The sequence below is a fragment of the Hippichthys cyanospilos genome, chromosome 20, assembly GCF_059441005.1.
Source record: "Hippichthys cyanospilos isolate Australia breed blue-spotted pipefish chromosome 20, RoL_Hcya_1.0, whole genome shotgun sequence".
Lineage (NCBI taxonomy): Eukaryota > Metazoa > Chordata > Actinopteri > Syngnathiformes > Syngnathidae > Hippichthys > Hippichthys cyanospilos.
The window spans coordinates 14,225,361-14,297,449 of NC_142388.1; the positions used below are offsets into that span (position 1 = coordinate 14,225,361).

A 72,089-nucleotide genomic window follows, 5' to 3' on the forward strand; every position below is an offset into this window, starting at 1 on the left:
AGTGGTAGCGGATATAGCCGGCAATGAAGTGCTGCCTTGAGGATCCACCAAAAGTATTCACCCTGCACTACTCTTCCTCGCACTACTCTAGATCATTAACGTCTCCATTGCGACTAGTACTCCAAGACTACCCTCTCCACCGTAACCTCCAAGCCGCGAGATCCCCCTCCCCACCTTAGAGGTTAGGTAAATTAACAGCCCGCCTCGCCGGTGACATATATTAACCGACTCCAGAGGGCGCGCAACACATTGCAAAGACAATGGCGCATGAGCAGGGACTATTGTACCTGGTGCCTGGATTGTGGTTGTTTTTTAATGTTGCACAAACCAGAAGACAACATTTACTTGAAGCCCAGCAAGGGAAGTTTGCAGAAGTGAGAGCAAACACGCTGTAACATGAAGTACCGCCGACTTTATGACTTTGTTTTTGAAAACTCGTCAGATGAGACCTCCCTGATCTACCGCCACCACATGCGTGTGAGTTCACTATACACTCTGCCACTCTCTCTCTCTCGCTCACATATAGTTCGCCAAGCCAATTGCTAATTTCATATACCTCTCTCACATATACTGTAGCTCCCTGAACCATTTGCTAATCTTGTGTACCACACGGCCGCAAACATTGACTGTCCCACAATAAAATACACTCTTCTTTCCTTTTACCAGGTCACTGCTGTGAAAACAGTGAAAAACCCCTTCAGTCTGGACCTTCTTTAGGTCAACCGACTGGTATCATGTAGCAGTTCCCAGGTTCACAACAGGAAAATGGATGTGACCACTGTGGTCTTTCATTGGTGCACGGTCCGTGCACTAGGGGGTTCTGATCCTCACTTCGAGGGACTGGCGTCGCTATGCCCATCAACAGGGGGTCGAAGGATCTTGCACTGCGACTGGTGGATACACTCGTCGCGTCCTTCAACTTTCACCGCAGTTGGTGTCGCTACGATCATCTGGAATGGGCCATCCCAGCGTTCACTGTCCCAACGAGGTCGTCAGCACCTTGAGGAACACATGGTCTCTGATCTGGACCCGGGTTTTCTGTGGGATAGAACAGTGGTCCCCAACCTTTTGCGTGGGGTGCTATCTGCTCTTAAAAAACCACATCATCCTTGTCACTACGCCTCAGATTTATATTGATTTATACTGCGGACTGGCGGGGGTGGCTGCTTTAAAAACCACATCACAAATGTATGGACGGGGTATGGAATGATGGACTTTTTGTCCACTTTCTTTTTAATCGCGAGAGGAGAGGGGAGGGGAGCGAACTTGCTGTGCACTTCACGGTAGATCCGGAAAAAGGAGCATTGCTGAGAACTTTCACATTTCTGGGATGTGACAGAGCCAATATTTTCACCGACAGCACCTTTATTCTTTGCGGCAATACTCGCCTGCCAAAAAATAAAAGTTTCAATGTCGCAATCGAGTGGCCGAGACCATGCTAAATATTGCGCTGACAATGCTGCGCTATCGTTAGTTTAGCACAGTAACTACGGTTCAACAGCTGTTAAGTGAAGCAAACGCTGCACATACCAGTTGTCCCAAGTTCTTGCTTCCGCCTTTCGACAAGCCAGGTGAGGGCTCTTGCTTGGCTCTGTTTCGTATTTAAAGCTCAGCTGGCCGTGTTGGATCGCTCCCAGTAACCGCAAAGCAGCCGCCATGATTCATTCCTGCCCCCTGCGTGAGCCGTTGAATGTTCCCGAAGTTGATTGGCTGTGGCGACTCAAAACGCAGAAAAAGTAAATAAAAAATAACTTCACGTGAAAGGCGAAATTTCGCTTCTCGTGACCGCGCGCGGCCATTTGTGTCGCTCCATTCGTGTCCATCGCGTTGCCTGACGTGCATTCGCGCGCAGTCACGCGAACTCCATTGACTACAATACAAAATGCTCCGCTCATTCGCCTCGTTCGCGTTCGGTGCACGCGTACCATTAAACTAAATCATCTCCAAAACATTATTTTGTGCGCAGCCCACGCGGCCCGGTACCAGGTACGGGGGTTGGGGACCACTGGGATAGAACACACTGGCCAGTCATTGTGCTTATGCATCTCCCTTGTTCCAAACAGTCTTTTGATGTGAACTAGAAAAGAACATCCACTTGGCTGGTCATGGGTTAAGTCTGTAGTAGTCCGTATGGTCCTCCATTTACTATTTCAAATGGTGATAACGTTTTTCCTTCAGCGGGACAATTGTCATTCCTGTGGCCTCAACAGGAATGCAATCTGGTTGCTGTCCCTTTATCACTTGCATTGTTTTTATGAGTATGGCCTTGACTGTCCCATTTGTTCTTTCAACAAGCCCTTCTGATATTCAACAGTTCTCCAACTTTTGTTACAGCTTTTCCACAAAATGTAATCCATTGTCACTTCTAATTAATCTCGGAATGCCAAATGTCAGTATGATTTAATCACAATGCGCTGTTGGGAATTATTCAACAAACTTTAAGAATGCATCTAATATGACGAAACAATTTTGCTTTCCTAATGCCTTATTTGATTCAATGTCATCCATATATATCATATGAATGTGTTCGGGTGGTTCTGGAAAGTTGCGATCACAAATAAACTTGCGCATTAATGCAAAAACAGATATCACAACGTTTACGAAAAAAAAAAATGAGCATAAGGTGAACCCATAAGCAACTGATCATGCATATTCCGCCCTGTTGACACATGGCAAAGCTCATGTGTCAACTTTGCTGCTCATTCAAATCAAAACTTTTGTAACCATGGTTTTCCAACTGCCAATCTACCTATTTCTTCAATATCTTGTTATGCTCCTTTATTTAGCCAATATTGCTGCTCCAGTTTGGGAGCTGATGTTTTCCTTGATTTCTAGATGGTCTGTGTGTCTTGTTCATCATGTAGTGTGTCAACGCGGCTGTCTTGTGCTTTGGCAACTGTGGCCACACCTATGACTGTTTCTTTGGCTGCTTTGTTTGCCTAATCGGTTTCCACTTGTAATTGGGTCGCTTCTTTTCTTATTGTGGTTTTGAAGCCGCAGTTAGCCCAAAGTTGACAAAACACATGCCACACTCGCTGTCTGTCCATATTGTAACATCTTTGCTTTCAAATATTTCACACGCTTTGATCAGCGTGGCAAATTCAGCTGCTTGCAATGAACATGTCAATTTTAATGTTCCTTGAAACAAAATTTTCATATATGCAGTAACTAAATATCCCACCCTTTTGCGTCCGTCTTCCCCTTTGCTAGCTGAACCGTCAAAAAAAACAACTTCTCCAGTCGGGAGAGGGGTGTCAGTCAGGTCAGTTCTTGGTTTGGTGGAAATTTGGACGTGGCTTCCACAGTCGTGTGGGGTGCCGTCTACAGGTGTGGGCAAAAGTGTCGCTGGGTTTGATGCTCCACATCTAAAAATTACAATGTGTCCCTGTGATACAAGTAACACGGTGCAATACAAATGTCATGCAGGCGATAAGAGTGTCTTTTTTTTTCCAGCAGCAAAACAAATACATAGGGAACCCTCAAAGTGAGGGGGTGAAACAACGCAGCCTCCGCTGAAGCCTCCACTGGCAATGTTGTGGCCAGCACCGCCTGAACACCTTCAGGGGTTGGTCCAGCAACTGCATCCAATTCCTTTGAATAAAATTCGACTGGCCTCAGTTTCCCGCCATGCTTCTGCAACAAGACTGATGTAATGAATCCCTGTTTAGCTGTCACTCTTTGCTCAAATGGTTTGCTGTAATCTGGTAGTGCCAATACGGATGAATTAATTAATTCCAATTTCACACTCTCAAATGCATCATCAGCTTTTTTCATAACTGATATCAGACAGTGGCCTAATCAATTCAAAGTAATTTTTGGAATCCATGTGCTACAATAATTACTCAGCCTCAAAAATGACAATTTGTCTTTTGGTCTGTGTTTTTGGGCCTTTGCAATGGCCTCCTTTTGTCTATCAAATAACAATTCTGCTATCCTTATTTCGTTAGTTCTGCCAACCTTCTTCCATTTGTTTTCACTTGCCCAAAATCTTTATTGCCTCAACTCCAAAATTCTTATGCATTCAATTTTGTCTTTCAACTCTCTCTTACAACCTTCTTTTCCTCTACCACCATTCCTGTTTCCAATACAATGCACTTCCTCTTCTCCATCACACCAGAATGTCTGTTTTCTTCCCTACATTCTTCTACCTTTCTTCTACTACTCCACTCTCAGCTGAATGGTCAATTTATCTAATCTCTGAGTGTTGGAGTTCACTCACGTCTACATTTTTATTTCTAGTATAATTCCGTTTAGCCTTGCATTTTTTCAGCTGCTGTCAATATGTTCAGCCTTTTTATCCATTATCTACCATTATGCAATTTGTTTTAAATCTGATACTATCATGCTAATCTCTCCAAAAAATTATTACACTATAAGGCATCAATCTTCTACCTTCTTGATTCGTATTTTGTAAAGTGCCAGGCTTTCCTCCACTTTTATGTACTTGTCTTTTGAGCAGTGCCAGTATACAAATACTCGGTACCTCTGTCTTAACATGAAGAGTTTGCTACTTGGATCATGAAGTACAACTCCTTATCACGTATCTAAGCAATTTTTTATGCAGGTGTGGTTGGCAGAGAAGGGTCACATTCCTGTTTTCAGAAAGTGGAGGATAAATTACAAAATAAGTCACAGTTTTTCTCATTTCACCTGTGTGCTGAGAATTAACCCTGTGAATGGACCAATTTCTGCCCACAAACCTCAGGGTTGACACCTTCTAAAATTTGTCATTTTGACTTTTAACCATGCATACTAGATAAAGCATGATCTAACAATGCCTTTTGACAAAGAATATAGAGGCATAGGCCATCTATTTGGTGTCGGTAAAACAACGGTATATGGTATATGCCAATGTGTGTGCGTGACTTTTGTGATGTTGTTGAGACAAACCTGGTGCCTGACATGATCCGCTACCCAACCCAACATAAGTGTTAGGAAATGGCTGCCTTTAAGGTGGGGACTTCCACAATGTGTCATCACGATTGATGGATATCATATACCTACCTACTGTATAAAAGCACCACAGGGCGACTGCGACTACTTTAAAAGAAAAGGCTGGTACTCACTCATTCTTCAAGGCGTAGTAGATGGAAGAGGACTTTTCTGGGGTGTATTTGCAAGACTCCCAGGAAGCCTTCATGATGCTCATGTTTTGAGACTGTCTCGGTTGTAGGAGTTGACCAGCTCCGGTAATCTCTTCCCTGATTGCACTACAAACCTCTTTTTATACACTCTAATTTACCTTAATATCACAATAAGCTGGTTGTTCACATGCAATTCGACATAATTATTTGTGCACAAGAAAGTTGATCATGGAGTATTTGAACGCAAAGGGCAGCATCAACTTTTTGGCATATCCTTGCACAGGAGCAGCTGCTGTTGATTTTTTCTGTTTTATTGCTGTTTTATGACAGGTTTGTCATTTTATGATGTCATCGTCACAGCCCACACGCATTGACATGTTCCCGTTATATTTCACTCCATTTTTACAATATATATACACAGCAATCGTCTTATCAAGACAATCTGCAAAGTGCAGGATCTAAAGTATACAGTATCTTATCCAATGATGACATATTTAGTACTTACCGTATTTGCAGATAGATACCATACAGACAGGTACTTTTAGCTGTGTGTGTGCGTGAGTGTGCGTATGTGTGTGTGTGTGTGTGCGTGCGTCCACGCATACATGTGTCATAAAGATATCATGGTTGGTGAGTAGTGATGGTTCATGGCCAGGACAAGGTTTCAGAGAGACAGGCTGTTGAGAAATGTGTTGCTCAGACAAGGCCATATGGTCTGCGCTCCATTACCTGACAAACCAAGCATCTGCTCCTCAACAAATGACATGCAAGCTGTTAAAAGATTCACAAGTAAACTCGAGGCTGCCTTTTTGGCTGATGACTGTTCTCTGAAACACTCAAATGAATAGTTAAGGCTAAGGTAGGAAGTCAAAATAAAAACTAGTGGTCTTGTTTCGACATTGAACTATTCCCAGACTAATCAGCACCAGTGGTAATCCAATTGGAGGACTGAGCCAGCAAGAGGACGTTGACAGATTACTAGTTAAAGTAGTGTGGTGAATTTCTTTAATGCTTGCCGTGGTTCTGGCCCAGCTGTGTTTCTGGAATCTGACGCTAGGCAATTCTGGTTGGTGATGAAAAGAGATGAAGACCTCTTGGACTCGGGCATCTCGGTTGGAAAAAGATTGATTCTATAGTTTCATACTGATGATGCTAAGCAGACTAGCTCATGAGGTCAAGATGGCAAGGGTCCACATGGATCTTTTTTCATGCTTTAAAACACACCTCTTTTACTACTCAAATGACATGTTCTGGCAAATAGTCATTGGTCAGATGGTCAGGGGTCCAGCAACCCTCAGGCACCAAGGCTGGCCTCGGAAACAAAGTAGCAAAGCAAACAAAATGATGTAACAGAAACACTAGCTCTTATGCTGTGTTCACAGCAAACGTGAACAAGGTGAAAACGTGGATGGTTTTGCATTGCAGTCAATGTGTTTCACACAACAGGGCACGAAGGAACATTGGGTGACGCAAGACACCACGCAACGCAAAATTCCCTTAATTTCACCTTTGCAAGAGGTTAAAAAAATGTAACTTATGTTATGCATCGCATCACGACGGACCAATCAGCTTTGGGAACGTTCAACGTCTCCCACAGGGAGCAGGAATGAATTACATGAAAGCAAGTCACCCAGGTGCAGTCACCCGGAGCTAAGCCGAGCTTTCAATACAAGAACAGAGCCAAGCAAGACCACTCACCTGGCTTGTAGAATGGTGGAGGGGGAATTTCGGATAACTGGTATGTGCAGCATTTACTTCCTTTTTTGACAGTTATTGAACTAGCTAATGTGCCAATATAGCAATAGTGCAGTATTGACTGAACAGGATTAAGCACAGTATTGGCCACTTGATAGCGACATTGAATCTTTATTTTCCTGTCAAATGAGTACAGTAATCCCTCGTTTATCGCGGGGGTTACGTTCCAAAAATAACAAGTGCAAAGTGAAATCCGTGAAGTAGCCAGGTTTATTTTTTAATTTTTTTTTTTTTACAATGCAATACTATAGAATAAAACCAAAAATCAAAACCTGTTTTAAAGCCCCAAATTTGTTTAAAACAATCATTTTAATATAGTAATACAAAGTTGGAAACATTGTCATTCGCGTATTTCACAGTCCCAGCTGTATCTTTTCTTCCTGAACCCGCACATTGTTATGAGTAATTTTTTAGTATGCCCGGACATCGAATTAAGTGAAGCGTCTTATATCATAACAATATACTTGAAAGTTCAATTTATTACAAAAGAAATCTAGGTAAAAGTCAGATTTCCATAGCTGTGCATTTCTCCGTTGCTCTCTATATGTCGACACAGACTGGGTGTGTGCTTTTGCTCTCGGCACGCCTACAAGTCACGTGTTCGGCTCCAGGATATGGCGTTATATTTGTGCCACAATTACGCGCGCGCGAAAAAAATTTTGAGCGTTGAAAATAAAACTGAGCGAGCGAAAAAAAGTTATTGAAAAGAAGTTTCAGCTTCAAGCTTGGTATCCAATGAGATTGCGTGTTGTGTTCACCCGAAACGAGCAAACGAGAATGCGTCACATCGACGTAAGCGGGAGGGGTGGGCTTATATTATTAAAGTACAAAAACTAACAAGGTATTTCTGTCAAATGATACAATACAGTAATAATAATAATATTAAAAGTAATTCTCCAGCCCAAGTCCGTGTTGACGCACTCTGGTTTGCCCTTTTCAGGTGAACACAGGGCAAACGAGAGTGCGTCAACGGATAGCGTACAAGCAATCTCATTGGATACCAAGCTGTCAATCAAAGTGCTTTTACAAGCTCTGATTGGCACAAACGTAACGCGTGACCAGAACTGAGCGAGCGCAGAGGACGACTCGAGCAAGCAAGATCTCGATGTTGAGCAAACGCGATGTTGAGCGAGGGAGGGAGGAGTATCGCGAGCGAGAGCGAGATGTTGAGCGAGAGAGGGCTATCCCGAGCGAGCAAAAAGAAATTTTGAGCGACAATTTCTTTTTCTGTGTTCAAACTCCATCGGTGCTTGCTCAAACTCTTATCATTACGCGCTCAATGTTTTTTTTTTCTTGCTCTCAAAATCTGTTTTTGCTCGCTCAGTTTGATTTTCTACGCTCAAATTTTTTTTCGCGTGCTCGTAATTGTGGCACAAATATAACGCCATACCAGGAGACCAAGCTGTCAATCAATGGGCTTACTAGCACGTTTGCAACCTGTGTGCTAAACTGAGCGCACTCGGACACAGGAGAGAGACACAGAGACACAGGAAGACGAAAGCAAGCTTTTGGATCCTCTTGCCTTTTGTAATAAATTGACAAGTGAAAAAACCAATACAGTACAGCGTCAATATTTTATTTCGAGACAACAGTAAAGCCCCTGAGCCAATCAGGATTCAGAGCACAATGCCTGTTAAAAGAATGTTCACACTGTAAAACAACCCGTGAAGCAGCGAACCCGTGAAAGATGAACCGCGATACAGCGAGGGATTACTGTATTGCCGCAAAGCGAGGGATACGCAACTTAAAAAAACGAAGAATAAAGGCACTGTGGGAGAATACATTGGCTCTGCTACATCCCTAAAAAAGTGGTGTTCTCCTTTCCGGTTTCATTGCAAAGTGCACAGCAACCACACCCCCCAACTCCTCACACGATTGTGTGAACAAGTTAAATGCTGGCAGTTAACACCTGGCGACTGAAAGCCTACTGAATGAACGTAGCAACGCGATTTCAATGAGACAGACAGAAGACATAATATAACATACTGAAATCTTATCAAAATGAAAAAAGACAGATCATCGTTATCTCTGTAATGACAGACTTTGCCCTAAAGAGTCACATTCTTTTCACTTTTATTGCCTGTAAAAAAGGTCACTTGAGAAACACATTGTAGAACACTTTGAGATGGTTAATAGATGTTTGCACCTTGTTCACATTAATCTCCAAGTAGCAGGACAACAGCCTGCTACTAAAATAGATCCAACATGTGTAAAGAAAAAACTAAACTAAACTAAATATCTCCTCATATTGGTAGTGCGCTGTGATGAGGAGTTGCCATCTTAAAGGCTGAGGTTCTAACACAAAACCTGTGGGTTTTTTTTTAAATACACACCGTACTTTTTTAGTGTCCTTTCATGAATGTTTTTTACAGTGGCCCTGAAATGCAAATGAAAAAAACAAATATAGTAATATTCATTTGCCTAATTTTAAGGATTTTTTAAAAATGCATATTGACCATAATTTACCAATACATTGATCAATAGCTTTGCTGTTGGTTTGATTAGGTACTCCAAAATCCCCAAACACATCACTGAAATCCATCCCTTCATGCTACAACCTCTCGTTTTCTAAAAAATTCTTTTGCCTAATTTTGAGGATTTTTTTATGCTTCTTTTTTTGTGTTTTGTTTTTAAATTGCGTTTTTCTTTTTGTTGTTTTGTTTTGTCTGTTGAGATGCATTTTTCTTTCTTTGTTTTGTTTCTCGAAATGTTGCGTGCATTTGTGAAAATGTTGCGTGCGTTTCGACTTTTGTAAAGTTTTTTCTTTTTCTTTTTTGCGTTTTGTTTTTAAATTGCGTTTTTCTTTTTGTTGTTTTGTTTTGTCTTTTGAAATGCGTTTTTCTTTCTTTGTTTAGTTTCTCAAAATGTTGCGTGCATTTGTGAAAATGTTGCGTGCGTTTCGACTTTTGTAAAAAGTTTTTTCTTTTCTTTTTTTGCGTTATGTTTTTGAATTGCGTTTTTCTTTCTTCGTTTTGTTTTGTCTTTTGTAAATGTGTTTTTCTTTTTTTAATTTTGCTTCGGTATTTGTTTTTTTCATTTGCACTTCAGGGCCACTGTAAAAAACATTCATGAAAGGACACTAAAAAAGTACGGTGTGTATTTAAAAAAAAACCCACAGGTTTTGTGTTAGAACCTCAGCCTTTAAGATGGCAACTCCTCATCACAGCGCACTACCAATATGAGGAGATATTTATTCGAAATGAATGTATATTGTTTCAATAAGATTTAATATTCTATCTGATTGGGCACCAGTTTAATGTTCACAACTGTGTTTCCATGTGATGTATCTTGATTTTTTTTTTTTTTCAGCAGCATTATTAGGTTCACTCTGGGCTGTGACCAGCTTTATCCTGGGTGTCCCAAACCACTGGCCTACTTCACCTGAAAAACAATGAGACAGAGAGGCAGCTGTAAATCCTATAATCCACACATGCTGCTGGCTGCTGTGTGATTAAAGAGACCACACACAAGTCTCTGAATTGAATAATACAATCTCAAATATGCTGAATTGTTGTTCATCGTGGGACTAAACCACATGAAACAAGAACATTATGTTTGAGTGAAATTTCACCAAATGCAGCTTGTCATTTTATTAGTATTCATAATGACACATTAATTTTGTATTATAATAGTGTGTGAAACAAAAGAGTACATGCCCGTAACCCGAGTTCTTTTTTTGTGTGAATAAGACTTCTACTAGCCAAATCTGCCTAATTGCTGGTAGTATCTTAGTTTGTCACCATTTGTAAAACTATGACACCATTTAAAGTGCAAGTCACTATTTGCATCACTGAGTGTCATTAAGTATTTCATGTCAATTATCCTTGATATTCAATGCAATTTAGGAACGCTTGTCACGATTTGTCATTAAGCCCTTTATCTTGTTTTATTATATATATATATTGAGTTCCTTTTGTGAAGCCTTTGTCAGAACATAACTTGTAATCTTCCGGAGAGTGCTGCTTAATATGTTTGCGCTTAGTCCTGCTTTTTTTTTACCTCTGAAAACTGCCGAGTCCCTGGTAATCGCAATACCAAAAAACAATGGGTCCCGACAGAAATGTTTGTAGTCCCAAAAATTGCGCAGTAAAAACAACAAAGTCCAAGGTGCATACTGCATGTACAAGATGTGAGCAAAAATCAACATCAGATAAACAACTGTCACGGTAAAATGTATTAAAATAGAATGAACTTATATGTAGTGTCCATCATCATTTTCTTCATATCACAACCACTGATATAACAGTACATTTTGGTAGAAAAGTCCGCTTTTTACTTTGAGTGTTTGTTTGTTTGTCAGTGATACTAAAAAAAAAAAAAAAAAAAATGCCAAAATTACTTTGCGTTGAGCCTAAAGATACTTTTTAGAAGGCATTTTTAAAAAGGGGGGACAGATCTCAGAATCTTTGTCAGGACAGGCAAGTCCATTGTGCAATTTTTGTTATGTTCAGTTGAGATTTGTTGTTGTGGGTTTTGGGGTGTTTTTCGTTGTGGGGTTTTGTTTGTTTTCTAGTTCATGTTGGTTTCTCTCCGGTCTGCTTTCCTTGTCTGTGTCCTTGTTAGCAGTGATGGACAAAGCACACAGATTGTTTATTTGAGTAAAAGTAAAACTATCCTATGTAAAAAAGTGGCGGGCTGTGACTTTCACACGTACACCTTCTGTGATGTCAGACACTTGAATAAATACCCTTCATGCGCACATGAATGCATTACTCCACTAAACAAGCTATTTTCCGGAGCTTTTAAACGTCAATAAACCCGCATCCGCGCTTTATACATGATGCTGTCAAAACAATAAAAACTTAATAATAATGTAAAATAAATATCCACAAAATTTTATGAAGTCAAAATTACAAATGGCAATTTAATATAAGAAGAACATCATTTTATTTCTTTACTCTTAATTGAATATGAACGATACAAAATAAGACAAACATATTAAAATTGAGACAATAAAAAAAGAAAAGTCTTGCACTCACCCAAACAAACAATCGATCAGTCTTCAATATCTCCCAATTTTTTCTTAACCTCTTCATGCTCAAGCTTTCTTGGCACCGAGATGTCCAGTGTATCCACTCGGGTGTTCCCAAGAGTTTTTTAAAAGCACCGCAGTGCATTGAGGAGTTGAGGTCATGAAAAGAACAAAATATGGAGGATAATTTTATAAATAAAAAATATAAATAATTTACAATATATATTTAGTAAAAATGAGTTTGAAATGAAATTGACTTTCATTACAGTTATTATAAATATTATAGTTTATTATGATAATGATGTCAGGTTATGTTAGGCCAGCAGAAAAGGCCTTGCTCGCCCTGACGGCTCACCACTGGTACAAAATGACTTGAGTAAAAGTAAAAGTGCTGAACCATAAATCCACTCAAGTAAAGTAAAAGTACAAGCTCTGAAAGTAAAGTAAAATCAAAAGTAAAAAGTTTTTATTTATTGTGCGATCAAAGATCACAATTCCATTTTTTTTTTCTGTGCCGTTGAGATAAATATTGTCAGCTATGTTCAAGAAGAAGTGGCTCGGTGGAACTGTGTACAGACAGTAGGCGGGGAACACGCTTCCTCACACATTCCAAAAACATGCATGGAAGGTGTATTGGACACTCTAAATCAGGGGTGTCAAACTCAAATGGACAGAAAGCCAAATAAAACATTTGGCTACAAGCCGAGAGCCGGACTGTCCAATCTTCATTGAAACCAAAATTTGACCTACTGAAAACATAACAAATTTATTAGAATATGATTGGATAAAATAAGCAATATTTTCTTACTCAACTGAAATAATTTAAAAAATATATTGCATCGAAATACAATAAAATAAAGCGCAAAAATCTCTTCACCAAAAACAAGACTTCAAGGAAAAGTCATATGTGCATATTTAACTTTTAAACTTGAACAGAGGAAAAACTCCAAATATGTAATTGCACAGTAATGTTCACTTGTTTGAGGCTGAGGCTGATACTTGGTGGTGTCTCATCTTTTGCACAAGTTCATCAATGTTCGGGGTCAGGCTTTGAGCTGAGGAAATCCTCAGATATGAGTGAAGGTGTTCAGCAGTAAGTCGACTTCTGTGTGATATTTTGTTCAGCTTCATTAATGAAAGCAGTTGTTCACACAGGTGTGTGCTGCCAAACATAGACAACGTTTGAGCAACCTGGGTGCGCAGCTGGGTCACTGTGTCGGGGAGGAAGCGCGCAAACTCTGCAGCACCCACTGCTGCGTATTTTGCCTTCAGAGCATCATTGCATTGTAGCTCAATCAACTCCATTTGGAGGTTTGGCGGTGAGCTTTCTTCATCAACTGCAAATGGATTACTGAGCAGTGCAAACCTGTTTTTTGTGCTTCAAAGTCAGCAAATCGGCATCGAAAGTCTGCAGCGAGTACACTAGTTTTCATATACTGCATGCACAGCGAACGCGAACTAGGCAAAAAAGCGGAGAGTTTTGTATTGTAGTCAATGGAGTTTGCGCGAATGCGCGTCGGGCGATGCGAATGGAGCAACGCGAATGGCCGTACGCGGTCACGAGAAGCGAAATTCTCCTTTTCGCGTTAAATTGTTTTAACTTTTTTCGCGTTTTGCGTCGCGACAGCCAATCAACTTCGGGAACATTCAACGGCTCACGCAGGGGGCAGGAATGAATTATGGCGGCCGCTTTGCGGTCACCGGGAGCGATCCAACACGGCCAGCTGAGCTTTCAATACAAAACAGAGCCAAGCAAGAGCACTCACCTGGCTTGTAGAAAGGCGGAAGCGAGAACTTGGGACAACTGGTATGTGCAGCGTTTGCTTCACTTAACAGCTGTTGAACTGTAGTTACTGTGCTAAGCTAACGATAGCGCAGCATTGTCAGCACAATATTTAGCACGGTCTCGGCCACTTGATTGCGACATTGAAACTTTTATAGACAGCGGCCCTCGAGGACCGACTTTGGACATCCCTGCTCTATGCTCTTCTACCGTAAAGTGCACAGCAAATTCGCTCCACTCCCCTCTCCTCTCTTCGCGTGACAAAAAAGTGGACAAAAAGTAAAACGACAGAAAGCCCCGTGAATGAGCGTAGCAACGCAAATTTTCGTGTTCGGTGTGCACGAGTGAAATTATTGTGGACTGTGTCCCACAAGGCTGGCATGGGGCTCAGAAATGAATAATTCAGTACCCTTTTTGCAAACTTAAATAAAACAAGATTCAGAAATGTTTGCAAGAATTCGTATTTTATTATTCAGCCTTGTGTCCATAAAGTATACTGTAAAGCACACAGAAAATATAAAAAATATTGAATTGCACATAGAGCAGATGAGCAACAACTTTTAACTAACTTCATTTCGTTTTGCCTGCTACATCGTTTTTTTTTACTCTGACCTGATGAAAAATGACTTGGGCCAACAGACTGGTTCTAAAGTTGTTGTTGACTGTCCTGTGGCGCTGGTGCCTGCGAACTTGTGCTGCCATCTCTGTCACTTTCAGGCTTTCTTTTGTTAAGAAACTGAGCAATTCCCTGCATCTTTCTTTTCATTCTTTCATTCTAAATATCTGACAAACACGACAGTTTATGATTAACACAAAATGTTAATCTCTTAATTTTTGAACAAACACAATTACAATTACAATTTAACCCTCGAAGCATCCAACTCAGATGATGCTTTCAGACTTCATTTTCTCAAAATGTGCATTCACAAGTGTCGGGTTTCACTGCATATGGAGAGTGCGGACCTCAAACTGTACTACCATTTTTTAAATTGTGTTGATATGCCAAGTAAATTCTGGGTTATGATCAATTATTTACGCCATAATGTTGCTGAATATCTTATATTATCTTATATTTGTCGCGTTCTTTACACATTCTATGCGGGTTCAGTGCGGGTAGAGGCGGAAAAAAAGAGACAAGAAATAGACATAGATGCTCGCGGTTGGTAGTATAAGTCTTAGGGAAAAAAAAAAGACCACGTCGAAGTGTCCTTGAGCAAGACACTAAACCCCCAGTTGCTCCTGATGCTGCCATATCAGTAGGCAAATGACAAGTTAGTGTAAAGCGCTCTGAGTACCCAAGATAGAAAAGCGCTGTATAAGTGAAAGTACATTTACCTTTTGAATTGACACTTTTTGTCTCACCTTATTTTGGTACTTTGAGATTTTCTTTTGTACTTTGTCTTTTTCCTGCATTTTTGTTTCCATGCTTGACATGCACCTTTAGTTCAATAAAGTGTATTTGTGTCACCTCTTGTTACCTGTCGCTCCCCAAGGTTATTCGTGACAACCACTTTCACACTAAAAATGCATTGTAATGCATTGCAATACTCACTGGAAAGGAGTACAATATTACTATTTTTTGTGTGTTGCATATTACACTACTGCGTTACAGCAAAAAGTAATACATTAGAGTAATTATATTACTATTGTAATGCATTACTCCCAACACTGAAAGTAATGTACTCTATCTCCTTATACCCAAACAGCAATATAGAAGGCAGCTTTATTCATGTGGTACATTGCATACACAAGGCAAATACTTTTGAGGCTGATGCTATTTGCAAGCTCATCTGGTGTTTCTCTTCTTTAATGCAAAGAAAATACACCAAACAAAGGCTGCCAGTGTCTCTGTCTTCAATATCAAACATTGCTATAACTCAGTTGCTCAGCTAAGTCCCATATTAGTGAATCCACAGACTGGTGGCCGCAAACCGGTGGTTGGGGCCTTCTGCTCAAGACCACCATTGTGATCCCATTAAATGGCACTCTTGGTTGAAAGAGACAGTGGATTTTAATCACATTTCAATTGCAATAGCTTTTTAAAACTACGAGCACCATCAATAAGCGAAAAATAAAAAACAAAAAACACATCATGAGGTTCATGAGGTTTCATTTTCTAAATATTGTAAGAAGAGCTCATGTTATTTGACCTTTCAGACTGAGTGTACCTCATCAAGAATGATGAAAAACCCTTGCAGAAAGGCGTAGGCAAACAACTGGTTTACTGACAGCTTTAAGGATTTTGTAGGTTTCTTTGGTTGGTATTGTGAAATGGATGTTTGTGTCCTTTTCTCAGAAATCCATGTTTTGGCTGAGAACATATTGGGTAAATGTTACTTGTTGGGCATATCCAGGTGTTAGTACATTGCACCCTGGCATATCACAGTGGCTTTTTCACAATTTGACAGTCTGTCACATCAAGGACTGACCTCCAAACCAGTGTATCAGCAGCGTGACTAATGATGTCATATGTGGTGATGGTGAGATGAGGACAAAGATGGGTAAACAGATGAACAAATACTTGCCACACAACACCAGTGCACGAACAAGACACAGGAGTACCATATTCAGAATAGTTGGATATAAACCCTATAATTATGTAATCCGTTCTATCAAGCTGTTGTCTATTTTTGGTGCCTTGGTTTGGAATTAAATACAGTGGGTCCCCGGTTTATGAGATTAATCCATTCCGCGGTTGGGATCATAATGCGAATTCGCCGTATGGCGGGCGATCCAAACCTACATTATGAATTACTTTGCCTTTGCGCCCACGATTGTGGTCTATTTTCCAGAGTTTGTTTTGATCCTACTTTAACAAGAGAGATTTGTTGTTTTTTTTGTTTGTGTATTTTGTTTTGTTTTTTGAGCAATTTTGCAAATCATCGACATTATTTGAGAAGCAACTTTATCATTTTGTGGAGCATTTTTTGTAGGTTAATTGTAAGGGACCTGAAGCAAGGGTTTTTTAAACAATAATAATAATAATATGACATGCTGTTATGTTCTGGGTCGTGTTTTGGTTGGTGTCAGTGTTTTCTGTTCTTTTCTGCTCAAAGTTTTTGTTGGGTTTGGATGAACACAATGAAATTCTTATTCTGTTCACTTCCCCGAGCAGACTATATTCCATAATTGGGCAAATAATGAAATAGGCAATAAAACAAAAACAAAATGATCATATACATGCCATAATTGTAAGTGACATGTTTGTGAACATATATTGTACTGTATATGCTCTGGTACCTAGGCTCCAGTTTAACCTGATGATGCCAGACTTAGTCAGGGACGCTCACAATGGTGTGGTGTGATGCAGCAGAGCCTAACTATTTAATTTCTGATGGACAACTGAAAACTCTACTTATATCTTGTCCTGATCTGTTTGTTGCAGCAAACAATACTGTATCCAATGACTTTATTGATATCTGATCTTTTCACTAATATTAATTGTAGCGCCGGGTTTTGATATACAGTACTGTAATATACAGTACTGCTACTCCTACAAAAAACTCATTCCAACTGGAGGAAAAAGGACGTTGCTGAGAATGCAGTTATGTGAAGTGATAATAATTTACTGTATGACCCTGCACACTTTGGGACACTTACAAGGAACTACTGCTCCTTGCAACATCGTCAGCAAAATTGTATTTATGGCTGGGATGTGAAGTTTTCATGGACAATGTTGCTTGAGTGGCAAAATGTAGCTCAATAGAGGTTGGATGGCTGGTTTTCAGAACTTTTGCAAAGTAGAGAGAAAATACAGAATCTATTTTAGTATATCTGTATTGCAACATAATTTCTACTATATGCTCATTATGTGTTGAAAAATGGGGCCATGTCTGTTTTCCTTTATTTAGTATTTTCTAATTAAAATAATGATAATAATAATAATGAGATTTAGGCTTTGTCTAAACATAAACAGGGCTATTTAAACACAGGTAATTCTCTTCTCTTCATGTGTAAAAAAATCCGTTTGTATAGCTTTGTCTATTGAAAATAAATAGATTTATAAATAAATGCTGCTACATGAATCAGCATAGAGTGATTTTATTCATTTACAAGCATGCCAAGTCGGTCGGCGTCAGTAGTTTTCGCCAAATTCTGTCCAATCAGAAATAACTTTCGTATCTTCATGTCAACAGCGTCTGCGTCTTTAGCAGGAAACAGAGTGAAGACGGTTTATTATTTCTACAGACAATTTGGCAAATATTTTTTTGTATGGGGAAAAAAAAAGCCAAGCACATATAGAAGATAGGTCAAACAGGAGACATTTATACCCGTTTGTAAGAACCCCAGCTACGTGTCGATTATGCCTTATATAGAACCTGTCAAGACACACAAGGGCACCTTGCTCTTGGCAGGGCACATTGGCGTATTTACTTGGATTTCGCTCCCTGCTTTCGTTCAGTCCTTTATTGTCCTTTTTTTTATTTTCCTGGACGTTAGTCTCGTATTTTGGTGAATTCCACACACCTTCTTAGCCTTTTTGAGATCATACCTGCCTTGCCACCCTGCTTCCCACCATTCGGGTCCTTAATCCCTTGTAAAACGTGACAGGCTTAAATAACTGGGTCTACTGTCAAGGGGAGGCAAAGGACCTGGCTATGATGTGTCCTCTAAACACGGTCACATTTAACATCATAAAAAAACGGAGCCAGTTGTCATGTGTGGTTGGGCTTTGTTGTTTTTTTTGGGTTGTTGGGTTTTGTTAATGTTCCTAAATTCATGTTTGTTTCCCTTGCATCTGCTTTTGCTGTCTGTGTCTCATTAGTCTGATCTTGTCCACTTGCCTGTTTACCTGCCCTCCTTGTGTCATCCAATCAGCTTCCCCTGCCTTTCGTCTCTCTCCAGCTGCGTAGTGTCTCCTCGTCAAGTGTGAAGTTTATTTAAGTTCCCAGTTTGCCTTCGGTTCTTGTCGGGTCATTGCTTATTTTCTGCGCTGCCTTATTCTTACTGTTAATGTTACCTCCCTTGCCCTAGCTGTCTTGCCGTCGCTCTACCCTCATCATCCCCGTGTAGCCCCCACCTTCCCATGAGTTTGTTTCCGTTCTGAGTGTTCTGTTGTACTTTATATTATTTTTTGTTCCTTCCCATCCTATTCAGTTCTTGATTACATCATATTTTTGAGCCTCGACCCTATCAGCCCCTGCAGTTATTGGTTATTGGTCCCCACGCTCCTCACCCAAGATGCCTCACGACCATGACACAAGTGGTGTTTACTGCATTCACTGTTTAGAACAGTGGTTCCCAACCACCCAATATGTCCGTGGATCAATTGGGCTGCGTGGCCTGCACCTGAAATAATATTTTGAAAATGTTTTAGTTGAACAGATCATTCATTTGTGCTTTGTTTGGCTTTGTTTTTTGGCACCGCTTCAACGCTGTTGATATTACAGAGTGAGAAGGATAATGTGGTTTTGAGAACAGTCAGTCAGTGATGTACATGACTTGGTCCGCATTTCTGACAGTGTTGAAATTGTTTCCAGTGAGGGTTGGCTTCCACCAAGGCTGCCTTTTAACACCTGTCCACTACTTTTATGGACAAAATATCTCGGCGCGGCCAAAATGTTCAGGGGATTCGGTTTGGGGGTCTCAGAATTGCACCCCTCCTTTTTGAGAATGTTGTGGCGCTGTTGGCTTCTTCACGGCGTGACATCCAACTCTCACTGGAACCATTTACAGCCGAGTGTGAAGCGGCTGCGCTGAAGATCAGCACCTCCACATCTGAGACCATAATCCTCAGTCCGAAAATTGTGATGTGCTCTCTCCAGGTCGGGGACGAGTCCTGTTCCAGGCGGAGAAGTTTCATCTTAATTTTATTTTAGGGCCTTGTTCATTGAGGGTGGGATGGAACGGGAGATCGCAAATTGGTGCAGTGTCTGCTCTACTGGTCTGTCTTGGAAAAGAAAGTTGTCTATTTACCGGTTCATCGACGTCCCTGCCCTCAACTATGGTCACAAGCTGTGGATAGTGACCAAAAGAACAAAATCCCGGGTACATGCGACCGAAATTAGTTTCCTTTGCAGGGTTTCTGGGTTCTCCCTGAGAGATAAGGCGATAAGCTCGGTCATCCAGGAGGGACTGTCGAGCCACTGCTCTTCCATGATGAGATGAGCCAGTTGAGGTGGCTCAACTGGTTAGGATGCCTCCTGGACAACTCCCTGGTGAGCTGTTTTGGACATTTCCCATTAGCAGTAGACCTTGGGGAAGACCCAGGACAAGATGTAGAGATTATGTCTCTCGGCTGGCATGAAAACGCCATGGGGCCAGGTAGAGGAAAATCATGGCTTCCCTGCTGAGACTGTTGCCCCCGGGACCCGATCTCGGAAAAAGTGGGAGATGATGGATGGATGGATGGATGGATGGATGGATGGATGGATGGATGGATGGATGGATGGATGGATGGATGGATGCATGGATGGATGCATGGATGGATGCATGGATACTTCATGGTAAAATTTATTTGTATGTTGCCTTCATAAACATATTTGTAAAACGGTACTTACATATCTCAAAGCAATTACATGAAACACTTTAAGAATTACAGCATAGTCTTCCAGATTGGCCTTTTGGACCTCAAATGATCATCCACATCATGACAATTATCTGAACTTGCTGTGAGTGATTTCAGAAAACTGGTGATAGTCGGTTGAGTTAATTATTTACATGTAACCCTTCATTAGAAAACCACTTTGCTTTGGAAAAAAGTCAATTATGATAGACATAACTTCCATCCATCCATTCCTCCATCCTTTATTTGTTGCAGCTTATCCTCTGGCGCTGGCTTTCTGGTGCCTTTCCCAGCACTCTTTGAGCAGTAGGCGGGGGACACAATTAACATTTTCAGCCTCTTTGCTTGTAAAAACCTATATGGTGAGCTATTGCTATGTTGTAGGGTTTGAGGCAATTCAACAAGTTCATTATACATTTCCATTAAAATGTCATTCATTGTGATACAACTGATAAGGAAGAAAAGGGTTAGAATAATTAACATATTCATTTTCAGTTTATTAACTATAATAAACTATAATAATTATACTAACTATAATAAAAGTCCATTTCATTTTAAATATATTCCTACTAAACATATATTTTTTATATATAGAATACTCCATACACTCCGGTGTTGTAGTTTTAGGTTAGCATTTTTAGCCAATTAGAATTCAGCTAACTTGTGTGGCTAGGTTGTATAACAGGCGTTGCAAATTTGCAATAATAATATGAGTCTCCTAGGTATTCAACATTAATATTGATTGAGCCATTTTTTTTTAGAAGTTTGAAAAAAATAAAAAGAAATTAATTTGAGCCTGAAAGAGATAAAATCTGCCTGCAATCAGATGCTTTTGAGGGCATTCTCAATCGACAGTGTTCATGTCACCGTTTGTAAAACTATGTCACCATTTGAAGCGCACGTCACCAGTGGTTTACATACGTCACTGTTTGTAAGACTAATGCTCCGTGCACACCGAACGCGAATGAGGCAAAAAAACGGAGAGTTTTGTATTGTAGTCAATGGAGTTTGCGCTTTTTAAATATATTCCTACTAAACATATATTTTTTATATATAGAATACTCCATACACTCCGGTGTTGTAGTTTTAGGTTAGCATTTTTAGCCAATTAGAATTCAGCTAACTTGTGTGGCTAGGTTGTATAACAGGCGTTGCAAATTTGCAATAATAATATGAGTCTCCTAGGTAATCAACATTAATATTGATTGAGCCATTTTTTTTTAGAAGTTTGAAAAAAATAAAAAGAAATTAATTCGAGCCTGAAAGAGATAAAATCTGCCTGCAATCAGATGCTTTTGAGGGCATTCTCAATCGACAGTGTTCATGTCACCGTTTGTAAAACTATGTCACCATTTGAAGCGCACGTCACCAGTGGTTTACATACGTCACTGTTTGTAAGACTAATGCTCCGTGCACACCGAACGTGAATGAGGCAAAAAAACGGAGAGTTTTGTATTGTAGTCAATGGAGTTTGCGCGACTGGGTGCGAATGCGCGTCGGGCGACGCAAATGGAGCGTCCCCTCTCCTCACGCAACAAAAAAGTGGAGCATAAATGTCGCCATTTGCAGAGCGCATGTCACCATTTGCATCACTAAGTGTCATTAAGGATCTTATGTCAGTTATCCTTGATATTCAATGTCATTTATGAATGCATGTCACAATTTGTCATTAAAGGGACTATGTAAGCTTTAGACCTTTTTCTTTATGGACAGCAGGAGGTGCTGCAGGTGCTGCATTTACCATTTTCCATGGTGATAACAAATATGGCATTTATATATTCCTTTTTAATGAAAAATGGTCTAAATCCTACACAGTGTCCGTTTAAGCCCTATATCTTGTTTAGTATATAAGTTGAGATCGTTTTGTGAATCCTTTGTCAGAAAAAAAACAAACTTTTTTATCTCCTGGATAGTACTGCTTAGTACGCTTGCGCTTAGTTGTGCTTTGTTTTCGTAAATAATTATTAGAACCTGTTTCTTGCTGAAGTTGCTCTTCAATTCTGGAATACCACCCGGTGACACACACACAAACACACACACACACACATATATATATATATATATATATATATATATATATATATATATATATATATATATATATATATATATATATATATATATATATATATATATATATATATATATATAATATTAAAAACTGGTATCAAACTAGTGTAGTAAGTGCTACGTATATATAATATACATGTATACTGTTAAACAACATCATAAACAATCCAGCCCTTTTGACCGTGACTGCAACCAATAGCGGACCAGTATCTGATTGATCCGGTACAGCGCAGGCAGTTTGACGGGACCAGAAAATAAGAGCAATTACCTAAAAACGCCTGAAGATGGAGACAAAACAACACAAATAAAGCCAACCTATAGGGTCATGACAGTTGTTTTTTTGTAAAGCATGAAAAATACAGTAAAGCAGGGACGAAAAAACGTTGCAGTCCACATCGTAAGCTGAAAAAAACATAAGGCAGGGTTTCCACTGTATTGAAATGAAAATACAGTTCCAGCACAGTCAATTAAAAAAATAAAATAAGTAACAAGCCCTTTTTTTAAATGGAGATAGTACGCTAGTTGTTTTAAATGTAGGGCGTAAATGTAAAAAAATACTTCAAAAAGTACAAAGTACAGGCAAATTTTACTTAAGTACAGTAAGTATTTCATTTGTACTTCATTTGAAGTACAAATGAAGTATTTGTACTTCATTACTTCCCATCACTGCTATTCACAACAATGAATTGAATCTAGAGTTGTAATTTGCGTGCCCTAAAAAAAACTAAACATTTGGATTAATCAAATTTTGACTACTTTGCCACTGCAGCCTGAAGGGACCTAATTCCAAATCATTTCTCCATTATGTGACCTGTATCCATTCTTTTAATGGCAGTGTGAATGACACAGATCCGATATTTTCAAGTGCAACTTGGGCATGTGGTCCTGAATCCCATCCATGTTTGATCTTTTGTCATGCAACTCCTCTCTGAACAGCCAGGTGTATTCATCCGACTTGCACGTAACAAACAAGCGCCAAACATCAAAATTCTGCTCTCAAAAAGGCAGGAGCGAGTTGGAAAAAATAAAACAACATTAGCGGACAAAGCGGAGACAATTCAATGAAGGGAGAGGAAGGTGTATTAAGTCTCTCTCTGTCTATCTTTCTCCCTCTCATTTTTACTGGCTAGCTCTGAGTTGCTGGCACTGCATAAAATGCTATGGCCAAAACCTGACCCTTCCCTTCCATGAGTGACTTCTTCAGTGACAGCCATTTGAACATCACCAGATACTCCATTTGGCCATCTATTGTAGTTTTTTCGTAAACACTAACATTAAGCACATGACTGACGACACGGTAGGCTCAATGTGCAGGCGGGACAGTTTGGGGCCGTTTAGCATTCACACACAGGTCACACACAGGTTACATTTATTTAGAAATGCAAATGACATCACAAAAAAAATTGTATTTCACAAAAAAATCATAATTGAGCACGAAGCCCTGCAGTGTGGAAGTAGCCCAACTCTTATCAAGTCATACATTCCGTGTGTCATGCTAGAATCATATAGATCCACCACAATCTTCTTTTTGCAGTTAGACTTGTCTTCTGTTCCATAACATCTGGATATTTAATCTGGATTAAGGGATCTACAGTATATTAGTGGACTCATGCAATACACTAATGTCAAATAGGTCAGACCTCATTGTGTGTAGATTATGTGCAATTTGGTGTCTGTTCCATTCAGTAGTTGAATTTTGTAAATACTAACATCCTTTAAAATGAACAAAAATGCTCAAACCAAAAACTAATTTACTCGCTAATTTTTTTGCTGTTTGCTCTGTGAGTTTTGGATTTTACATGGAACATACATGGAATCGCTCAACTGAGCATCAAGTGCCAGTCGTCCCAGTTGAGTGACAGTTCGTTTGTTTTCAAGAGTGGTTCAGGCCAAATATGGTTCGTGGATTGCTCAGTGAAAATAAAACGCATGCATTCAAGTGAAGACTGCATGTTCAATTGGCGTTGACTGTCGGAGGAGGAACAATCATGTCAAGCGGAAAAGAACAGATACCCACTTGAATCTTCTATGGGATGATTTCGGCAAATTGGGTGAAATGAGTCCTTGGATAATGTTAGGTCCTTAAAAAAGTATACATTCTATATTTATATGTTTAAAATAAATTTTGCATTTCTAAGAGGCCGCAAAAATATATTCCACCAACGTGCTAAGTAGGCCAACTTAAAAATAAACACCGAATAATAAAGCCTTATCATGCTTTCATTTAAGAGTTTTTCCTCTGAGCAGTGGTTGTGTTCCGAAGAACATCCTCACGACTCCTTTATTCTAAATTATTTCCACCACATTACATAGCTTCCAACATCCGCCATTGAAGAATCATATTCAGTCATTAAGTATGCTAAAAAACGCTCGTTATTCACACTGCCAATTTATGCTAGCCGCTAACGTAAGAACGAGACATAAAAGTAATAGTAATAAACAATATTTTTAATATATCATTATACTAAAAACATTGCTTCAGTTCCTGTGATTAACCTGCAAATTATAAATAAATATTGATGCTCAGTTGACATTCCATGTACATGAAGTGTAAGGTACAAAACCCACAGAGCAAAAAACAAAATATAAAAATTCGTCCTCAATTTAAGTCGATGAATCACAAAACAGCTCTGCAAATATAAATATATATTGAGGGTTGACTGGTGAATGATTGGGTGATGACTTTATGGATAAATTAATAGACACCCCCCATTGCATAGTTCTCTTATGTTTTGACAAATTTGACATATAGGCTGAATCAATGTCATAGGTAGTACATTAGTAGACAGTAATCAGCTTTATTCTGACAAATGGAAAAATAAAAAAAACTTTTTTTTTTTTTTTCCAAATTAAGCAAACTTTATCACCAATCAAATCTTACTTGGAGACACTCACTTCTTCTCAGTCTCGTTTGAGATGCCTGCAAATGCTTCCCATCCTCTCCTCCGTTAAATGCTCTGTGATTTGTGTTCTAACTTTTCCTTTCATGGAAAAAAACATTGAGCAGTGCGATACATGTATGTGGGTGTTTTATTTATTTGCTCCTGTTTCAGAGGAAGAAGGAGATCCAAGACTCACCTCTTTCCTGAAATCACAAGAATGCAGTTTTCAATTTCAGGGCAGGGCAACTCAGAAGAAGGTTGAAGATTGATGAAAATCCACTCCAGGTGTTGAGTAAATAAAGAGTGATATTAGATACCAGAAGACACAAATTGGACCTTCTGTAAATGTTCATAGGGCTCATTTTTATTGCTTATAGACAGTCTTGACCCATGAATAAACCTGTGACATGATCTTTTCATCTATTTTCTTATTTTACAAACAGCTAATCAAACTATTATTTATATATTTTGGACACTAGTATTACGTTAACATAACATGCATATTTTTGGAAATATGGGAGAAAACCAGATTATCAGGAGAAAACTCATGCAAGAAATATGTGGTTTTGTCAAAAGTACTATGGACAAACCCTGTGTGTTCTGTCAAATCTTACATTTTAGCATATTTTGTATAAGTTGTATTAATATACTGCGGTCATGATGTAATGTACATGTATGGAACTTGATGGCAATAAATAAATAGGGCACTTAGGTGTAACCAAAAAAAATGGGGGTGGGGGACGTCTTTCAGGTAAGGCTTTTGCTGCAAGCACAGACTTCTAACACAATGACGTGGCTGATATAAATCACTGCATACTATAACCATAATCTAATCTGTATACTGTGTAATGTCTGTCTTTACTCACTTTTAATTTTAGCGCCTGGAATATATGGAACATACTGTAGTCTTTTGGTGTTCTTGTGGCTTATGAGTTAGTTACAGAACTATAATTTATTTTTAAGATGCACTTAACAAATATGAATTTATCATTGGTAGAGCTTCATAATTAAACAGCAGACCCTTTCATGTACATCTCAAAGAAAAAAAGGTACATCCATACATGTATATCTAACTGGAACACATACTCTCAAAATCTGTCATCTAATGCACAATCCAGTCCAAGAAAAATGCCCTTACATGTGTATGCTCCCAATGCCACCATTTACAGTATCTTAGAGTAGTGTATGTTTGATTAGTGTAATATGTTTGAGTTTAACATTTAATATACTGTGATATTTACACTGGTGATTTTTGTTACAAACATTTATACATATGCAGAGTCACTGGATTGAGTGCGTCCGAAGTTTGGCATACTCATCCTCGGCAAGTCTTTGTTGCGGATTTCATAAATAGATTTCCTCCTGGCTCGCACTCCTCTTACGGCAGCTTTGATCTTCCTCCACCCGAGATGGTTGAGCTCAGCTAAGTTGAGCACCACACAAATGCCGCTGACTGCAAACATGAAGACCAAAAACACAGTCTTCTCCGTTGGCCTGGAAACATAACACTCAACATCTTTTATGCAAGGGTATCGATCGCACTCATACACAGCGGGGACGTTGAATCCATAAAGGAAATATTGACCCATGAGAAATCCTATCTCGAGCGCATTTCTGAACACCACCTGGATGATGTAGAACCTGGAAATGCCTTCCTGTCTTCTCATTTTGGACTTAGTAGTTCGCACAACTGAATTGGGCATGTCCTTGACCTCAAGGCAATCGGGCTCTGTCTCCTTGTTGGTGTTTTCTGTGTTCTGTAGCACCCCATTGACAATAGTGTTCTTGATCTTCTTGCTGTCATCTTTTTTCATGGAGTCCTGCTCCTTGTCCAGAGACAGGTACACTGTGGAGTAGCGCCGCTCCTTCTGCTTGGCAGACTGATGGACAGAGTAGGTGATAAAGCAAAGGCTGGGGCAGCAGACCATAATGATCTGGAACACCCAGTACCTAATGTGAGAGATGGGGAAAGCTTTGTCGTAACAAGCCTGGTTACAGCCTGGCTGTAAGGTGTTACATACAAACATTGATTGCTCATCGTTGTATACTGTCTCTCCAACTATTGCCACGATCAGAATACGAAAAATCACCACCACCGTCAACAGGATCCTGAGGAAACAAACATAGTCCTTTATTAATTTACTGTATCTGTATATTGTCTTTGTTTCTTATATAAGTGAAAGTCAATTTACCATTTACCTGGCACAAACGAGAATGCAAATGAGCTAAACGCATACACGGCAGCACTATATATGATATGATGAAGATAAGAACTAATATTAACGAGCATGTTATCCACAGTCACAAGTTGCTGGATCATCAAAAAACAAATTTTGGCCATATTATCATACACCAACATTCTTACAAAGAAAGTACAACTTACTGACAGTTGTGGGTCAGAACCTACCCAATCGTTCTCACTACAAAATGTATTATCCACAGCGGCCAGAGGCGACGCCAAAAACAAAGCACAAATGAATGAACTGTTAAACTAAATCAAAGCAGACTTATGAATTAATGAAGTCTGAATTATGTCACGTGTCAAATCCCACCCAGTTAGTACAAAACCTGCATAAAAATAAAATTAGCCTACTAGACCATCTGAACTTTAGGAATGTAAAATTTAAAAATGTAAAACCTTTACCGAATCAAATATGCTAACCAAACCTCTGACTTCTATACTGTATCGGCTGAGGCTTGGGCAAAAAACGACCACCATCGATGTTGTTTACCTACAGTGTGCTGGTGGAACTTTGGCTATAGTTAGTGGAAGAAAGGAAATCAGGCACTTAAATGGTGGCAGGTGTCTGCTGACAGATTAAAACGAGTCTGGATATAAGCAGTGGAATTGGTAGAGGGTGTGTGGGGAAGCACACATTCCTTTAATGTACCACTTTGCTCCTTTATTACATGGTTTTACACACCTTTATCGCTCATTTTGTTTGCTTTCAGAAAAACTCGACGTGAGAAAAAAAAAACAACACATGATCATTATCCATTCATTTATCCATTTTCTGTAGCCGCTTATCCTCACAACGGTCGCAGGCTTGCTGGTGCCTATCCCATCTGAATATGGGATTATAGGACACACAATCATTTACACACCCAATGACATAATTTAATTAGTTCAATACACCTGTCATGTATGTTTTAGGAGTGAGGGAGGAAGCCGGCGAGCCCAGAGAGAACGCACACACGCTCAGAGAGAACATGCAAACTCCACACAGGAAGGTCGAAGAGAGGTGGCTTTGAACTTGGGTCCCTGAACTGTAAGACGGACGTGCTAACCACTGTTCCACTCAGCCGCCTCACATGATCATTTTATAATGGTAAAGGATACATGCACTTCATTAAATGACCACTTGATTGGGTTGAATGTTGGCCCTTAGTGTATGTGTGTATATAGTGTATGTGTGTGTGTATATATATATATATATATATATATATATATATATATATATATATATATATATGTGCCAAAAGTATGTGCCAAAAGTATGAATAAATCATAATAATTTCAAGTTTTATGAAGTCCATCAACAGGAGGCAAGCCTTAACTAGGTTGTAAAATAAATATATATATATATATATATATATATATATATATATATATATATATATATATATATATATATATATATATATATATATATGCAGTATATTTGCCATATGGGGCGGGCAATCCAAACCAATTTTCATTCGCTAATGCATGTAAAAATCCAGGCAAAAACATCAAAATTGTATATACATGGTACCAAAATAGTATATTAAGTGCTACGTATATATAATATACATGTATACAATTAAAAAACATCATAAATAAAAAATATAGAAGGATTTGTTTACCTTTAAGTGACAAGCTTGTTAGGCCATATTTCCCAGTGAGGGTAGCCTAGGCTAGGCAAGCTTAGCCTTCTTCGTATTTCTTTACTATTGCTTGCTTTGTTTCCGTAAATGTCATCTTCTTACTTCTACCTTTAACATCACTAGCAATCTTGGGACCCATGGCTCACCCATTCAAGTTTGAATTAAGCAGTAAAATGCACAATAAATACTTATTTTAAGCAATCAAACGCGATCCAGTCCATAGCATGCCGCCATTTTGACAGTGACACCGACCAATAGCAGACCAGTATCTTAAGGGTCGTGACACAGACCAATAGCAGACCAGCATCTGAGTGACGTGTTGCAGCGCAGGCACGTTGACAGGACCAGAAAATAAGAGCAATTACCTAAAAACGCCGGAAGATGGAGACAAAACAACACAAATACAGCAGACCCTTAGGGTCATGACAGTTTTTTTTGTCATAAAGCGGGAAAAATACCGTAAAGAGGAGATGAACAAAAACGATATATATATATATATATGTATATATATATATATATATATATATATATATATATATATATATATATATATATATATATATATATATATATATATATATATATATATATATATATATATATATATATATATACTTGTGAAACTCTCACATTTTGGTCTAGTGTCACGCACTCATGCAAATTTTTGAAGTTCTCACACTCAAATCTGTGATCCGTATGGATGAATGAATCAACATGGTTAATGTATTGTTTGGTGAAAAAAATGTGTGTGTTTCCTTCCGTGTTTCCTTCCAATGTTAAATTGACATTACAGCATGTTACTATTGTTACATTGGTGGGCATCACAAAAAAAAAAAATAGGAATAGAAAATGGGGAAAGATCCTAACATACTTTTTAACTAGTTGCATTACTCAAGGACTCCTTTCACCCCAAGTTGCTGAAATGCTTCATACATGCGACTTACATGTGTGACATGTGCAACACGACACCAATGTGCTACATAAACTTAAGCATCAAAATAAATACACAAAATTCATAATGGGTGTCAATGCATTAGCCTTACTAAGCTTTTGTTACGAAATGTTTCCTAACATCTTACACAAGACTTTTGAGGGACTTGAGAGTCAGAGGACAGAGCCAGCGCACAGCCGTCAAAGCCGCGTCAGAAGCAGCTGAACGAAGCAGCCAGTGGCTATGGCTGAAGAGGAATGACCCAAGTTGGGCCCCCAAGTAGCTTTACAACAAGGCAACTGCTGAGCTTGGGACACAAGCTCAGGTCTGATCACCCTGCAGCTGGCCGCCTCTGGAGAGGGTGTATTGTGTTAAAGGCTGAAACACCCAATGGCCCAGTGGAACACTAGTAATGATGCGTACCCATAAATTCATCCTTTCACATTTTCCACCAACCATTCACCATGTCCACCAATTGCATGTGCCCGCACAAGAATATTAACATCCCATTCTGTGTTTCTGGAAACAGAACAGGTTTGTGTTCAAGTTTGTTTGTGTTCAACTCAACTTTTCATTGTGTCTCCTTTAACTCAAATCATTGGCATGACATCAAATCCGTACCAACATCTATCTATATGCCACCATTAAAAAAAATCATATTCAATCACAGATTAATGAAATGTCAATTATGCTGCACTCAGACATTTCAAACTAAGGCAGAAAAAAACTGAAATGCATTGAAAATTACTAACTATAACAAAGTACAGTTTGTTAGTAATATCATATTAATATTATTAGTTAATGAAAACCCTGCTTAGCAAATTGCTTCGGTCCCTAAGCTTTACATGAAAAAGAAATGCTCCACAAAATGAGAAAACTGTCCTCAATTTACGTTGAGTCACACAATTGTTCAGCAAACAAAATTTCGAGTCTTGTACAGTTAAGTACTATTATACTGCATAGTTACATTTCCTTGCTTGCCTTCAAATGCAGCTTTGTCTTTATGTTGAAATTAATATCAATAGTTGTTGTTCTATCATGGACAATACCATGATTTAACCGCTGCACTGTTTTATTTTCTCGAGGTTTTCAAAAAATAAAACTTTCATGATAGCACGCTACATGTATGGCCAGAACAGACATTGCACAATACGATCGGATTTGACGATATACGATTTCATTCTGTGATATGCGTAGAGTGATTTCCAACTCACGTAGCTCATGTGACAGTGATTATGTCTATCTCAAGCATTAAACCACGTTTTAATGATGACTTTAAGTTATCAGTGGCACTGTTGAAAAGCTGCCCACTGCGGAGTCACGTCAAAGTTTGTCCTTCATACTTCGAGCTATAGGTGCAATGTACAGTACATGCAAATGCAAACTTTCATTAGACACTTTTAGTTCATCGGTATGTTGAACCGTCACTCCACCCAAACTTTTTCTACATTGTTTAGTGACATAAAAAATGCTTTTTAATGAACGTGTTTCAAGACACGGGAATGGTAGATTTTTTTTTTGCCTACTAAACGCTTACCTTCCGATCATAGTCGAGTGCTGTTGGACTGCCGCCTCCAAGAGACGCTCCAATATGGTCCACTCTCCCATGACTGTTCATTCAGAGAAAAGCGCACTCAGACGCAATTCGTGCACATAAAACAGTTGCGAATAAACTCTATGAGCTGGGGAAAAGTATCCGAGTGATCCAACATCTTCTAACCACGACAAGCGTGGAAGTGCGGTGGACGCGTTTCACACAACGAATGCCGGCAGGCTTTTATGCGCACTAAAAAGGAGGGCTGACAGAGCGGGGTCGTTGCACTCGACGTTAATTCCCGTTTAAATAGACTCCTCTACGTCACGCTCGTTTTACTGTCGGGGGAAGAGGTCGGGGACGCACTCTTAATCATCCATTCAGCGCTGCACCCTGCTTGCTTGTATCACAAGCAAAAGACGCACGTACATCTCCGCGCTGGCGTCTCACAGCACTACAAGCTGGTGTCCTTCTTCCCAGCTGTGTCTAAGAAGTACACGTATTAATCAACTGCATCTGTTTCACCAAATTTGTACAGCTCTGCATGTTATTATCATAGGAGATTATCTGCCTCCTGTCATATACAGTAGTCTACTCAGCTTGATGCTGCCAACAAAGACAACAGGTTGTCCTCATGCAGTCTATATTTAGAAACCCTGTGAGAAACGTAAAAAGATTACTGTCTCTGGACCCAAGTATAGTCTTCCTCAGCTGCGAACAAATGGCTAAATATAGACAGCTTGCCTGTCTCTTGTGTGTCTGATACTCCATATACTGTTTTCACCAAATAAGGTACTTAATGTAATGTAATCTATGTACTAATGTAAAGCAATGCAGGTGTGCATCATGCTCTCGTTCTCAAAAAACACAAGCCATTTGAAGACATTCATCCATTCATTTATACCATTTTCATCAGCCGCTTGTCCTCACTAGGGCCACTGACTTACCGATGCCTATCCTGGCCATCATCGGGTAGTAGGCGAGGGACAACCTGGACTGGTTACCAGCCAATTGCATGGCACACAGGGACAAACAAGCATTCACACTCACACTCATACCTGAGGGTGATTTGCAGTGTCCAATGTACCTACCATGCATGTTTTTGGAATGTGGGATAAGACCGCAGTGCCCACAGAAGACGCACAATGAGCAAGGGGAGAACATAAACTCGCCAGGATGCAGCCACTGAATTGTTCCCAAGCTTTGCAATGAGGGAGGACGCTGAATTTTCAGTCTCATCTGACACGATTGCTGCTGCTATCATGATTCCTGACAATTGGAGAAAAGTGCATGCGACCCTATTAAAGAAATGTCAATAACGCTGTGCTCAGACATTTCAAACTAAGGCAGAAAAAACAGAAATGTACTAAAATGACTAACTATAATAAAGTAGAGTTTGTTTGTACAAATACTTCCCTACTTGTACTTAAGTAAATTTTGCCTGTAATTTGTACTTTTAGAAGTACTTTTTTTTCCTGACGTTTCACATTTACTCCCACCATTTAAAACACAAATATCGTACTTTTTACTTGCTACATTTTAAAAAATACTACGTAAACCGTGTTTGACCAATCAGCCTGGCTGTTGTTGAATTAACCAAAAAAATGCAGAGATGTCCCACAACTATCAGTGCTACATAACTTGGAGAAGCAGAGAAGATAGCAATAGGTAGCCTTTGCTAGAAGCTAGCGTCGAATAAGATACTGACACATATGCCGAATAAGCACAGGCTCAAGAGGCTAAAGCCCGCAGCCAATTCAGCCTCACCCAGGGCCTTACTTGAAGGATTTCTTCGTGTTCATTGGGGAATCCAAAACGTCATGGGGTGGTTGCTTTCAAGAACTCTCAGTCGAATCTCAGAAAGCATGATAAGGTAAGTTAGCTAAATGCCGCCGCCATGATAATTTTGGTTATTTGCTTGCTAGCTTGAATATGTTTGCAACGTGGCTAACATTAGCTAGCTACGCTAATTAAAATAATGCTAATGTCGTTAGCTAACTTTGTTTTTATTTGACAAAGGTCAAGGTCTATATTCACGTTGGTTTTATCTTCTACGAAGGTAAGAAACCCCATTTAGCGGGGTAGCCCATACCAAGCAAAACTGGGGGGATTTTTCCAGCATAATTGGATTGATTTAATTAATCTGGGTGCCTTTAACTTGCAGATAGCACCATAGAAATAAACCAAACAGAAATTTTGTTTCCCTGAGTTTAAGACTAAATGATATGCATATTAGGTATTATTGAAGTTGGCTGCAGACAACTTGCACACATCCCAAATGCAGGAATCTGAAAATCAAAAATCATTTTGATCATATTTTATTATATTATTATCATTTTATTTATCAGTTTATTACACTGCTGTGCAAATAAGGAGAGTGGATTTTGAAAGGAATTGAGAATTTCAACTTGATTCATTTGCAGTTTTACATTTATGTCCTTGGTATACATAGAGTATGTGTTTTTATTTGGTTATTTGATTTGCAGAGCACAGCTGGGAGTCAGAGTGGTTAGCACGTTCGCCTCACAGTTCAGAGTCCAGTGTTCAAATTGAGCTCGTGCTTACCTGTGCAGATTTTGCATGTTCTCCCTGAGCCTGTGCGGGTTCTCTCCGACTTATTTCCACATTGCAAAAACATGCATGGCAAGTGTATTGGACTCTCTAAATTGTCCTTAGCTGTGATTGGGTGCATGAATGGTTGTTTATCATTGTGCCCTATGATTGGCTGGCAACCAGTCCAGCGTGTCCCCTGCCTACTGCTAGTAGACAGTTGGGATAGACACAAGCAAGCCAGCGACCCTAGTGAGGTTAAGTGGCTACAGATAATGGATGAGTGGATGATTTTCACAGTGCGCAACTTAATTTTAATTTTAATAAGTCCTGCTCCACGGACAGGCTGAGGAGATCTTTCCTCCCCCATGCCATGAGGCTCTTCAACTCCACCCGGGGCAGTAAAAGCTCACATTAAACTCTAAACCTCATACTCTGCACTGCACTATTCACTTTATACAAGCACCTTAATTATACTTGCACTAGACTCCAACGATTCACACTATTCTTTTTACACTGTTAACAAGCACCTTAAGTATACTTCTGTACTGGACTTATGTGTATCTTGTGTATTTTATTTCTCATATTTTATATCTCGACTTGAGGATACTGCTGGAAATGTGAATTTCCCTACGGGGATGAATAAAGTATCTATCTATCTATCTATCTATCTGGTTTAAAAGGGACATTGCACATTATTAAGGTAACAGTCTAGATGTGCCACGCTATGCTCACGCTACTTTGAGAATAATAAGCACTGCTGTAAAATTTCATTAAGAACGAATGGTACTATTTTCAAAATTGATAAAAAGATAGGCCTATGAGTATGATTCCATCCTAGTTAAGATAATCCTGGTCTCATCCAAAACACAGAAGTGTGATGTGAAAATAACAAATGCATCTAATGCTGCTAACTTTATCGTGAAGTACAGTATGTCCAGTAATGCATCCATCCATGTACAGTATTATAGCATTATGCATGTAGCCGCTTAGCCTCACTGAGGTCTCTGGCTTGCTAGTGCCTATCCCAGCAGTCTTTAGACAGTAGGCGGGGGACACACTGGACTGGTTGCCAGTCACTCGTAGGACATCCAGTCCACATCCAGTGATGAACAACCATTCATACACCCAATCACACCCAAGGACAATTTAGAGCGGGGATATTAAACATACAGCTCGCGGGCTGGTTCTAGCCCAAACAGGTTTAATCTGGCCCACAAGATGATTTTGTAAAGTATAAAAATTGATTTTTAATTTTTTTATTTTTGAAAGAACAACTCAAAATGTTTTATGATTAATAGTAATGTTAATTTAAAGACATTATTAGTCATGTTATGTTTGTACTATTTTGGACAGGATTAAAAAAAAAAAAATCTGAGGTTGCTGGTTTAATGTTATAAAAACATATACCATAGTTTTATTTGTCCGGCCCACTTGGTAATAGATTTTCCTATGTGCAGCCTGAAACAAGTTTGACAATCATGATTTCGTGTGTGACCATTTAGAGGGTCCAATACACCTTCCATGCATGTTTTTCGAACGTGTGAGAAGCGTGTCCCCCGCCTACTACCCGTAGACAGTTCCACTGAGCTGCTCCTTCTTGAACATAACTGACATTATTTATCTCAACGGCATAGAAAAACATAAATTGGAATTATGATGCTTGAATCGTGAAAAAAAATACTTTTTAATTTTTATTTTACTTAAAGTACATTTCAGAGCTTATAGTTTTACTTTTACTTCAGTAGATTTTTAGTTCGGCACTTTTACTCAAGTCATTTTTAAATAGGGTAGTTTTACTTTTACTCAAGTAAAAAAATGTGTGTACTTTGCCTATCACTTTTGAATATGTTAACATAAACAAAAAAAGTACTTGCACTGAATTAAAGTTCAGACTGTGAAACGTTTATTATACCTATTTTAAAACAGTCATTAGTCAATCACAGTTTTGGCATATATACTGTAGGTTGATATGCCAGGAGTGCGTTCTTCAAGGGCTCACCCTTTGCATTATAATGCAAATGGATCTACACGTACCAGGCACAGGGGTTCGCCATCTTCTGACGAGGGCTCGTCAGACGTTTTTCTGTTTGTACCTACCCTCGTTTTCTTTCCTGTTGGTTTGTTATTATTTTGGATTTATTTCCCTTGCCTTTCATTTAAAAAACACGTTTCTTCCTTGTCCCTGCCTTTCAGCTGCAAGTGCCTCTTTCACAGGTGTGTCGTTGAGAATAGCACTTTTTCTCCTTTTCGCATCTGGCTAATTTTTTCTTGGACCTGCTTTTGGGTAAGGCCTTGTTATTGTATTGGTGGAGGTGATGCCTGGTTTGCTAGGGCCTGTAATTACTAGTTTGCAGCTTGAGCCTGGAGTAGCTTGCTCAGTGTGAGGCCCTGGAAGGGCAGGGTTAGTGTTTGGGACTAGAATGAATGTGTTATTGCTGGGGCCTGGAAAAGATGAGCGCCCGGGAGCAGCAGGGTTGGTGACTCGGCTTTGTGGGTTTTGATTGGGGTGATCTGAGCAGTGGTGGCCGGTCTGGGCTAGCAAGGCTTCCTTCTCTGCTAGCCTAAAATAACCTGACATTATCATAACTATAATAAAATATAATAATTATAATAACTATAATCAAAGGTCAATTTCATTTTATATTCATTTTTACTAAATATATATATATTTTAGATATACAGTGGACCCCCGTGGTACAACGTCCCTGATTTCCGTTGTTTTAATGTTGCGACGTGGAATACTGAGTTTTTTCATCCCCTCTTTATGACATTTTTCCGGTTTTGCAACTGTCATGACCCTAGGGCAGGGGTGTCCAAACTTTTTGCAAAGGGGGCCAGATATGGTGTGTTAAAAATGTAGGGGGGCCAACCTTGGCGGGCGTTCTTTACATATCACAGCAATTATTTTAAATACATTTCAGCGAGCCGTTGTGTGTTTCACATTTGCTTTTTTATTTTCATTTCAGCTATCTTAAGCATGTGTTTTGGTGAATTTGAAACGTGCATATCAAAATTGAATTGACATTAAATATTGACACTGAGTATTCACTTTACTTTTTTTAAACTCTTTAATTACCTTTTTTTGTAACAGTTGAACAAAAGTAATTGTACTCTTGGGTGCAAATTACATTTGAAACATAAAAAAATATCTCACCATGGCAGTTTAATATTTATAAAAATTTTAAACACAACAGAAAAATTAACACATAATAGTCATATCAAAAAGTGCAGGGCTCATTTAAAATATGACATTAGTAACTATAAATGTTGATTGGATTTTTAAATGGTTATTATTCTGGAGTGAAAAGTTTAACAAAAAAACGTTTTCAGACTTATCATAATTGAAAAATTGTAATTGTCCGCATGAGTGTGATGGGTGAAACTGAGATCTGGAGTGCATGACAAAGGTCAAGTGTGGCTCTATGGCAGTAGTATGGATGCGCAAGATGTCTTGTAAGTGAGAGTCCGATAGCCGTGTCCTTCACACGGCTCTTATTTAAGTTCAAAACCGAGAATGTCTTCTCACACAAATACATCGACGAGAACAAGCTTAGCATTTTCCTACCAAATGCTCGAATCTCTCAGAACTTGTCCTTATCCAGCTGTCAGTAAAAGTTGTAAAATTTTGCTGCTGTGAGATTAAACTAGCTTCAAGATGTTTCAGTTTCTCGCTGCGCTCATTACCTGTGATCTTGCCATATACATCAGCATGTTTTGTTTGGTAATGTCGCTTCACATTTAACAATTTAAAAACAGCCACCGTCTTTACAAATGAAGCAGACACAGTTGTTCCGTATTTCAGTGAAGAAATAGTCCAATTTCCACTCATCCTTGAACTGTCGGCCCTCGCAGTCAACTTTCCTCCTTTTGGTGATTGTCGCCATTTTAGAAAGTTAGGGGCTCATACAGTCAATTACTCATATACTAATTTGCTGTTCCTAATTGAGCCTATAGATAGCAGCAATTAGCACACACAGGTAAAAGCGCTGCTGCCCAGTGTATTAATTCTCCATGTGGGGCCAGACGTTATTGATTTTGTGACGGAGGCTGCGGGCCGGATGGAAATTGACCACGGGTCGCATTTGGCCCCCGGGCTGGACTTTGGATATGACTGCCCTAGGGGCTTGGCTGTATTTGTGTTGTTTTGTCTCCATCTGCAGGCGTTTTTAGGTAATTACACTTATTTTCAGTTGCTGTCCCTGAAACGCGTCACTACAATCTTGCTATTGGTCCGCGTCTCCTCACGAAGATGGTGGTCTGCTATTGGTCGGCCTTACTTGTTTCAAAATGGCGGAACGGTTAAGCTTTGTTCGATTGTGAGTGGTTATAAAACCATATTTATAGTACATTTTACTGCTTAATTCAAAGTTGAAAGGAGCCCAAGATTGCTATTGATGTTAAAGAGCGAAGATGATTTATATCGAAACGATGCTGGAGATAACCCTTATTAGGGAATATGGGCATAACAAGCGGCACTCTAAGATAAATAAATCCTTTCTATATTTTTGTGTTCATGATTTTTTCTGATTGTATGCATGCATATTATATATACGTAGCACTTACTATACTATTTTGGTACCAATTTTTAATATGTATGTACAATTTTGATGTTTTTACCTGGGGTTCTAAACGCATTAGCTATTTCACATAGGTTTGGATTGCCCGTCATACGATGAATTCGCCTTACGACCCCAACTGCGGAACGGATTAGTCGTAACACGGGGGCCCACTGTAAAATTATTTTGCATTACCTGTTCTTTCCGTGTCATTTTATATCCATTTGGTTACGCTCCTTGCAGTGCAGTATTTTTATGTTAGCGTTTTTAGCCAATTACATTTGAGCTAGCTTGTGTCGCTATGCTATGTGAAATCTGCTTTCGCCAGAAGGCAGCGCATTCGCATTAACACAGCGCGGGCTTCCGCGCAAACGCAGATGGATATGTCAGTTGCCCTAATGCTTAATTGACAGCTGTAATATATTGATCCACCATGCATGTTGCTCAACTGTAAGCTAACGGCAACCATGAGGCATAGCATACATCGAAGCCAGACCCGCGGACATTTAGCAGAAAATTCATATCTACTGTTTTTTTTGTTTGTTTTTTTTTAACCCACATGGCTGAAGAAGAACAAAAGGGAAATTGCGACTTTCAGCACTGGCGTCAATGTCAATACAAAAGGATTTATTATTGGAGATAAAATGCAGAAACTCGACAAGCAAGTCCTTGAAGTCATTTCGAGGAATGAAAGAAGAATGGATTTTGTATTGAAAGAAGTGGGAGACATGCGATTTGGTGAGTCAAGCATTTTTTTTTTCATTTTTAATGTTTTCATATTGCAGATTACATATTATACATATTAAAAATTGGTATCAAAATAGTATAGTAAGTGCTACTTATATATAATATACCCGCATACAATTAAATAACATCATCAATAAAAAATATATAAAGGATTTATTTACCTTTGAGTTGACGCTTGTTATGGCCATATTCTCCGGTAAGGGTAGCCTAGGATAGGCTTGCTTAGCTTTCTTCGTATTTCTTGATCATCTCCAGCTTCATTTCCACATAAATCATCTTCTTCTCTCTTTAACATCACAGCCAATCTTCGGACTCATGGCTAACCAATTAAAGTTTGAATTAAGCACTAACATGCGTAATAAATACGATATTGAAAGCACTCTCACATGAGTCTTTAGCGCAATGCACTTGCAAAATTTGCACAGACTTGCTGCTGCAATATTTATTTATAATCATACTTCTATTGCACTTGCGATTACACATAGACTATAACAACTACCTCAAATACACAGGTGGGACAACCACAATCAGAGCTGTCTTGCTTTGTCTCGTACTGCTGGATTGTCTTGTCATACGCTGCTACTTATGTCTTGTCTTGGGGTACTCTTGCCATATCTGGTTTTCGTTTTTAGTTTAGCAACACCAGGCAAAGTAGCCCTAACATACTACACGTTATTATTGATAAGAATCTAGCTTTAGGATTGTCTCGTCTTGCGCATTTGCACTTTGTTATTGTACAAGTAAAACTAAACTAAAGCACATGTGAAGAAATTGACAATAAAATTGACTTTGACTTAGGCAGCCATCTTTGTGACCCTGTGCACCTACCAATAGCAGACCAGGATCTTCGTAACCCCCGTGATGCCAACCAATAGTAGACCAGGATCTTAGGGAGTCGTGACGCCGACCAATAGTGGAACAACATTGTAGTGATGTAAGCAGTGACGTGTGTAGTGACGTATGACCGCATTGCCCCTTGTAGAAATGCGTGCACACTGGCCACCATGTTTGAGAATTATTTTTTTTTTTTTATGTCGCAAGGGGAAAAAATGGCGTAAAGAGGGGACCAAAAAAAATAGCTGTCCACATCGTAAGGTGAAAAAAATGTAAGGCAGGGACGTCGTAATCCGGGGGTCCACTGTATAAACATATTAAAAATTGGTATCAACTTAGTATAGTGAGTGCTACTTATATATAATATATAAGCATACAATTCAACATCATAAATCAAAAATATATAAAGGATTTATTTATTTACATTTGAAATGGCCATATTCCATAGTGAGTTCAGCCTCGGCTAGGCTAGGCTATCTTAGCCTTTTTCATATTTCTTGATTATCTCCAGCTTCGCTTCCATAAACAGTAAACCCGGATTCGCTTTTTTTTTCCACTACGCGGATTCACCACATCACAGATTTTTTTTTCATTACACAGATTCACCACTTGGAGGATTTTTTTTTCATTACATATTGAACTTTTGCAATAGGTCCCAAGCGTGCTGCTCCCACGAAGGCTTGTACTGAGTCTAAATGGCAACAAGAAATGATGACAATTGCTGAGGTGATACTTCTCGAAGGCAGAGGTTCCGCGTCCATGCCCGCCATCTGCTTAATCCCCTTTTATAAATTGAAAGAACTTTCGTGATACCACTTTGTAAAGACAGGTTACATATATTTTTTAAATGGCCGTACTATGGTTCCTACAATAGCCCTGACTAAGGATATACCAATATCATTATCAGTGGATTTTTTTTGTTTTAACAATATAGTTTCATTCTCTTTTACAGGATTTATAAACATAGCAGACGTATTTTCTTTAATATACTTAAATTAAATTATTATACATTAAATTATATAATTATATATTTTTTTCTGACTCAGGAAACATTTTAGCTAAATAATATCAAGTATGAACACAGCAATGATTAAATCCGTTAGCTATATCATTATTTTGCTGAATGAGAACAGCTTCATCTTTTATGAAGTGTGTTGGATATTCATTTTTTCCAGAGCCCTTTTTAGTTGTCGTTTTTTGGTAGCCTCCAGGTTCCTTGTGTGTGTGTGAATTATTGAAACGATGGAAACGGTCCCTAAGGTGAATGAGTTAAATGTTGTGAATGTGTAATGAGAAAGCTCAAATTGTGAAATGTTAACTCTCTGATTGGAATATTGAATATTGAAGTGAAAATATGGAAGTATGGGAAATATTGAAATGTATGAATTATTGGAATGATGAGATTGATCCATGAGGTGAAATTAAAGAGTTAAATATTATGAATGGGAAATGGGAACGCTCAAAATGGGAAATGTTAAATCTCCCATTGGGAATGAATGGGGAATCCTTCCATTGAAAATGAATTGTGAAATATTAAAGGGTAAAAAATAAGGAGTTATGGGAAATTATTAGAATGTACGAATTACTTGAATGATGGACATGATCCCTAAAGCAAGATGAATGAGCAAAATATTGAAAATATAAAATGTAAAATTCGCCAATGTTAAGTCAATTGAATTTTTTGTGTGGAAAACAGGGAATTGTGGGATCATGGTAAATATTGGAAAGATAAAAATGAAAGCAGTTGTCGCATGATTAATTGGAATAATATGAAATTGGAATGGTGTGAATTAGATGAACTGGGAATGAGTTGAAAAAAACGGGTGGAATACAGAAGAGAAATAACTGAGCTATTTCACCTTCACACAACTATGGCCTCCATTCTGTTATATTGCTTCAAATCCTCAATTCACTGCTCCAAAATAGGTTTATTTAATCTTTTTCAATCTTTTTCCAATTCATGCAGTCTGCTTTATTGTTTTGCCACATAATTCACTTTTCTTGTGGATTGCTGCCTGTGGGTACAAATCTGAAGCCAGTAGTTAGCTACAAACACGCACTAAAACGCTCAACAAAATTACTTTTGTGGGTTTGTTCATATTGTGTCTCTGTGTGTGCAAGTGCAGCATTCAGTTTGTGTTTTTTTTTTTTTTTTTTTTACAAAATAATATTTTCAAGTGGTCTTCATTAACCATAAGTCATGTTCTTTCATCCTTGAAGTAATTCCAGGTCACTCGTCAAAACAATGGAGTCAGTCTTTTTTGAGTAGTCAGGAAATACACAAGAAGAGTTTGCGTTTAATTCCCAGCTAATGCCAAGGACCTTTGAAGCTCCTCCAGATGGTTGTTAGCTTGTTTGATCATCATACGGATGGCATCCTGATGGAATGAACAAAGGAAAAACACGAGCGAGTGAGAAGAAGCACTTCAAGGAGTTATCCTTTATCTTCATTTTTAGTTTCATTCTAAACAATGTTATTGGTTTTGTCCAGATGTGTTAACTATTTTAGTTTTTTTCAGGTTAATACATGCACATGCGCGCGCACACACACACATATACACGCACACACACAAATTGTTTACTCGCCCACCTGTGAGTTTTTGTTATTTGAGGCATTCACTGAATAGGCCGTCCATAGGAGTCATCACCCCCCCCCCCCCCCAAAAAAAAAAAAAAAAAAAACACACACGCACGCACACACACACACACACCAAACACTACGTCCTGGTACTCATGTGAGTAACCCATGAAAAAGATTATGTGCACCCTGGAAGACAATAATGGTACCAAGTAGTGTTTGGCCACCTGGACGGAGGGAGGAAGACAACTATAGGTAGGTAAGTTGGGGGGGACAGAGAGAGGTAGTAAAGAAAACAAAGACTCCGGCTCATAGGATAGCTCTAACGTAACGAGTGTCAAAAAAGTGCATGTAACTTTGCATTTAACGTTTTTAACACTTTGACTGTCATTTGTTTTTTATTTCCTCATTAAAAATGAATAAGACAACTGATTGAAATCCACGCTGTGGCAACAGAGTACTTTAATCACTGAAGCAATCTTCTGTAAGCTGCTGAATGAACATTCTGCCAGGAGAGGGGACTAAAATACATTTAACTGCATCCATGCGCCAGATAGGCTTAATCAAACAAAAAATATAGCATGTTTACCATGTTTACTCTCAATGAAGCTATTCACCTGGTCTGTCGCATTCTTGTTCCTCTTGAATTCAAGTCTTGCCCAGTCTTTGAGGTATTTCCTATCTGTCTCATCTGGCACGTCTCGTATGGTCCTCAAGATCTTTCTGTATATTCCCAAAACATTCTGTCTCTGTAAAAACTGAGGGAAAAAATTTCTGACTAAAAATGATTGATAATCAGTTTTTGATTCATTTCATTGTCATGATGCAATGCTGTTCTTCATGTTTTGATGCAATTTGTTCATCTCTGAGCATATCGGAAGCGTTATCAGTCACAATTGTAACATATTATTTAGTTTGGTATTTTCAAAAGTTAACGTTATTTTCATTCATTTACATGTACGTGATTAATATGATCCTCTGGTATATTCGAAGAGCCAGCAGACTGCTTATCCTAACCTCTTCCTGCTAGCCAGAGAGCTCCTGTGTGCGCCAGCATCATCATTGCCTTGTGGGTGTGATATACATGGCAGGAGAAATCGCTAGCAATTGCAACAGACTAACTTGAATTTTAAAACACTGGAACTTTTTTTTTCTTAATAAAAATAGTTGAAGCATCCTCATTCACATCACTTTCTTTTAGAATTTCACATTGATACATGTTCACATTATTTAAAGATATGGAATAATACCTTATGAATTGAATGACTTGAATGATATTATGTATGACATTAAGTCATCAAATCAGTGTCAGTTCAGTCTGTCAAGTGAGTTGCTTGCAGGGATTTTTAAAGGCCAGGAAGTGTCAGTATTTGATGATACAATATCAACACAGTATCAGCAGTGTGTAATTGTGCTGACACGCTCCATAACTCGGCATATCAAAATCTGATTTTGATATTGTCCCATGCCTAGATACAGCACATATCTACAGTAATGTGGTGAACATGGTACAATCACTCCATTGCACGTCTACTTTGATATTGAATCATAGTAGAAGGGAATCCGGAGTCCCATGTGAATCGATTTTTTTGGCACACCATTATATGTATCTGTTTTTACAAAGAACAAGGTTCATTTACAGACGCTTAAATCTGAGAATACTTACCGGTAATATTTATGGTTCAACCCTAATTACAACTGTAAAGGACTGACCCCTGGCTTGTTGATAAATACATTTCGTGCTACAATATCAGTGGTGATATTTCTGCTGCAGCACTAACCAAACCTGGTGTTAGTCACCTGTATGTTAAATTAAAGTTCAAAGGATTCAAACAAATAAATTTAGAATATTTAACGTCAGTCTGTTTAAACACAAGACATGCTGTGAACATACAAAAGCAATAATCTCAATCATCTAAATCCAACCGGATTTTTCTGCTCTTGGTCCATGGAAGGTGCAGGCCTAGCCACCAGGCGATAGCGCCTGAGCCCCAGAGCTCTAGAGCCAGGCCCCATTGACCGGCACCCGGGCAAGAGCAAACAGAGTCGGATCATTTTACACATCATAAGGGTTCTGTGAGCCGCACTTAGTCTGCTCCCTCACCTCTGACCTGTTTGACATGGGTGACCTTGCCAAGGGCATAAAGACCATGACAACATACTGATGCTGCGAGGATCATTGAGACATGCTGACCTCTCCACCATGGTATGGTGATTGTTCATGGAGGAGAGAAACATCATTTCAATCCAAGAAATATGACCAACAAATGACTAATGGGACTTCATCAGCAATTTGTTTCATTGAGCAGCAAAAAAAAAAAAAAAAAAAAAAAAAAAAAAAAAAAAATATATATATATATATATATATATATATATATATATATATATATACTGTATATATAAACATTACCTCAACCTCTGATATAGGTGTTTGTTAATCTGAGATTTTAAAAAATGCAATAAAACCATTATGAGAAAATAACCGACAAAATTATATTTCCTGATTATATAAAATTGAATATGGTTAATTTGATGACCTTATAAGAAGCTATGATCTATGCACCTTCTGAATGTCCTAATACTGTACATGTATATAAAAAAGTGCACCCGTCATGCTGTGAGATGCAGGCTACTTTGAGTGTCTGTTTGTCCTTATAAAACCACGGCAGTTTTTTTTTTTTTTTTTCGATTCCAACGTGAATTTGTGGCCAAAATGTTCCAATGATTGCCAATTTTAAAACACCCCGACTGTCATGGAACAATTATATTAAATGCATCGTGCATTATCAAAGAGCTGAGGAAAAAAACGAAAAGGTTGAAAGTCCGTAATCTTAAAGAGCCACTCAGAAAGCGGTCAGATTTGATGTAAACGGGTTTAAAGAATGAATTACATTTAATAGCGGCAATGCGTGTGCAGTATTTACCTGTTTCAAAGAAAGTGCAGAAGACGGTATTCTCGAAGTTGCCATCTACTAGTACTACTAGTAAAAACTATATAAATAAATAACAATAAGTATTAGGAGAGACGAACATGTATTTATTTCAAAACCACGCCGCCTGCTAACGCAACCCACAACTCTGACCTGAGGCTGGATCCAAATTCACAGGCTGGAGCGACGGAAGAACGTACTTGACATAACGTCATTTCCTGTGCGACTAACCTGTATGCGTTGTCCAAATACCTACAGCTTTTGAACGCAACCTACGTGCCTGGCTTTCGTTTCCATGGAGACAGCTACTTTGTGTGAAACTTTCCTAACGCCTATGTAACTCTTCCGCTTAATTGACGTTCATGTTATTATTTGTGAGGGGGACAAACATTTTATTTTTTTTACATTTTGCATTGAGTGAATAGAAAGTAAACAATATAGCTCCACTTTCTTGTTCCCGCTTCCGATAGAACAGTCGCTTTAGAGGTCCTCGGTGAAATTGAATGAGAAGCCATCCAGTTGGACAAATAGTTACGATTTTTCTCCACACGATGTCTTAGACGATCTCTTCGTATTTGTTCATGGACAACAAAATCGCTCATAAAACCCAGCACGCTCGTCGAACATATTTTTGGATTAAGTATTTAAAATAACACTTTCTTAGTAGTACTTTTGCATCAGGAATATGGTTTTAGTTAGTTATATATGAAATTAAGCCCTGCACTTTTTTAATTAGAAATGTGTTTTAGACTGTGTCTATGTTTTATAAGATGTGTATGTGATAGAAGTTCTGTGAGTCGTTGCTCTCTGTTGTGTCTTTCGTTTTTATGTATGGACTACAGATGGAAAGTAACGACTTACTAAATCTGGTGCAGCCATATTTTCCATTTTGAACAATATCACTGCACGCTGCCCATGAAATAAAATAAATGACAAGATTACATATTCTGTTTCACGTTCTTGATACCTTACTATATGAGGATGATGGGAGCCGAACTCTCCTGTCGTCTTGTTGTCTAGCGGCCTCTAGCGCGCAAACCAAGTCCTATCACAGGTCTTTTATATCGTTTGTTGGTCGTGGTGGCGAAAGGAAGCCTCTTGTAGGCTTGTGCCGCTTTTTGAGCCAAAAGATTCCGCAAACGGTTCATTTCTCAAAGCTTAATGTGCACACAAAGACATCTACTGGCAAAGTGTATACTGCAAGCACTTGAATTTCTATTATTGTGTCTGTCAAATCTGTGGACTCTATGGAAAATGCATTTTAGATACATTCTCTAGAAATTAATACTGTATACAGAATTGGATTGTTGAAAGTGTGTGTGATATGGTTGTGTGTGCATTGTTTTGATGTCACAAGAGGCCTGCAGGCAGAAAAGAAAAACCCTCACAAGAGGGTGTTGAATATGCTTGTCTAACTTGGACAATAATGTAGAGAACAGGGGAATGTTTTATCAAATTTTATTCAGAAATAAAAGCTTTTCAACAGTTATGGGTTTCAAGTGGTTTATTTTTGACAACCTTAATAAGGTTATTCATAAGCACACTTAATGTGACTGAAATGAAGTAAAATACCATCAGAAATAATGAATCTGAAATTTTGTTAGCTTTAGATTTATCTTTCTTTGTTAGGAGTGCTCAAATTGAAATGGTCCCACGCAAGGGAAACCCTCCTCTTCCTCACTGGCTCTTATAATTTGTAAAAACTTGCTGTTATGTTTCCAAATTGGCATATGACTGAAACGCTTTGTAAAAAAAATAAAATAAATAAATAAAAATGCCAACTTCAGAAAACAATTTAAGACCCTGGAACAAAGGGCCATGGGCACGCATCATGTTTTTCTCAAGAAGCAGCTTGCTCTGACATCAGCAATATGGTACTAGAATAAAATCTTTTTCCAACCAAGATGCCTGAGTCAGAGAAGTCTTCATTTCCATCACCCAACATGCGTGGCCTGACAGTGGTTCCGGAAACTGGTGTGTTAAAGAAATTCGCCACAAATGTTCAAACCTTTTTGAATAGTCATAATATTTGTACTGCATATTTTTTACGTATTTTTACTGTCATGTTTCAGGGAGTAATGTACGATAGCCCAGAAGTGCAATTCACATAAACACAAAAACTAAGCAAATGAAAAAAGTAATTGCAAACAAATAAACAAAAACACCTTACTTGAGAGAAGCACACAAGAAAAAAAAAGCAACAAGAAAAAAGAAGCAAACAAAAAAGATGCAAACAAGAAAAATGATGCAAACAAGAAAAAAGAAGCAAACAAAAAGAAGCAGACAAGAAAAAAGAAGTAAACAAATAAATGCAATCAAGAAAAAAGAAGCAAACAAGAAAAAAAGACACACACGAAAAAAGAGATCCTCTTCCTTAAAGGCTGCACACTCAGTTAGTTTGAAGTATGGACCTCTTGTTTTTTGGGGGGAAAAATAATAAATTAACACAAATAACAGTTCAAAGGGCCAGTCAAAGGTTTTGAAACACCCTCTAGTTCATTGTTCTTTCAATAATAATGTCCTGATTTGTATTCTTCAACATTAAGAATTACTGATGGAATTACTTGGCATAAATAAATACATAAATAAATACATGAATAAATATTACTATAATTCCCAAAGTATAGGATTTGAATGTGTATAGGACGCACCCTTGATTTTAGGGTCAAATTGTGGTATTTCCTATGTTACCATGTGTAGGACAGTTTGGCGACAATGGAACGACAATAGTAAAATTGAAAATATCTCATCTTAGTAATTTCTTCGAATTTTCTTGTGTTTATATCTGTAACTATATTTGCTGCGGGTATATAGTGAGTGAGGCCTGTGTGTTGCTTACGGGTGAGTGAGTGGTTGAGCAAGTGAGAGGGAGAGGGTGTAGCAGCTCCTGCATGGAGCAGCTGAGCGTGCCTCAAAGGGCCTTAGGGAGAGTTTCACTAGGGGTACTGTTGAAATAAATGTGAACACTGATTATACCTCCTCGTTATCCTGCTTGGTCGGCTACAGGCTTCACTATAGGTCGACGTGTAAGGGCCATTAGCCACTTAGCCCAAATCTCGAGCTGCCTCACAGTTTGCAACTTGGTATGCTACAAGAATCACTTTCTTCTTAAAAAAATACTGTAATATTCCGATGTGAATAAGGATGAACTTGGACGTTGGTTTAGTCGGCTCACATATTTTATTGAAAATAATGTCATAACAACCTCAGCTAACACAAGCTGCTGTTAGCTGCAACTCAGGCACTAGCTCACAAGTGTCAAAGTCAAGGCCCGGGGGCCAGATCCGGCCCGCCACCTCACTTTTTGTGGCTCTTGAAATGCTGATGCGACTTCAGGTTTCTGACTAAAATACCAAAATTGCAAGTTGTCTTTAACTTTTAAAAATTTGGGGGAAGAAAAACAAACATTTTCTTATTCTCCAAATCTCTTTTGAACAGTTTTTGCCGTCTTCTGATATCAAATCTTGGTAAATGTGTGATCAAATGTATTTGAATTCACAGTCATTCCGGCCCTCTGACAGAAACTATCACTACAATGCGGCCCAAAATAAAAATTTGTTTGACACCGCTGCACCAGCTGCTCACAGCCAACTGACTTCTGCCCTCATCCCATTATTGTAATTACTGTAAGAATACCTCTAATATAAAAATGTGCATCTGTCCATCAAAACTAGGCCTAGATGGCAGATGAATGTAATCTTCCTTGAATATCATTAAAAAAAAATTCTAGTCTTTAAGTTATCATTTATAGAACGAATGCATACTTTTTGCCTTCATTTTCGGGAAGAAATTTGTCTCTATTATTTGAGAAATTATGGTAATTAAAAACAGAATATTCCATTCATCCATTTTCTAGAGCCGCACAAGGCTTGCTTGTGCCTATCCCAGCTGGTTTGGGCAGTAGATGGAGGACACCCTCAACTGGTTGCCAGCCAATTGCAGCAGAATATTCGAGAATTTAGACAAAGTTGGTCCACTTTGCCCAGATAACAGATCTGCACATCTTTTTACTTTCTCAGTCAGCTTTACATGAACGATGCTTTGTAACCTAGAATGACCGTTTCACAGCGGTGCAGTAACTAAAACTTTCTCAGTGTCTTTTTGTGTTTGTGACTGTTCGAATTTGAAAGTGTTTCAAAATTTTGCAGGGACCTATCATATAACACTAACCACTGTCAAAAGAAAACATATTTCCAGAATAACATAAATCTTCTAGATTTTTAAAATTAAGTCAATAATATTGTGAATTATTTACTTAAAAAGAAAATAACTTCAAAAAAGTGAATTTGTGCTGATTTGGATCTGTGTAACAAAAATGTATGTGTTCCCCTATTAACCTGCCCATATTGATAATAGAATAAGAACTCAATTGACTAAGATAGAATTCTTTTTTTTTTTTTTTTAATTTATGAGCAAAATGATGACATGTCGACATGGGCTCATTTGTCATATGAGTCTGAGTGTTGATCGCCTGTCTGACACCTTTCAAGAAGACCATTAGCTTTTTCTCCAATCCACTGCGCTTGTCTGGAGAATTTTGTGATAAAACAGGAACCCCCCTACGCCAATACGGATGATGCCTTTTTTCAAGATTCCAATGTTGTATTCCTCAGCAGATAAGATGGATAGGCACACCATACTCCAATTTTTTCAAGCGCCAATAGAGTATTCAGCAGCCAATGTCCCAGGGGGGCAGGAAAGCTTTCCCCCGCGCCTGCTGTTCTAGTCGATTAAATTCTGTCAATAGAGTTGACAGCTGACCAACTCTATGGATAGATTTCAAAGGAAAAATATTGCAGGAGACTAAAATAATAGTTGGGACAGAAGCTAGTGCAGGACAAAGTAGCGCAAAGCAGAGAGATGACGCACGAAGAGCAGAGAAAAAAAGTGTCTGCCAACGTCGAGAAGTCGAGTAAATGTCCTCCACTCCAAACATTTCTTCATGCACACACGTAGCTATGACAGAATCCAAAATAAAAGTCTGCTACATACAATTCCCCTTCATTAACGAATATTTACTTTCCCAACCTTTTCCTCTAAAAGGTAAATGTAGATTAGCCTGATATCTATATTCATTCGTATTATTAATATTCACATTAACATAAGACTAAACCTAACCTTCACTGCACAAAATAATATTCACACCAACTGAAACTTTTCCTTTTCAAGAATGAATATCTTGGATTGTATTTATTAGACTTTGGAGATAAACTCTGATCAAAATTGAACTATACAGTGTGTGTTTTCCTTGATTTTTTTCTGTTGAATTATTGTTTTATTAATTACATTTCATTAGAGATTAAATGAACATGCAAATAAGTAAGCGGTGGAGTGGAATCTAGCCCACCAAGAAATTCATCATCACAAACATGACACAAAACTGAAGTTTTCAAATGACAACTTTCGGTGGTTCGAGAAACCCTAAAATAAATCAACTCAGTTCAATTAAAAAATATGGACTCAAAGTCAGTTACATTTTTCGGACAAACAAAGTAAAAACAAATAGAATCACTCATCCATTTTTTGAAAGCTGCTTATCCTCACTAGTGTCACTGGACTCTTTGCAGGCCAGGGTTAAGTGCATTGATCTTATGTGTCTTTCTTCAAGGATGGTTTTCAGTGTTTGCTCTATGGCAAGATACACTGTCATTCCTGAAAAAATGATTTTATCATCCCCAAATGCACTTTCAGTTGATGGGATAAGAAAAGTGTCCAGTATTTCAATGTAAACTTGGACATTTATTCAAGACGTAATGACTACCATCTCCTCAGTGTCTTTACTTGACATGTATTTGCAAGTTTTAAATGTCATTTTTTGATCACTCCAAACAAAAGTTGTCCAATGCAGATTTGCAATTCATTCGCTTAAGCATTAATGGTGGCTTTCATTTAGCTTTCCCGTACGTAACTCCCATTTCCTTATGCAGTTTCTTACAGTTGGGTCACAGACGATGACTCCAGTTTCCTCTTATTTGTTCCTCATACGTTTAGCTGTGCATTTTTTGTTTTGAAGACGTGATTTGCTTTGAGTTTTCTGTCGAAGCTTTTATGTCTTCCTTGGTCTATCAGTATGCTTGCCTTTACCAACCTTCCCTTATTGTTTGTACTTGTCGTGATTTTCGGGACAGCTGTGAACAAACAACATGTTTTGCAATACTGTGTGATGAGTTACCTTAAAGAAGTTTGAAATTCCTCTTTTGTTTCAATTGACATCTCTTGCCATGTTATTCTACTTGGTACAATTGTTCGCCAAGGTATGATTACTCCTATGTAACTACAGACAAACGAGTAGATCTAGCAGGATGTGTTAGTTTTGGAAATGGAAATTTACAGGGTAATTCTATATTTTTTTTCCTCCTGAATGATTCCATAAGTTTTTTCCCTTGTGTTTGGTGTAAAACGGCATTAACATCCACAGAGAATATTTGCCAGGCGTTGTGGATGAGCACCAATGTGTCCTGGTGACCTTTGTTGTATAATGTATGGACCACAAAATAAGGTCATTTAAAAGATTCCAGTACATCATTACTTAGGAATATTTTATATTCCAATAGATTTGCTAATTTACTATCCGAGTGTGCTGTATCATTTATTGGAGTTGGGTTTATGATTACAATACATTTCCTAGACATTACATCTATTCAACAGTCTACTGCCAACTAGGTCTCAGGCCCATGACCTCTTTACAGAGAAAAGTTCAGGACTCACTTATAAAATGCCACATTCATATCATATCTTTCTTTCATGATTGCAAAGGTCTTTTTTGACAAACTATATACATCAAAGGCTTTTTACGACAAGGTGAAAAAAGGCTGAAGGAATTGTTGCTAAAACAGTGTCCACAAATCACAGTGGGTTGAATGGAATGGACAGACACAATATCTGATGTCTTCCATTAAATACCTGAACTCTTTGAATTCTCAAGGGTTATATGTTACGAACAACTGCTCTTAAAGAAACTAACTACAATCTTTTAAGACAACACTCAGGATGAATTGTGTAGACATTTTATTTTTTAAATTTGTATCATGATTGAAACATTAAAAAAATGAGAAAAGTCACAAAAGCAGCACATTTCCATGGAGTAAAATCTTCTCATTTATGAGTTTCGCTCACAATTTAGAGCAAACCGAGATCAAAGTTGATGAGCACTAAAAAAAATGATATTTGCTTCAAGTTGATAACCTATTTCCCCCCAAATTGTAACAGTTGCAATTGCACACAAAGCTAGGATGAGCAATGCCATTCATTTTTCCAAAGCACACTTTTAGTTCTTTCGCAATTAAAAATATACAAGCACTAACTGTCTCATATACCTTTGAGTAGCCAGCCACTGACACAAATTCTAATCCCACAGCTCACTTTGTTCATGATTATTTTTACTTAAAAAACATACAGAAACATAGGACAAGGGGCATATGCAAAAATGTCACATTTCTATTTCACATCCAACACGCAAGTTAAGGCAATCAGAAATAATGTATAAATGAAACGTGCCAGAAAGACAAAAATGACATGGAAAATATGTCACTGCAATGATTTGAGTACATAATAAACTCACATTTATAGCAGCAAGTATTTTTTTCTCTTCAGCAAAATAGTGATGCATAATGGGTATTAGTCTATTGCAGATTACTTTTATTAAAAATGTCACTTTTGAAATATCCTCATTGGTCGGCAGTCGTAACAAGTTCAAACCACTGCCTTAATGCATCACTCAGGGTCTCTGGCAAGGCATTAACATCTCGCAGGATCATGTAGAAAGGGAAAGGAAATTCCTCCATATAGGTGCGGATCACTGGTAATTCTCCTGGTCCTTTAAATAACGGCACTTTGATGTCCAGGATAGAGTCCTGCACCAAAGCACCAAAGATTGCATCATACTGATTAATACAGTATATTCATTGTCCAGCCATCCATGATCTCGAGCCGCTTATCCTCATTGTATTGTGGATAATTTACCTTTAGAGTTACCATTACATTCATATTTGTGCCTCATTAGTAAAAAATGTTGCAAAACTATTCCATAATTACACTCGGTAAAATTATTAACAGTCACTATCTGATCATCAAAACAGAAAGCGCCACGTAGAGTCTCAACATAAAGTCTTCAGATAGTTCACAGATCATTGAAAACAATGATATATACTCCATCCTCCAAAAAAGAAAAGAACCATGAACTGCAATTGGGTGTTGCCCACCTGACAGCTGGGATAGGCTCCAGTACACCTTGTGAGGATGAGCGGTTCAAAAATGGATGGATGGAATAAGTTCGATGAATGAATTGTAATTATGAAACAAGTCATCCACATATCTGCGTCCATTCATTGGGTCACAGTTCAGACTTTCCTATCCCCGGCTCTTTCATCCAGCTCCTCTGTGAGGATGGTTAAGGTTACCCACACACATTGTCTCTCCAGTGTGTCCTGGGTAATCCCCATTGCCAAACCCGGTGGGACATGCCCAGAACACCTCAGGAGGGAGGTGTCCAAGAAGCATTCCAACAAGATGCCTGAGTCACCAACATGGAGGAGCAGTGGCTTGACTTTGAGTCCTTCCTGGATGACAGAGCTTCTAACCCGTGGATTCCATATACTGCGCACGGCGCAGCGCAGCAGAGGGGAGCCGCAACGCACTATGTGGAATCCACGGGTTCTAAGGGAGGGCCTGGACACCCTGTATAGAAAACTAATTTCAAAGGCTTGCATCTTGTTCTTTTGGTCATGACCCAGCTCATGAGCAAAAAAGAGGGTTGACGGTAGGAATGTAGCTCAATCCGTAAATAGAGAGCTTTGCCTGTGAAGACAGACTGAGTGTGCATCACATAAGACAGCACTAATCCGCCTGTCGATCTCCTGTTCCATCCTGCCCTCACTCGTAAACAAGACCCTGAGAAACTTAAACCCCTTCACTTGGGGCAGGATCTAATCCCCAATCTGGAGAGGCCGTTCCCCCCTTTTCTGACTGAAGACCATGGTCTCAGATTTGGCGGTGCTGATCCTCATCCCCACCGCTTTATGCTCGGTTGCAAACTGCGGATGTGGATATGAATGTGACTTACTGACAGCAATGCCGAACAAACTCGACCCAAACGGTCCATATCTGGGGGTTCAGTACCCCATACTCCTGAAACACCTCTTACAGAACCACCCGAGGGACATGGTCGAATGCCTTCTCCAAGTCGAAAAATCACATGTAGACTCGGTTGGCCGAACTTACATGTACCCTTGAGGAGCCGGGCAACATTAAAACTGCTAAGGCTTAATTTTCCGAGTCTCCTCTCTAGAAACCCTGAAGAACAGAACTTAGCAGGGAGGTTGTGGAATGTGTAAGAACTATATTTGGAGCACACCCTCTGCTTCCACTTCTTAAAATGCTCTTCCAAATGATGCCCCTACAGGTCTCACTGCCCATAGCCCACGTGAGCACTGAAGTCCCCTCAACAGAAAGAGGGAGTCCCTGGAGGGTGTGCTCTCAGCAAACCCTCAAAGACCTCTAAAAATGGTGAGTACTCTGTTCAATTACTGAGTAGGAACAATTAATATTCACAAATATATGATATTGATCAAAACAAACTTACCCGTGAGTTGGGATTGTCAAGTACCACAAAGATTAAGAACACATTAGCACTGCGTGCTGCTTGGATTGCTGCCATCACTCGCTCTTTGCCTTCCAGGAATAATCCCCTTCCATCTGATACGATGATCAGTAGCTGAGCAGTCTCTGTAAAGAGATGTTAGAAGGAGCAGTGTAGAGGGTTAAAGGCTAAAATGATTAACTAGGCGGTTGATTTAGAGCTCATAATTTCATTAAGGTAATGAATGAAGAACGAAGTACATGTACTGTATATCTAATATACTGTATACAGGGAGTGAGAGAAAGATGGCCAGAATTGGAGATGTGTGCTCCTTGCATGGGCAAGAGCGGAAGGATTTTGGACGAACTGGAGATGTTTGAGGGAGGACTGGTTTATATCAAAATTAAGTGCATTAGAGTAATCCATCTGAGATGCAATGAAGGAATGAATTACTGTTTCTAAATGCTGGTGAGAGGAGAGGTGTGATCTTTGCCAGTCGTCTAAGATGAAAAGAGATATATTAAAAATATATTTTTTGTTAAAAGGGCACACAGAGATTACATCTTTTCAATTGAGTTTATTACTATAATTTGAAACTCTTTGTTACTAAGTAATGAATTACGGTAAATACAAACAGAATATTCTATCCATCCATCCATTTTCTAGAGTCGCTTATCCTCAAAAGGGTGCAGTGCTGATGCCTATCCCAGCTGGCTTCAGGCAGAAGACAGGACACGTACACGCGCTGAACTGGTTGGCAGTCAATTGCAGGGCACACAGAAACGAAAAACCATTCACACACCCAATCACACCTAAGGGCAGTTTAGTATGGGTTTTTTGGAGTGTGGGAGGAAGCCGGAATGCCCGGAGTGAATCCACGTGGGCTCGGGGAGAACATGCAAACTCCAAACAGGAAGGTAAGCGAGAGGAAGATTTGAACTCGGTTCAAAGGCGGACGTGCTAACCAAAGCCACCCCACTAACTACATTCATATTCTGAAGAAATGAATACTAAGTAGATCAACATCAAAATCAATTTGGGTGAAAATTTTATGTATCTTTTATGTATCTTGTAGATGACAACTAGGTCTAGATTTTTATACTTGTGTTGTTGAAGTCGGGCGCCTGAAGATTACTTAGAACTATAACAAATGGCACATTTTGATCTCCTCCATATATATATATATATATATATATATATATATATATATATCATTGGTTTGTTCTTGCTGCCCTGGCCATTTTCGCAGAAAAAAATTAAAATAAAAAAAATAAGGCTGTAGCATTTCAGAAACCCTTGATGTGATTTCATTGAAAATTGGGAATATGATTTTCAATGCTTTTCTCAACTCAAAGTCAGCTTGTGAGCGGCTGGTTGGGGAGTAAGATGGGTGGATGGATGTACTGTATAAGTAATTACCTGAATTTGATGATCTTAACATCTGTGTTCGTGCTGCAAGGAACATCCTGGTACTGCTCTCTAGAAACTTCACAGAAGGCACAATAGAAAGGTATCAGAAAATAATTGCATTTTTGTTATGTCACATTTGTGATGTTGCATAATGTATGACCAGTTTTATTCCGTTCAAATCAGTTTCATTCAGTTCAAAACAAGTCAAAATTTATCAACATCTAATCACAAAAAAATGTCAGTCATATGTGTACATTACTTAAATCAACAGTTTCTGAAAATATTTTTAATTGAAACATGTTTATTTCAGAATTCTTGATAAAATAACAAATCAGACATGTAGATTGATAACTGATATTCTTTCAGAAAATTTAAATAAAGTCTCACAGATATCCAGATACAATATGGTGGTATAGGGGTGCACGATTATGTCCAAAATAATAATCACAATTATTTTGGTCAATATTGAAATCTCGATTATTAATCACAATTATTCATCATTGGTCAAACATGTCTATTTCACTTTTTTTTTTTTTTTTAAACAAGCAATATATAAACAATGCTTAAAGGCTTGATACTTAAAAACAATAATAATAAACCAAAATATATAAAGTAAATAATAATTAAAACAAATTCATTCAAAAAATAGCAAAAACTTGGCACACAGGGCAACAATGCTAACTCACTTGCTGAGAGCAAACCAATGAAATAAATGAAGCCCACCGTTTTTTGCAAAAAAAAAAAAAAATTTCATTCCCATTTCAAACCCATTTTATTCCAATTGCCAATCTTATTTTCCTTAATGGGTCTCAATTGACAGATAGCAAGATATACATTAGGAATCAGGTGAGAAACAACGCCTTTCACTTTGTGTTGATGGAGGGTGCTAAAAGTCAGAGAGAGTCACTCAAAGTGTGGATGGACTTAGCAGTCAAATTACCATTTACAGTCATTTCAAACTGAATGTATTCAAATTTTTTTGCCAATCGATTTTTCAAAATGGGACTCATTTGACAGCTCGCATGGTATATTAGGAAGTGAGAAAAGCAGAGGCTGTTGTCATGCAAACATGGGAAAGATTTCAATCTAAAGACTTTTAAGGTAGACTGGAAAGCTGAAATCTTAGGAGCGCGCCCGCAAAGATAATTTCAGCGTTGTCATCGCGTCCCACTCTTTTGCTGCATTCAGAGCCAACGCTTAATAACATGTCGCTATACTCATTCTGCAGGCATTTATTTGAGGCTGCTGCAAATGCTGCTGCCCTTCTAGCCGTTGAACCTAGCTGGCTAGGTTAGAGACAGGTTTCAAAAATAGATGGTTTTGGTGGGGCTAACGTTAGCAGCTAGCCTAGATGGTGTTTAACGGACTGGCTAACATGAGTTTTGTATGCTTCATCTTGATAAACATTGACCAGAACTATTTATAGACTATTATTAATAGCAATTGTACAGTACAAATTAGCGTTAGCTTACCTTACCATTGTTATCTTGCTGAAAAGGTTTCCAAATGCAGGTCAATCCACTGTGGAAAGTGCCAGAAACTCTCCTAACCATTTGACATGGAAGTGGCATCCCTCAGCGAGAGAGCGCAATCCTTCGCAAGTTTTCTTTTCGCGAACTTCACATTACTATGGCCCTGCTTTGAATGGTTTGTCAAATTACTTGTCCTATTTCATTAAGTGAACAGCTTTTTAGGTGTCGTGCACAAAGTGCACCTAATGGTCTTTTTTCTTGTCTTTATTTCTGACGAACTGAAAGCAATGGTCATGTGTTCATCTTGTGTACATATTGTCCATATTCAACCCGCTGTTTCATCTCAATAGCTCAGCAAGTAAACATTTCACCCCGGACTTTTCTCCTCTAATCTTGCAGTGTTTTGGGGCAATTTGGGGGGGCTGGGGACAACAAAACAACCACTTTCAGGCTAAAAAGGCATTGTACTGTATTACTTTTGCTCTGATTTAGTACAATATTACAATTTTTTTTTGTGTGTAATATGCAGTATTACATTACTGTGTTCGTGGTGACGAATTTCATTTGCTGACAGTGGTTTTCTGAAGTTTTCCTGAGCCCATTTGGTGATATCCTTTACACACTCATGTCGGTTTTTAAGGCAGTGCCGTCCGAGGGATCGAAGGTCACGGACATTCAGTCTTGCTATCCAGCTGTGGCGCTTACTGGTAGTGATTTCACCAGATTCTCTGAACCTTTATGATGATATTATGGACCATAGATGTTGAAATCCCTAAATTCCTTGCAATTTTGCTTTTAGAAAGGTTCTTAAACTGTTAAACTATTTTCTCATGCAGTTGTGGACAAAGTGAAGAACCTCGCCCCGTCCTTGCTTGTGAATGACTGAGCATGTTTGGGGAGGCTCCTTTAATACCCAATTATGGTACCCACCTATTCCCAATTAGCCTGATCACATGTGGAATGTTCCAAATAGTTGTTTGATGAGCTTTCTCAGTATTTTTTGCCACCTTTCCCAACTTCTACTGGACGTGTTGCAGCCATGAAATTCTAAGTTAATTATTGTTTAGCAAAAACCAATTAAGTTTATCAGTTTGAACATTACATATGTTGTCTTAGTAATGTATTCAATTGAATATGGGTTGAGAAGGATTTTAAAATGTTGTATTTTGTTTTTATTTACATTTGACACAATTTTTCAACTTCAACCGAATTCGGTTTGGACTACTACTATTAATTCGAAGTTAATTATTATTTGTCAAAAAACAATTACGTAAGTTTATCAGTTTGAACATTAAATATGTTGTCTTTGTAGTGTATTCAAATGAATATGGGTTGAGAAGGATTTTCAAATCGTTGTATTTTGTTTGTACATACATTTTACACAATTTGCCAACTTCAACCGAATCCGGTCTGTACTACTACTATTAATAATGATATTAGTAATAAAAATAACATGAATGCAGTTTTATATGAATTCATAATAATAGCCAAAGAGTGTAAAGAGTTTCAATATACCATCAAAACCAATCACTTGCATGATCATTTTTGTGACAAGTTAGCTCATAGATTTTATAAGCATGTCCAATGTTTTGACAAGTACGCATCTGCAGGATTCCTACCTCAGCTATTCTGGTCTTCTTCTGCTGGAATTGACACAACCTGATTATCCGAGCTCCAGAATCATTATTGAATTGTTGCTGGAATGGGTGGAGAAGCTGCACCTGCTCACCAAAACTACATAGGAAACGAAGTAATAATCACAATTAATACATGTAAGTACAAGTGTGTGGCTTCTCTCCTTGCAATTGTTTCATCAAATTGTTAGTGATGTTTTTGGTGTATGAATAAAAAAAAGTTATGTAAATATTACACCAGCCTTTTTTTTTTACCTCTGTATTAGTAATTAACTATTCTAAAAATATAACAACTCAAATCAAGTCCACATTTATTTATAAAGCACATTTAAAAACAACGTCAAAAGGATTGACCGAAGTTCTGTACAGTTATTAAAATATAAATTATAAAGCACAAATATAGCAATAAAAAAACAGCAAGAAAATCAAAGTAGAACAGTTAGAATAAAAGAGAACATCTAATAAAAACAACAATATGGAAATGTGAATACCTGTAAACAGACACTTGTCCAACTTCCAGTAAAGTGAGAGCATTGATAATCACTGACAGGGATTCGAATGCCAGCTGTAAGGCAGAAGTGCACATAAGCAAAAACCAAATGACGAGTGATTGGATACTTTGTATTATTGAGTATATTATTATGTTATAAAACAGTACACTGTTTATAACCAGAGTTGGAATGCGGTATGACAAGATCTCACATGGTTAGAACACCACAAAATTTCTTGTCTCCAGAGTAAGAGATCTATTTTGTCTATTTTTTCAGCTATGCGCTGCTTGTTAACGGTTGCATGTAAGTAAAAGACGCTGCAAATGCTTCAAAATGAACCTTAACATACAAAATAATATGTTTGCATATGCCTTGGTATGTTTTCATTTTTAAGTCGTTCACAGCAGGGGTTTGCTGCAAAACAGCTTATCTCATCTTTCAACTGCAAACTGTTGCACCCGAATCTTGACTTTGACAAGAACAATAAAATATTGTTCTGAAATCATATTGTATCAATTCAGGGCAGTTTAAAAAAAAAAAAAAAGTAGTGTAGTGTACAGCGCTTGTTGCCAGGATTTACGTAAAATAGTAACTTTAAAGTCACATAAAGACGATGCTTCAAAAATATCTAATGAATATGCTTAAAAGTCGAGCTGCCTGTTCGCTACAATAAGGTCAATAACTTCCTGTAAGTCTTCTGCTGCTTCTTCTTGTCATGTTTTGTGCTCGACTGCCCGTCTTACGGGAAGCAATGTTGCAAAATGCGACGAGGCGAAAACCACCAGCCCTTCTTGAACAGGGTGACAGACAACATTAGTGCATGTGAAGTTTCATATCGCTACACAAAGATATGCCTGTGATGTAGTAGTAAAACATTTATTACGTTCAACTTTTGTCATGGTGGCCATGTGGTACAACCAACCAGCAGTTTTCATGGGCGGGCGCAAGAATGCTGGGCATACAGTGATACACAGTCACAAACTGTGGACTACTCATCAACATGGAGGAGATCATGTTGGTGGTGTCTGACTTTCCAATTATTTATTATACTTTACACAACACTTTTATATATGTGAATAAAAAGACTGCTTTTTATACTCAGAGGTAGGACAAATAGGTTCTGAATTCATCCTGATTGCACTTCAGGTCCACCATTATATGAAGATAGTCACTACGCCGATTCCTTGGTTATAGTATGAAATGAAACCAACATCATCTTTCACTTTTGTAAACATTATTCATTCAAAAATTGAGAAAATGATTCTGAATCTTCAAATCGTAATTATTTCTGACACTACTGTGTTTAAAATGAAAATGTTAATGTAGACTTTAGTGAGTGACTGCTCCCCATTTTGGGCATCATACCAGGGCCGTGGTCAAAGCATTGAGAAGCAGGAATAACATCAGAAGAGGTCTGTGATAAAGTATGCCATGAGATCAATCCTAGTTCTCTCAGTTGTTCTGGGAACACTTTTTCACTGATTATGTAGAAGGTCTGATGGAATGTGTAAACACTGAACAGCAGGGCTTACCTGTTTAGAATGGTTGTCCACCATACTCGAGGAGTCATCCACAGCCAAGCAGATTTGGTAATCTCTTTTGCTAGGCTTGGTCCGCCTCAACCAGATCTTGTCCTTGCGGAATTGACTGGCAATGTAGGGGATCACTTTTCTCATGTTAATGCGTTTTCCTGTGCGGTAATCACCTCTGAAGAATAGTAAAACATTAAAAATAATCACACAAAAGATGAAAAGCAAGTGAATTTAACAACAATGATGCTCCAATTACATATGATGGCTTCAAAGTATGACGTAGCTTGGTGCATTAAAATACAAGGTTTTTTTGTTTTTTTTAAGATTAATATTATGTATTTGTCCAAGTAAACATTTCGGAAAGTACTTGAGCTTTGCAGCTTGTGTCGGTTCCAAAATAAGACGGAGTTGCTCCGACAGTTGTTGGGACAGTAGGTACGTCATTGTCTGGTACTGGTGCCACATGCATGCTGCTGCACTCTCCTGGATCACAAATCAGTTGGATGTTATTTTTAATCATTCAAACCCTCTTGAATTACCTGGATTTCTGCATTGATATCGTATGAAATATGATCTTTCCATCAAATCACAACAACAAACAAATGAATTATATTTAAACAAAAACAAACATATGTTTCCATGTTTGCCGTCGCAGCTCCAAAACTGTAGAATGAACTGCCGCTGCATGTTAGACAGGCCTCCTCTTTATCTGTTTTTAAAACTCTTCTTAAAACTCACCTTTTCTTCATGGCTTTCGACATGTTGACTTTCAACATGTTGACTTTGATTTTATTTTATCTTATTTTATTTATTTGATTTTACCGTTTTCTTGTGTTTTTCTTGTGTTACCTATTTATTGTGTTTTCATTTTCCTGTACAGCACTTTGGAAACCTTGTATTTGTTAAAATTGTGCTATATAAATAAAGTGGATTGGATTGGATGTTTTTCAACAACACCATAAATGAAACCTTCAGCAGTGGCGGTCCGTGCATTTCACACTTCAGCGATGTCCTAACTTATGAAATTGTATTTGTGCCACAATTGTGAGCTAACAATGAAAGATTTTGAGTGAGCAAGAATAGATTGAGCACAGAAAAATATCTTGAGCAAGCAATGATTGATGCTGAGCACAGAAAAACTTTTTGCTCGCACCAAATCTCTCATTGCTCGCTCACGCTAGCCCTCCCTCCCTCGCTCAACATCTAGCTCTTCGCTCATGAGTTGTGTACTCTCTGCACGCTCGGTGTGTCACACACATTATGAATGTGCCACAAATCCAGCCAATCAGAGCTTGTAAAAGTACATTGACTGCTTGGTCTCCAGTTAGATTGGTTGTTGTGTTCCCCCGGAAAAAACAAACGAGATTGCATCTCACCGACTTGGGTGTGAGGTGGACTTACATCATTAAAGTACAAAAACTGACAAGGTAGTTCTATCAAATGAGGCAATACAGTAATAATAAATAATGATAATAATATAAAAAAATAATGCCCATACATTGTTTCCAAAAAAGTCCACCTTCTCCCACCCAAGTCCGTGTTGACGCGATCTCGTTTGCTCTTTCCGAGGTGTGCTGGGAGGACAGAAACCTCAAAAACAAGTAGGGTAGCGGCCCCTGAGGACCACGTTTGGACAGGTCTGTGCCAGATGGTATGTAGGTCATGATTGTTGTAAAAAATAAGATACATGTTCAAAAGTAACATGACCTTCCAAACCAAAAAATTAGGTTTTCGAAGACTACTCAGTGTTGATAACCTTTCTCATCTCTCTCTCTCTCTCTCTCTCTCTCTCTTGAGTATCATATAAGAAGTGGTAAAGCTAATGATTTAATTGCATTTATTTTTACACCACATCTGTGTGGCAGAATTACTTTGTCAGGTGAATGCCTACAAACCTGTTCCAACAAACTATTAGGAAGTTATACCAATACTTAAACTGTCCTTCATATGATCTAATACTTCATTTACCTTAGTGTCCTAACATGCATAATAAATTTAATAGAATATGTTGTAAAATGAAGAGTGGAAAAATACATTTGAAACCTTGAAAAAAAAACTGCATTTATTATAAATTATTTCCCGTCATCGTTCAGCCTTTATACTATACCAGTCCTAATAATAATAATATATTGTATGACAAATTTTAGCAGGTGACATACATCTGAGCTTTTTGTTGTGAGGATGCCATAATGCCTTAATTGTGGCAATAGACATAGTTTATTTCATTTTTTTTTTGCTTGACTAAAGGACTTCACTGAAGTAAAGCAAGCTGATAGGTGAGCTCGTCAAACACAGTAAACTCTGTTCACTTCTGCATGTTGTATAAGCATTTCATTTTATGCAGATATCTAGGTGCTAGAATTCCAGGGGATTCACACACATTTTCCCAAAACTATATACACTGTGGTCAAAATTGTACGAGTACCTCTTCAGTAAATACGAGTCAACATCACATTTTCTTCACATTTCAAGGCCTAGAATACTACATTATGAAGACAATGGTACATACCTCTTCCTGCGTTCCTGGAGTCAGTTTGTGCCACATTGATAACTGCAGCTCCATCTCCCTCCTGATTTCTTCAGGGCTTCTGTCTAACTTCTGAAAAAAAAATGAGGGTGCACACCCATCCAGTACAGTCAGACATGTAACAAACTGACCAAGTCAAACAGTGGACACAAAAAAACATAAGGACAGTATTTTGGGAATTGTGCAGAATATACAGAATTATTAAGTACTGGTTCATTAAGAAGTATGCCAAAAAAATCACATATCATATGTACTCTACCTGCATTGTGTCTATGAGGATCTCAGGAAGTGTATGAATGGATGAATCTGTGTTTTTCTTCGTTTCCACGCTATCTCTGTGACGTCTGTTGTTCTCCCATTCATCATTTTCATTCTCTTGCCCCTGTGGATGCATATCTATACCTAAAAGGGAAAAATTGTTTTGGATGAGATCTGGGAGATCTTTCTGATCCTATTATTTTGCTGCAGTGTCAGATGGAGAAAAAAAAAAGAAAAAAAAAAAGCATGACCCAACATGTTTACTCAATAACCCTTGTAGTAACGTGAAAAAGTTTTTGTCGCCTTCCAAATAAGTCTTTTTGGCTCCCAGTATTTACTCACAAGTTTCATTTCATCAAACCAATTTTAGTATCACACTGAGACAACCCCAGTCTATATAGAATGCAGTTTCTAAATAATTATTGTATTTACTAAGGGAGAAAACAAATACAAATCTATCCAACGTATATGAAAACGGAGGTTTAAATCATAAAAAAAAGTTGTGACCAGCAACCTAACCTAATTACCACCAACTTCGTTGAAGAACATTGGAAAAATTCCAAAGAACAGAAAGTCTTGCTGGTCTCAGTTTAAGACAGTGTTCAAAATTCCACTATAAGAAAGATACTAAACAAAAATGCTATCCATGGGGAAATCCCCATGCAAGAACCACTGTTGTCACAAAAGAACGGAGCCTATTCTCACATTTGCCAAAAAGCATCTTGATGACACTCAAGACTTCGGAGAAAAGCTTCAGTGGACTGATGAGGAAAAATAAATTTGAACTTATTGGAAGGTGTGCAGGCTGGTATATTTGGTATAAAGGTGGCAAAAGATCTTGACAGTGTGATGGTTTGAGGCTGCTTTGCTTCCTCAGGACCAGGACAACTTGCTGCAACTGACGGAAATTAAAGTTCTGCTGTTCACCAGAAGCTGCTGAAGAAGAATGTTAAGCCACGAGCTTGTGCCCTCAAACTCAAGAGCTCTTGCATCATGCAGCTGGATAACAATCCAAAACACACCAGCAAGTCCACCTCAGAATGGCTCAAAAAGAACAACATTAAAGTTTTGCAGTGGCCAAGTCAAAGTTTGGTTTGAAATCCAATTGAGATGCAGTGATGTGACCTAAAACAGGCAGTTCATGCAAGCGTGTGGCAGAGTTGAAACAATTCTGCAAAGAAGAGTGGTCCAAAATTCCTCCACAGTAGTCTGAAAGACTCATCATCAATTATTGAAAATGTTTAATTTCAGTTATTGCTGCCCAATGTGGCAGAACTAGCTGCTGGATTTAGGGGGTAATTACTTTTTTTTTTTTTTTTTTTTACATTGGGTTAGATAGGTTTGTACCCCCCCCCCCCCTCCCCCGCCCATAGCAAAAAAAATAAAACAAATTAGGGTTGTCTTATTGTAATATTAATATTGCCTAAATGAAATTTAAACTTTGAAGTGATAAAAACGAAAAAACAAAACAAAAAACACAATCAGGATCCTTTGAAATGTAGCCTTCTGAATGCCTCGATGTGATTCCTATTACATTCGGTGTTATACAAAATGGACTAAATTATGTTTTCATTATTTCATTGTTTTCCTGTGGAAAAGTCTTGGAAACAGTCAACCTGTGTGGTGAACTACCCACCAACTTCAATTTCAAAACGGATCCTTGCTGTTGGCTAGTGCTACACCCAAACGGTGTAGTGGTAAGAATTGGACATTTCCTTTCCACCCCTTGAATTGACTGAACTTTGTGTATGTAAACCCACACACATAACAAATGGACAATTGGAGCAGAATTAATCAAAAGGATCTTTTGAAATATTGTTCTGTTTCGATTTGTTTGTCCTGTTCTGACTTATTTGAATTTAGATACCTTGATTTTGATATTGTAAGCCTTAAAGGGGTGCTACAGTCACTTTTTGGACCACGACTGTAGAATGCTGAATTCAAGCCTAAAATTAAGGCAATAACAATACATTTATTCTCCACAATTAGGATAAATGACTGAAGAGAATGAACAGAAATTTTTTTTGACTGTTTAAATCGACTAGGATGAATAACAAAACTTTAAATTTCAAAATGTATATGCAAATTGATGTGTGAATATTATCAATGTTAATTGTTTTGTCTTTGTCTTGGTCCATAGTCTTTAGTAAACTGGCAACTTAATTCTCTGATGCTGGCATCTTTTGTTAATCAAATCGAACCTAAAACCAGTCAAGTAGCTTTTATCCCTTTGTCTCGCAGAAGAGGCACTACAAAATAATCACATGCAGTTATGCATTATGTTTTTAGAGTAAGTATGACCCCCTCCCCACACACACACACACACACAAACTCACATAATTGTATTTCCCATAATCATTTATCCAAAATAAGCGCAGCAGAAACAGGATTTGTGTATCACGACAAAGTGACTGTTGTAACACCTTTCTCCTGCATGGCATCGAGTGTATTCAGCTGCTTTTGTTTGCCTTCCTGGACTTCGGCAGTTTCAAAGTGATGATCCTGATGCTCCATTTCCATTACAAGATTCTCCTCATCCCGATTTTCATCTTTGACCTGTTGACACTCTGCTGCCTCCTGATCCGCATCAGCAACATCTGGGTGCGTTCAACAAATATACCCTTTATTAAATTTATAGTTAGCGTCATAAATTAATCATTTCTTCTTCACACCAGAAATTTTGTTCAAGATGTAGCTAGTTGCGACTGACCGTATGTTTGCCTATCGTAGACCATATCCCTTTTGGAAATATGTTCATACAGGTCGGACTCATGTTGAGTTTCACGTTGCCTGCTGTCTTGTGTCTGCTCATGAGAACTCTCCACTGTACGGAGACGCTTGTTAACAAGTTCACTGCGGTCACCTGTTGTACGCTCATTCTCTGCTTGCCCAGGTTTTCTTTTAAAGCTCTGAAACACAATTTATTAGACATGTTTAGACAATAAAGCAGCCTTAAAAAAAAAAAAAGAAAAAAAAAGAAAAAATGTTAAAGCTCACAAAAAAAAAAAAAATCTAACTATTTTAGCTCATTTAGAATACAACCTGCGTGCTATTACGTGACTCTGAAACCATCCTTGCAGTGACATTGGACTGTTGGCCTTCTGATTCATTAGCATCAGCTGCTCCATTCCCATGCTCCTATGAAGATAAGGAAATAGAAATTTTATCGATTTCAGTTTTGTATGAAGCAAGAGCCTACTTTATAAACAGTGCAGTTAAAAAAAAACCCTCATCAGATAAGTTGCTGTTTCTTACAATGGTAAATGCCATGGGCTTAACGATAAGCCCTTCTCTACCTATAAGCTAGTCTTAAAAACCTCTATGTTGTTAATGTAAAGCCAGCACAAGTAGTCAGCCGCTCAGCCACCACGAGCGGTGAGCAGCTCTCACAAGTTTCAGCCAAGTGATGCGCATAATTTTGAGGCAGTAGATTTGATGCTCCACAATGTGACACGAGGCGTGTTGTCACACCAACTGAATGATGTGGAAATTGATAACTCAAGCAAGGCAGGCTTTTTTTATTTTTATTTTTTTTTAAATATCCTTTTGAGTAGTAATTTTGGACATGGAAGGAATCCACCCAACAAAGTAAAATGTGTGTACTGATTAGGAGGTGGACAGCCTGGACTGGTTACCAGCCAATCACAGGGCACACAGTGACAAACAACCATTCACCACGCAATCACACCAAAGGACAATTTAGAGGGTCCACTATACCTGCCATGCATCTTTTTGGAATATGGGAGGAAGGCTGGAGTACTCAGAAAGCACCTTACGCGGGCTTGGTGAAGGGTGAGAGGCTGGGTGAAGGCCACAGGAAGCTGGCTTTGCGCCGTGTACGATATGTATGATTTGCAATTGTGTATGCATCTATCGGGGGTCATGCTCTCAATTTCATTGCACACAAGCTATCTATTGACAATAAAAACATTTTATTTCATTCTATGTGATATAGATTAAGTGAACCCCAGTTATAATTAAGATTAAATGGAATTTTTAAATTTTAAATTTGTTGGGACTGTGAGGTGTTTTGGGGCAAAAAAATTGATTAAAATTGATGTGTTGGTTTAGTGGTAAGCGGTTTTGGCTTACGAGTCCAGGCCTCACAATTCCCCCAATAATTTAAAATCACTTTGAGCACAGGGCACACCTTTTTTGCTTGGTCTATCTCTGATGCCTCTCCAGCCACCTCCACTGCAGTATCACTCTGGAAATTCTGCTCTCCAGTTTGCCCGTCAGTATTGTATTCTTTCCTCTCAGCAGACTCTGACTGAGTCACGTCTTCATCCTGTGGCAATAAAAAAGGGGGTAAATTTCCACGCAGACTATTATTTCACCGAACACACAGCATTGTTTGTGAGAATAATGTTCAAAGAGTGAGTGGAGGGACTCTTTTTTTGTTTGTTTGTTTTGTTTTGTCACATATTATGAATGTGACAAATATTGCAAGAAAACATAACATGTTTCAAAAAGTGGTCTTCAAATTGCAATCAATTTAGCATTATTGAGTGTCATGTAAGGAAACAATACACATTAATTAGCAAAGCACTTATTTGTAACAAAGCAAATTTAAAATTGTAATTCTTTCCTTCTTAACCAGGGGTTATCAACCTTTTTGAAACTGAGAGCTACTTCTTTGGGACAGAGTAATATGAAGGGCTACCACTTTATTTGAAGACACTGATCGTGTTATTAATAAATTTTCTAGAAAATTACAATGTTCTATCACTTGTAAACTATTTGCAGAACATGTCTGCGGGCTACACATGTGATACTTGGGGGCTACCCAGTGCCCGCGGGCACCACGTTGGTGAGCCCTGTTCTTAACTATAAGTCACTCACTGATCACACCAACAAATTGAGAACAACAAACACATGGTAAACATTGCATGAATACTGTTTCGGTACCAGGCCACACAATGAATCCCACCAAATATAAAAAAAAATAATAATAATAATAATAATTGCGGAGCCCATACGTCAACCCACTCAAAGTATGTGAAAGAGGAAGCACTAAAATACAGCAATTGTATCAATGAACCGAAAGGAATCAAATGTACAGCTCAGCCCGCAACTGATGGCCAGCCATGATGACTTGGTGTCTTCTATCAAGGATGAAGCTAATTTGACGAGCGTTCCTTCCCCCATCGCTTGGATGACGGTAGCTTAAGAGCGATGGGGAGAAAATAGAAATTGAACTTGTTCTGCAGGTACGTTGTCAAAAAAAAAAAAAACAAGGCAAGAAACAAACTTGTTCAATCATATCAGCAAGTACCGCCCAAGTGATGAAATGGAAAGCATGATAATGATAGCTAAGTTTGCACAGCATACCCACATATTTTAGAAGTTTAGCCGTTACTAAATAGTTGTTCTGCCACACCACCAAGCAGCAATCGATCCTATCATCTTAATTTGATAATGCAAATTAGCAAGTAGCAATGATGTGAAAATCATGTGTATAACTTATTTATTATTATTATTATTGTCTAATCCGAAATACAAGGAATAACATAAATGTCATATGGTTACAAAGAAGTTAATTTTCCCACCTTAGGATCGGTTCCTTCTTTTTGAACAGATAAATTCTCATCATTTTTTGGTTTGTCTTCTATTTTTGTCTCATTGCCACTCTCTTCCGTTTCATGCTTTGGCTCTGGTTCTTGGTCTCTTTGAATCGACTGGTCCTTGTCCTCCGCCTGCTCTTCTGACACCTCTTCCTCATCTCCTTTTTTCTGTCCATCTTCATCCTCTTCTGCGGGGATCGCTTCATCGTCAATGTGAAATGGATTTTCGTCTGAAAAATGTTGGTAACAGTAACCCTTGTGCACACACTTTGCAAACTATACACATTGCATTTTTTTCCTAATTTTGTAAATGCCTTTAAAGGCATGATAATTTAAGTTATTTAGGATTTTTTTCCCTTCAACCACTCTAATTGTTCAGTGCGATCAGTTCTATTTAAACATATGTAGATTCAATTTTTTAATGCCCACAAAAAAATAAAAAATGCTATGGTCTGTCTTTGTAGTTTGTGACATGATGATGCCGCTTTAAGGCATAGCCGTTAACTGGTCTTTACCACCACCTACTGTCTTGAGGAGAAACACAACTCAACAAAGACTTTTCTGTTTGCTGACATAGTTTGACCGCCGCTCGACAAAATGTTGCAAAAAAATCGCAGGAAATCCGTCTACTTAGACGGTTTTAAATAACTGTGACTTCTAAAACTGCAATATATCGCCATTCCGGTTATCGTCCCATGCCCACTCAGCACTATCATCATTGATACAGTTCCCTTCAAAAGTATTGGAACAGTGAAGACAATTCCTCTATTTTTCCTGGAGGCTGGAAATGTTTGTGTGACACCGAAAGATGAACATGAGACAAAAAAAAATCAACATTTTCACTTTGATTTACATTTGCATAGGTGTTTACATTTGGATGTGATACACAACTTAGAGAACAACATTATTTGTGAAGGAACACTACATTTTTGGGCAATCAAAAATATTGGAACATGTGACTGACAGGTGTGTTTTGTTGTCCACATGTTTTCTAATGTCACTAATTATTTCAAATAAACAGCAGTTGATGTCGGTAGTGCTCAGTTTCAGAGTTGTTTTTTCCCCCGTGGAGATTGCATTTACAAGTATAGTAAGAGAGGTGTAACAAACATGAAAATCAGAGAGCTAAAGAAGCAGTGAAGAAGCAGTGCCCTTTGTGGAAGTGTCTTTCAACAAAAACAAAACTCACCATCACCTTCTACCTCTCCACTGTCATCCATTGCGTCATCCTGATCTAGGTTAAGATCCTCAGGTAGACTAATAGCTTCGGGTTCGGGTATCTTTTCTTGATCGCCATGATAAGGATCCACTTCATTCTCATCAAACTCCCTCTAGGAAACAGAGATCACATGCCCTTGATAAGCATTTACAGCATCAAATTCAAAATCTATAATGTTGCTCTGCTAAAGGAAATAAATAAATACATTTCCAGTAATAAAGCAGCCAAATATTAAATACAGCTGTTTTGAATGTAGAATCTAAATATCTAAACTGTTTCTCTCATATGTGCCTTTTTTGTAGTTTGACATTTTTCAAAAACTGTAGGAAAACCTTTATTTTTAGGAAAGGCCCTATGAGGTAAGCAAACACTATGATTTAGTTCACACCTACATAATGTATATTACACATGTAAATATTACTTTACATTTTCATTCTCAAATGATTACCTCATCTCCTTGTTTGTTAATTTTGTCTTTCTCCTCAACCTCCATCTGGTCATCATTCTCCCCTTTTTCTTGATTTTTGTTGGGTTCAGCAGCATCCAAGTCATCATCCTTTGCAGCTAACATTGACTCACCCTAAAAAATAGCAAGTAAGGGTGTAAAGATACAGCAGGATTATAAATAAAAACCTTTAAAGTGAAACAAAAATGAGAGCGTGAGGAAAATTACATCACCATTTTCCATTTGTGACTGAATTTGTATGAGGGATGTCTGCATTACTTTGTAGTTCCTAATTCACATTTGATCAAGAGGAGCAGCGCTGCAGTAAATGACTGCTATCTGCTTTTCAGATAGCGGGCGCATACTAAAAAGTTTCAAA

General features: G+C 38.3%; 4 protein-coding genes across 4 annotated transcripts in view; 1 reads left to right on the top strand and 3 right to left on the bottom strand.

Moving 5' to 3' along the window:
- stxbp6l (syntaxin binding protein 6 (amisyn), like) overlaps positions 1–3,617 on the top strand; it is a 26,540-nt gene extending 22,923 nt beyond the window's left edge. The window contains exon 9 of the transcript XR_015863788.1: positions 3,457–3,617. The gene's annotated coding sequence lies outside the window, so the exon portion shown is untranslated. The remainder of the gene's footprint in view (positions 1–3,456) is intronic.
- Positions 3,618–23,521: 19,904 nt separating this feature from the next.
- gjd2b (gap junction protein delta 2b) lies at positions 23,522–31,841 on the bottom strand. Its single transcript, XM_088404098.1, has 2 exons — positions 31,387–31,841; positions 23,522–27,160 (listed from the first exon to the last, which is right to left on the bottom strand). Exons 1-2 carry the CDS (start codon positions 31,455–31,457, stop codon positions 26,317–26,319), a joined length of 915 nt encoding a protein of 304 aa, XP_088260224.1. The 5' UTR covers positions 31,458–31,841; the 3' UTR covers positions 23,522–26,316.
- Positions 31,842–41,981: 10,140 nt separating this feature from the next.
- On the bottom strand, positions 41,982–45,771 carry lyrm2 (LYR motif containing 2). Its single transcript, XM_088402686.1, has 3 exons — positions 45,576–45,771; positions 43,269–43,409; positions 41,982–42,451 (listed from the first exon to the last, which is right to left on the bottom strand). The coding sequence occupies exons 1-3, from the start codon at positions 45,618–45,620 to the stop codon at positions 42,371–42,373; spliced, it is 267 nt and encodes an 88-aa protein (XP_088258812.1). The 5' UTR covers positions 45,621–45,771; the 3' UTR covers positions 41,982–42,370.
- Positions 45,772–52,572: 6,801 nt separating this feature from the next.
- mdn1 (midasin AAA ATPase 1) overlaps positions 52,573–72,089 on the bottom strand; it is a 197,189-nt gene continuing 177,672 nt past the window's right edge. The window contains exons 87-102 of the mRNA XM_088402728.1: positions 71,714–71,845; positions 71,236–71,377; positions 70,032–70,276; positions 68,633–68,770; positions 67,525–67,620; positions 67,193–67,391; positions 66,906–67,079; positions 64,484–64,626; positions 64,207–64,296; positions 62,065–62,180; positions 61,698–61,872; positions 60,166–60,239; positions 59,660–59,774; positions 56,578–56,644; positions 55,162–55,304; positions 52,573–53,434 (exon numbers count right to left, since the gene is read on the bottom strand). Coding sequence (XP_088258854.1) covers positions 53,249–53,434; positions 55,162–55,304; positions 56,578–56,644; positions 59,660–59,774; positions 60,166–60,239; positions 61,698–61,872; positions 62,065–62,180; positions 64,207–64,296; positions 64,484–64,626; positions 66,906–67,079; positions 67,193–67,391; positions 67,525–67,620; positions 68,633–68,770; positions 70,032–70,276; positions 71,236–71,377; positions 71,714–71,845 — 2,235 coding nt within the window. The 3' untranslated portion in view covers positions 52,573–53,248. The remainder of the gene's footprint in view (positions 53,435–55,161; positions 55,305–56,577; positions 56,645–59,659; positions 59,775–60,165; positions 60,240–61,697; positions 61,873–62,064; positions 62,181–64,206; positions 64,297–64,483; positions 64,627–66,905; positions 67,080–67,192; positions 67,392–67,524; positions 67,621–68,632; positions 68,771–70,031; positions 70,277–71,235; positions 71,378–71,713; positions 71,846–72,089) is intronic.

Coding starts and splice junctions, on each gene's coding strand:
- lyrm2 (XM_088402686.1), bottom strand. CDS start 45,620: ATGGCAACTTCGAGAATACCGTCTTCTGCACTTTCTTTGAAACAG. Junction 43,410..45,575: donor CTGCACTTTCTTTGAAACAG/GTAAATACTGCA, acceptor TTTTTCCCTCAG/TTTTTACAGAGACAGAATGT. Junction 42,452..43,268: donor ACAAGAATGCGACAGACCAG/GTGAATAGCTTC, acceptor TCATTCCATCAG/GATGCCATCCGTATGATGAT.
- gjd2b (XM_088404098.1), bottom strand. CDS start 31,457: ATGGGAGAGTGGACCATATTGGAGCGTCTCTTGGAGGCGGCAGTCCAA. Junction 27,161..31,386: donor CACTCGACTATGATCGGAAG/GTAAGCGTTTAG, acceptor TTGTTTCCTCAG/GATCCTGTTGACGGTGGTGG.